The sequence below is a fragment of the Calypte anna genome, chromosome 7 (genome assembly GCF_003957555.1).
Source record: "Calypte anna isolate BGI_N300 chromosome 7, bCalAnn1_v1.p, whole genome shotgun sequence".
Classification (NCBI taxonomy): domain Eukaryota; kingdom Metazoa; phylum Chordata; class Aves; order Apodiformes; family Trochilidae; genus Calypte; species Calypte anna.
This window is the reverse complement of record NC_044253.1, coordinates 12,911,480-12,982,638: the sequence shown is the minus strand read 5'-3', so window position 1 is coordinate 12,982,638 and position 71,159 is coordinate 12,911,480. Positions and strand designations below refer to the sequence as shown.

General features: G+C 44.4%; 1 protein-coding gene across 10 annotated transcripts; it reads left to right on the top strand.

The window, feature by feature from the left end:
• The first annotated feature begins 25,935 nt into the window (after positions 1 to 25,935).
• MRAS (muscle RAS oncogene homolog) lies at positions 25,936 to 66,693 on the top strand. 10 transcript variants are annotated; one of them, XM_030454409.1, is made up of 7 exons: positions 26,200 to 26,277; positions 26,537 to 26,710; positions 46,209 to 46,419; positions 57,600 to 57,753; positions 61,001 to 61,100; positions 62,404 to 62,483; positions 65,514 to 66,693. In XM_030454409.1, exons 3-7 carry the CDS (start codon positions 46,227 to 46,229, stop codon positions 65,611 to 65,613), a joined length of 627 nt encoding a protein of 208 aa, XP_030310269.1. In that variant the 5' UTR covers positions 26,200 to 26,277; positions 26,537 to 26,710; positions 46,209 to 46,226; the 3' UTR covers positions 65,614 to 66,693. The 10 variants fall into 10 exon arrangements, with proteins under 10 accessions (XP_030310278.1, XP_030310276.1, XP_030310269.1 ...); XM_030454412.1 differs by lacking the exon at positions 26,200 to 26,277 and adding an exon at positions 28,620 to 28,692 and having other exon boundaries at positions 26,623 to 26,710; XM_030454410.1 differs by lacking the exon at positions 26,200 to 26,277 and adding an exon at positions 28,620 to 28,692 and having other exon boundaries at positions 26,623 to 26,710; positions 46,206 to 46,419.
• The last annotated feature ends 4,466 nt before the right edge of the window (positions 66,694 to 71,159 follow it).

Sequence of the window (71,159 nt, the reverse complement as noted above, 5' to 3'; positions counted from 1 at the left end):
GAGCACTGAAACAGGCTGCCTGGAGAGGGGGTGGAGTCTCCATCTCTGGAGGTATTCAAAACACACCTGGACACCATCCTGTGCAACCAGCTCTAGGTAAACTTGCTCTGGCAGGGCTGGACAAGATGACCTCCTGAAGTCCCTTCCAACCCCTTACATTCTGTGATTACCACTATAAGGGAGCAGCCTTTGCCTTGTCAGTCAACAGTTTTAAGGCTGTTGGGTAATATTATGCACAGCTGTCTCCTGCACTTGGGCTCCTGTTAAATTCAGGAAAACTTTATCTGGTACTTCTTACTCTGTAAATGATGGTAACATAAGTGAGGTTAAAGCCTATAGGGAATATGTGTCTGATGGCATTCTAACATATTTTCTAAATTGCACTTGTTTTCCAGGAGGCTCCACTAGGGAATAATCTGTCTTATAGACTTGAACCTGCACACTTTATCACAGTCTTCTGCAGAAGCAAAGTTTGCAGTAATGTAAGTATCTCTACTTTTCTTTCCTTATGTCTGAATTTGTTTGATGCAGTAGACATTTCAAACACCTGAAATTCCTATGCATTTTGTAAAAATAAGGAAAGATAAGAGAGAATGTGTTAGTGCTTTTACAAAGAATAGAGTACAGCACAAACCAACCCTTGATTAGACATCAAATTATGTACTTGGGAGGACAACCAGAAAACAGGTCCACAGAATCACCATCTCCTTTTGATGTACTACTTACAAAACTACATGTTATTCTTCCCTATGCACTCAAAGATGAACTAACAGAAAGTGAAAAAAATTGGTGCAGTTTTGGTGCAGTTTCCTAACTTAAGTCATTTTTATAAGGTCATGATAATGCCTTGAAATTGTTAGAATGGCCTCTGGGCTGCCTTTTTGATCTAGAGGATTCTGTTACCATTTCTGTTTTATGGTTTGTTGTAAGAAGAAAGTACAGACCCTGAAAATCTATGTTCCAATACTTATTGCTTTGCAATATTTATATTCTTATAAACATATGAAGAAATAACTCTCACAGAAAATTAATTTGTTCCATAAAATTATTTCATGTAAGGCCAAATAAAGATATCCATGTTTCAAATGAAGAACAATCTTCTGAGCAAGTTGTCACAGTCGAGCCAGCAAAACAATTTTAGAACAAACTTACCTATTGCCCACAGGTAGTAGGGAAATTCTGAAATCAATTCAAAGAAAAAAGTACCCAAATGAAGAGTGTGAACAAAACCACATACCAGAAATAGAGGTGTCACATTACCAGAAGACTGGAAACAGAGCCAACTGTAGAAAATCTTTCTGCATAGCTTTGATTACTCTGTATTAATATTCAAATCTTTTGAACCATAGGTTTGTGAGTCATGATGTAACAAGAATGTGCCCATTCTATATGCAAACCGAAATAAGATAATTCTACATAGCCCTATCCGTTCCTCTTGGTTCATTTATACCTCTTCCTTCCCACACTAATTGTCTTCATGAAGTTTTGCTTTGAGTCTCTGTTCTCTGGTAACTTATTTTTTTCAAGTGCTGTGGGGCTAAGGTTTCCATGCCAATTAGTGATTCAGTCAAATCCATCTTCTTTTCACTTTTGTTTTATTTCATCTTCTCAAATTCATCTGCCTTTGACTCCCTGAAACAATCCAGTTTAGCCTGAAGATTTTTTTCTTATTATTAATGCAATGGCTCATTAGATTAATCTCTGCTTAAAATTCATGTCCTTCTCTCTCACCTCTGAGAGACAACCACTGAAAAACGGCCTCCTTGCTAATGGCTGAAGGTCATTTTGTGAAAAACCCATTTTCTTCCCCAAAAGATTCAGGATGGATGGGATTATCTGGTTCTTCTCATTTATATCTTATTGGTTTACTTTTGAGGAGTTTTTAGAATTTATTTTTCTTTTAATAGGAGATTTAGAAATGCTTGCTGGAGTTCAGTGTTTGTTTTTCAAACTGTGTGTGCCAGTGTGTCTTGACAAAGCAGCTGTGCTCTGACAACGATGGCATTTCTACCCCCTTGGGCTGAAAAAGGAAACTTCTGTCCAGGTTCCAAAGATCTCTCAGGACATTAAAAGAGATTTTCATGAAGTGGAAAGCAAACACCATTAGAAGCTGTAATTTTTATTTTTAAGAAATTATCCATATTTAATGGGATGTCTTTTGACTCGTGCCACCTAGGTAGAACAACAAAGAGCTTTTTTGAGAATTTGAGGTTTATTTTACACGAGAATTTAATTTGTTTAAATGCAAATGAGTATGGATGAGAATTTTTTGAATAGGTTGAATAGGTGCAGTGTGTTCATCAGTCACAATCTCCAAGCAGGGACTAATCTTGGTGATTATTAAGGGTGGTGGTAAAAATATGTTTGTACCCATTACCCCTCCTGAGTGGCATTTTACCGCTCTTGGCAGACCAGATGTCAGAAGCCATATGCTAATATTCAGCACAGAACAATCCTCTGGTTTATGCTGTAAAATGAAGCATCGTCAGCACTGCTAAGCTGTGAGCAAACAACAGTCCTGAAAGAGGAGAGCACTTGCAGGCACAAGGAACATTTGCTGCAGCAGTTGGCAGAGAGGGACCGGAGGGTTCTGGGGCTGCTCCAGGCTCTGCCACTGACTCCTGGCACGTTACAACAATGATCGTGGAAAGGAACATGCAGTTTTTTACCTAAATTGCACTTCATACTTACTTAGATTAGGAATTATTTTCTTTTTACACAGCACCTGGCACACTGTGGTTCTACCTCGTTACTAAATCAGAATTAAAAGGTGTTACATGTGAAGTGCATTAAAACAGAAAAAAAGACCTGCAGGTATTTATGTCTAATGTTTACATAAGATTCTGTGATCTTCCTGAGCTGTGGAAGTTTACATTTTACTGGAATGGTGAGTTTTGAATCCATAATTAACAGTACAAAAGTCTTCCGTATTAACTGGTACCTTCTAAGGTGGTAGTATATGCAAGAAAAAATATATAAAAAGTGGAGACAGATAAATAAACCCTAATACAAATGCAAAGGCAATTTCAGTAAAATCTTCCAGCCCCCAGAACTGAAGTGTCACTAGGTTTGACTAAAGGCAGTGTTAGGGTCACTTTATTCTGGTACCATTGTACAGTATGCACTAATTATAAAAGTGACTGGTAATGTTATCCATAATGTCAAGGAAAGAAGTGCCAAAGGCATCAGCTCTCACATTCCACCTGATCTGACTAAAAGAGGTAGGTTTCTGCCTCTACAAGCCAAGCTGTAGTGATGTGGAAAACTAACAGGATTTCCAGCCTCCAGACACCACCAGCAATAAATAAACCCACCAAGCTGCTAGTAAAGGCACTCGTGTTCTGCAACACATTGCTGAAGTTTCCTTGGGTTATTCTGAAGTTTCAAATCTTTCTGATTTGATAGTTTCAGAGAATAGCTGTGCTAAACTGCATTCACAGTGGCTGTTCTGAAAGGCTGTTATCCTAATTTTACATCCCATTCTGTCATACAGAGACTAAGATGAGCACAATTTTTTGCCTGCATAATTTAATCTCCAACTGCAGCTACAGCCACAGTGGAAATTGTCTCTGATTCATCTCCATTCCAAGCTCTCTTTTGATGCAAGACAAGAATAAAAGCCTTATACAAAAGATCACAGTTCTTTTCTTTAAGGGAGAGTACTTGGGTTTCTCTGTGTTGGAACAAGCTTTAATTTCAAACTTTTGGGAATCTGGTCTGGAGCACATTTAAATTGTAAGAGAAGACAGGCAGCAATAGTCCTGTACAGTGTTGTACATCTGGTGTGAGCTTCCTCTTCACACTAGGGATTCTCAGTACTCTGTTTCATTCTGAAGGTAGAATTGGTAACATGCTCTGGAGGAAGGAGATATTAATCCCATTCTTACACTATCCCCCTCTTTTTTTCTCCAAAGCAGCAACGTAGCAGGGTCATGCTTCTCTGTAATATTCCTCTCATTTGTGCCATTTTATTGAAGTTTCATGAGTTGTGTAATCCCACACTGATTAAGGAGGGCTTCATAGACCATCACACCTCCAATATCTTCACCTTGTGTTCCTCTTAGCAGGTGTGTCACATACAGGGAGGACTTAACAGGAAGGTGCTCGATGGGGGTGAACAAGCTCTAAGAGGCAAATGATCCTGTGCAGCTGGTAGTAGACAGAAGTTTTTGCAGGGTTGGGTGTGTGTTATATGATCACAGTCATTAGTATATGTATTCTGCCTGTCTTACCATTACTGGTTTTCCCTTTTTGAGTTTAGCTTTGTTGGGAGATGTCATTGGCAGCACATGATAGATTGGCCACAAGCTGCAGAGGATTTTGTTGAAACAAGAGGTACTGATCTCTGCAGCAGTACTTTTGGGGTTGTGATGGTTAGTTAAGGCTTGTAATGGGATCTGCAGGGAGCACATAGAGTTCTGCACAAAGATGGGTGCCCCTTTTCATACTAAGATAAAGAAAAGCTGCAAACTACTATTAGGGGACAATGCACAGAGCAACACATGAAGGTATTTTACTGGACTTTGAACAAGGGCTGGTTTGGCTTTTGTTCCAGCTGGGAAATGTCAGCAGCTAGTATGCAAACCTCACACCAGACTATTGATGTGCCCTGTAACACTTTAGCTTTAATGTACCTCTTGAGAGCTTGTTTAATATTTCACTGAAAAGCTTTGATAAGGTGAAACTTCAGTAAGGGTGGAAAGTCTTAGACTGGCAAGCAGAAAGTGCTCTGAGCTGGGCTGCGAATTTGTTAGAACCGGCCTTGTGCTGCTTGCATTTTCCCATTGCTATTCAGGCTGGTAGTTTGATTAACTGCTTTTTCTAACAGTGTATTATAAATCCATTATTGAATTTGTTCAGACTATATTGACTTAGTGAGTGGTGTAACACTTTCCTGCTTTTTAAGATAGCAGGTCAAGAGTTGATTGAAAAGGCTAACAAAATAACAGTGGCTTGTTTATGGACAACCAAACTTTTAAAAAGGATGTAGGCTAAAAAGGATTTTTCATGAAGTAGAACCACTTTGCAGTTTGTTATTTTTTGTGGTTTTTTACAAAGGAGAAAAGGGAAAAAACTCGGCTCAGGTTGAAAATTCATAATGCTTTCTCTGTGGCATAAACAAGAAATTCTGAAGCAGCCTTCTGTATGTTACACCTTATATAACTTCATAAAGCTTAATAAGACTATTTATGGTCAGAACAAGCTCTCTATGGACAAAGAGATCTTTCTTACGTATTTTGGTAAGGTAACCAAAATCAATGACTTTAAAAATCCAGAGCATTCCACCTCGGATGAGCCTGGTCCCTGAAAATGGTTTGTAGTCACTTAAAATCTTGCTGTGAATCATAACTGATTAGCCCCTTTAAACACCAAAATATTTGTAAGACTGTAGCTGAAAATCATGAGCCATTGAGGGACTCCTGAATTACCCTACTGTTAGACTGGATCTTCTTTTTGACAGAGGTAGGAACATAGGGAATCATAACTGCACACAGAGATAACTATCTCTGGAGATCGTAACTATTCCCTGCTAAAATCACTTGACTTTGGACTTCACAAAGATTAAACTTTTATTTGATACAACACCATGAATTCTGCAGCAATAGCACTATTATAACAGACATGGATTTTTGTTTTTCAGCACGTACCCTAGATGGTAATCTACTTTTGAAGTTTCTGATGCCTCCAAATGTAATGACTCTGGAGGGAAAAGTCTCTCAAGCTGGGGTCACTGAATCTTACTAAGTAATCAAGACCTACAAGTCCCAGTCCTGTAAGCCCTTAGTGCTTCAACAGAACTGCAAACTCTTTTCATGGCTGAGTCCCCTTCCCAGCAAGTACACTTGGTCAAGGGAGAACAGTACTCTCATGGGTTTTTTTCAGGGTCTGTTGGTTAAGCTGACTGAGAATGATCCTGGTATGTCTGAGACCTTCTATATTTATTTGAAAAGCCATTCTTTATTCTGGCTGGGCTCCCAGCTAAGCGCAGAGCCTACTTCATGGTCTTAACAAGGCTGACTTATGTCACTTTGGGGAGCACAAAGGAAATTATTTGTTATATGGGAGCTGGGGAATTCCAGCCTCTGGCTTGGACGACATCTCCAGATGCTCCAAAGATGCACTGGGCTATGACAAGCTGCCCAGGCCCCTGACTGCATTAAATGGCAGCAAGTGAAGACACATGGCTCTGGCCAGTGGTATACTGAGCTTTCTGTGCTTTCATAATATGGCTTTTGTGGCTGCAAACAGTGTCCTGGTGTTTTAAGGGATGCTTACCCAGTGTAAAACTAAGAGCATGTCTAGATATTGCTGGGCTTCCCTTCTAAATGGGTTGTTCTGAAAAATCAATGTAGGATGGACAGACATGGTCCCATCTTTTTCCTGACACTGATGTTGGAAGACTTTATTTCCTGATCCCAGCATCACTCCTTGTGGGGTCTTTTGAGAAGCAGCTGTCACCTTGACCTACTTTGTGTCCTCTCCCACTTGCAGAGGAGAAGCAGACGGAAGCTTTGGGCTGCTTTGTTTTTTAGATATAGAATGTGAAGAAAATAATGGTTTCTGTAGTTAAGGATGGCTTCAAGCCATGGCTTCAATGCATGTGTTTGCACCATATGTGACCCAAGTGCTAATCTTTAAGAAACAGCCAACAGGTCAGAGCATGGATACAGAATGAGTTTGTTGTCTGTACTTTGTGAGAAAGGTTGTGGTGAGATGCTCAGCTGCAGGAGGGAATTTTGTGTAAGAGGTGACATTGGAGAGCTGTGGGTATCCCTTAGGTGTTCACCTCTCTCCATGTACTCTATAGGGAGCCTTGGCAAACATGGGAAGCACTTCAATTCCTTTCTTCTTCTATGTATTTAAATCTAAATGTGTCAGAAACACAAATCCTTCCTAAGCTTCTTGTTTTGTTTTGGTGAAGTTATCAGCTATCCTCATAGTCTGTGTGTCCTAATTGTAATAGCAATTTATTTTAAATGGAGGAAGGGGGAGATGATTTACCTATTGGCTTAGTCATTCTGATTTCCCCAGAGTATTACTGGAAGCAAAATTTCCCCAGGCATAGCTCTTTGGAGCTTAAGAGAAGTTAGAAACATAGAAATATCAGTAGAGCTCAACTTGAATTACTTATGCTGAAACATTCCTTTCCTAAGCAGAGTCTGGAAATCAGCCCTGTGCTCCTGCAGGGTGTTGCGAATCATTACGCTTGCAGCTTTAATTTAGAAGTGCAAGTACTTATATCATGCCTCAAACCCTGCAAAGCTGTTTCTAAGGCAGTTCCTGCAGCGATTGGAGAGTCTGAACTGATCCCAGACCCAGAGAGCAGTCATGAAATCATTTCAAGGTCCCTTTGCCAGCTGCTGCTGCTGCAATGGCTGGAGTGGCCATCTGTCATGTTTAAGGCTACAAATGTCAAATATCCAGGGTGAAAATGATCGAGAGGAAGCTGCTAACTCTTCCTAGCTGTATCTGTCAGTTGAATGAAAAATTACTTTTCCCTGCTTGTCTGAACTGTGGATGGCCAACACTGGTGGTGTTGGGCTCCCTGCTTCTCTGGCTCTTGTGTCCCAGCTGTGCTCCCCAGAGCTGCGCGCTCCTCCTTCGAAACGCTTCTCCTTTAGCAAGAGGAGGGCAAGGAGCTCAGCAGACAAGGGATTAAACTTCAATGCTTACCGATGCCACGGGCTTTCTCTAGCTCCAGCTAGGCTGTTTGCATCCTGCCTCCACTGGGAAGCGCTTGAAGTTGAAGCACTTACACAGTAGGTGGTGCCAAACTCTAATAAATGCGGGCAAAGTGATTACTGGAGCCCTCTCCCATCCTCGTTACTGCGTTTGGCAAGGCTCCAGACTCATCTTCGTGCTGTGAATGCTGCCCTGCAGCGTCCGTAGCCAGTTCAGAGGCTTGGCAGTTCACATTTTAATTTTCCATCAAATTACTGCAGATAAAAAGTTTCCTGCCTCCTTATTTTTCTAAAATTACAGCCAATATTACCAAACTTGGGAACCTGAATTTAAGGTTTTGGAACTTTTATACTCCCAGAGCTGCTCCCCGGGCAGAAATAGTTAAACAGGGTAGAGGATGTCATCTCCAACCTGTCAGAGCCTGACAAACAACTGTCCCTACCCTCCCCAGGGAAGCTGGTCCTTTTGGCTGTCTCACTTACTAAACTGTCACCAGTTGCAACTGAATTCACCATGAATTCAAGCCCTGGTGAGACAATGTTTTCCTAACCCAGGTACAAGTTCGAAGGGTTAGTCTTACAACTGTCTCCCATAGTTTCCAAAGGAGTGTGCAATTAGGACTTTTATGTCACTTAGATGGTACAGGATTGAAAATGTAGATTCAGTTTCTGAAAGCTTGGAATGGATGGGGGGAGGGAGGTGAAACCTTATTAATAAATTGGGAATATGAAAATTCTTGAGTTGTCATAGAGGATTCTAGTTAAGCTGCCACTAAATAAACTTCATCCCTGTCATGCACAAAACTACTCTGTATTGATGATTTTAATAAATCTGCTCAGCTAGCAGGGATGATCTAGAGTTCTAGTAGGAACAGGTACTTCTCAGGAATTTTCTTGCAGTTCCAAGTCACTTCTGTACTGCCCACATAAGCATTGACTGGGTTCTGAAGGTAACACTGTCAGGTCCCTTTTTTGGATCAATACCCTGTCTCTTCTTGCTTTAAACTTCTCCCAGACACTTGTTGAATAAATCACCATTCTGTGTGCAAAAGATGTGTAGCAAAATTACCCTTATCCTTGTCTTCCTGCATAAGCAAAGTGGGAATTCCCTTTGGCTCTGAAAGTAGCATGAAAAAAAAAAAATCCACAAATGACATTGGTCTTTTGGGAAAATCATAGAGGAGCTATTCTAATGTCTAGGCCAGATGAGGAAAATACTGGAAGAGGCAGGAGATGCTGTCATGCTTCCCCAGCTAAGGGCTATCTGCTTGAACTCTCCTACCTACATTATCTGTGTTGCATTTGAGAGGCAAGATATCTGTGAACCTACTGTTGGGTACCCAGTAGAGCTGGAGACTTAAGCAGAGCATCAGAAGGGGAAGATGACCATGGTTGTCCCTATGTACTACTGAGCACCTTTTTTTTTCTTTTTGTGCAGCATGAAAAGTAGTGGGATGCAGCGAGGGCTGGCATAGAGTATGCTGTACTTGCAGCCACCCATTGGAGTTTGCTCCTAAAACATTTAAGAATCACAGAAAGGCTCCTTCGAGTTATACTTTATGTGTGAAGCTAAGAGTTAGGAGATCAGGACCTTACAGGGTAGTCATGAACAGCATTAGAAATGAAGGCATATAAAACAGCAGAAGAGATGCTTTGAAACAAGCTGCCAAATAGTGAATAATCACAGTGAATCTAAATGAGACCAAGCTACCTCTCTTCGACTTCTCTTTTCTTTTCTTTTCTTTTTTTTTCCCGCTTTTTTTCTCTGAGAACAAAAAGCAGAATAAATAAGCCAGTCAGTGAGACTACTGGAAATGACTTTGAAGTTGGTGATGAAAGAGAATTTTCCATCCTGTTTGAATTACAGATTCCTTAGCACAAAGCATCGCTGGTTCACTTCCACCTCAGCAAATCCAATTGGGGTGTCTAAGCTCCCACCTCACCCCACCACCTGACCCTCCTGGGTGCCATTCCAGTGGGTGGGTTCAGCCAGCTGTGGTCTGCACTGCAGACATGGCCTTTCACAGTAGGAGCTGAAGCTATTGGTTCACCATCCCAGCTCATGGGAAGTTTGCAGTGACCATTTTAAAGGCTGTATATGTTATCTGGGAGGGAAAAAAGAAATGTCTTTCAAGCAGTCATAAGGTCTTTTGGCCCTTGGTTTTTGCTTTTATTTTGTGTCCAAGGGCCAAGAGAGCTGCAATAGTACGGCAATCTTTAGTGGTAACTTGAGTGTTAGGTTGTGTGTAAATTAACACTTGAACACTTCCAGGGGTGAGACAGCCACAGCATCCCTGGGCAACCTGTTACAGCATCTCACCACCCTCATAGTAAACAATTTCTTCTTAATGTCTAACCTAAATCTCCCCTCTTGTCCTCTTATTACACACTCATTCAAAAAGTCCCACCCCAGCTTTCTTAGTCATCTTCAAGTGGAGAGTGGGAAAGAAAAGGTTAAGCAGCTATCTGCAAAACCATTCCCTTTAACCAGAGGGACAGAAACACGCACAGAACATGTGACACTGATGCAGAGTAAGTATCTCATGAGCTGGCCTCCTAATAGATGTCTCTCCCAAAAGGAAGAAGCTGGGGTGTCAGTGACAGTTTCAGTGCCCACAAGAGTGGATGATGAAGCCTCTGGCAGCTGAGGTATCCTCCTCAGAATCTGGAGATCTTTCTTCTATAGTGTTGTTATGAAATAAAGGTTTGGCCATTTTTCAGCAGAAGGATGCAGTGAATACAGCAGACACTGCACTGACAGAGATTGGAGCTGGGTGGTACTGGTGATGTGGTGGCAGCTCTGAAGGCTGCAAGCCTGCCTGTCCTGTACTTGTAAATGCAGGAATAATTGAATGCTTTGCCAGACCATGCTCTTGTCTTTAGGTATAGTTGCAAATGCACTATGTGCTACAGAGATCTCTCCCTGGAAAAAAAAAATGCCATTTACAACCTATTTTAAAGTGGTTAGCAGAGTTTGCAAACACAATAGCCTTGGAAAAACTGTGTGGTAGAGTTCCATCTGAGACTGTTGTTATTCTGCCTTTTATGCTATCTCATATCTATGGCAGCAGAATAGGTTAGAGTAAAATTATTGTCACAGATTATATTAGAAACAGCCAGTGTGGTAAAGGAACCAAAAAAGAGGGATAAGAAAAGAGATGATAAATACCTCCGTAGAACACTTTAGCCAGGTATTTTTAAAAAAATGTTAGACATTAAGATATTTTTTCAGCCTCCTGGTATGTAATACAGATGCCAGATATTTTTTTTTCAAAGTAAATTATATGCACATTCCTCTAGAAAATAACTATCTGATGCAGTTACCAGTGAACAATAAGGCACCTGTTCCCTGCCAAGTAATGCAGATGCCAAGGTCCTTTCATAGTCCCACCACCAGAAGGTTCTGAAAAGTTTTCCCTGGTAACAGCATAGTGGTCATCACTGCTCAGAAATGAGATGTAAAAGTCAATGCTGTTTCTTACAGTTTCATACTGAATAAACTGAAATATTAATCCAGAGCCCTGAGCCTAGCATGAAGAAACAAGGCTTGGAGCACAGAAGGACGAGAGTTACAGTGCTTACACTTCCTGACAAAGAGGTCAGGTTTTGTCATTTTTTCTCTACAGAACTTGAGCAGGATCTTAGTGTGCTCATACAGAGGTCAGCAGTGAACACTTGTGAGATCGCTTTGGTACCTGGTCTGGCTTCCTGCAGCCCAGGGAATCTGCGTCCCACCCAGGGTCACCTGGAAGTTGCCTCGGGCAGATGGGTGTTATTATAGGACTCTCCACTTAGTGTCCTCGTTTGCTTGCTTTTTGGATCAGCTAAGAAAGGGGAGGACTTTTGTTTCAGGAAGGACTAAAAGGCTAAAGAGCAAGAATACCTGAGAATCCACCTGTTTTACATAAGGGGTCAATGTTCAATATTAAGCCCTCTCCAGGCTTTCGGAACAGACACCTTGGTTTTGGCAGCATCTCCTCTGGTGCTGTTGGGTTTGAATGGCTTCAGGATGCAATCCACTCTTGTAGATAGGGTAATCCACATTCAGGGGCTTGGCTTAACTCCTCTGAAGCCAATGGAGCACAGCAAACTGCTGTGGAAGGGTCTAATACTGAACTGAAAATCCTTCCTGATCCAAAGAGCGTGGCAGTCTATTGTGGATAAGAAAGTGATCACCTCTCATCACGTGCAATTTAATGCCTTGTGGAGCTGCAGAGGAACCTTTTCATATTTCCCCCTTGCCCAGTTCTTCAAAACTGAATTGGGCCTCTTTGAAACAGGAATAACTTTAGTAAATCAACAAATTTATAACTAATTTAATAATATCAGTATGATAGCTATCACTCACCTTGACAAAATTCTTTGTAACATTTATATTATGGGAAATTAAAAAAAAAAATTAAAAAAATTAAAACTAAAATAAAAAGGAGATCCAAAAAGTTTTTACTAGTCTGGATGGAGAAGGGATTGAACCAGAGCTTCATATTGTGGATCAGCCCTGTGCTTTGGTACATGGTACAGTAATTGTTGTGGGGAATCTTTCTTTTCTGTCCTTGAGACTGGGTAGTCCTGAAAGTTTTACTTCTGTAGATGGTGGAAGACAAAGGCTTCATGTTTTCCTTCATGAATGAACAGCATTGCATTTCAGATTGGCCTAATTTTACAAAGTTCCCCTATTATAAGGTCAGAAACTGGGGGGGTTTTTACAGGCCTTGTACAAAGACATCTTGTCTCCATACAATAGCACAAATGAGAGAAAATCCAGCCCTACCACTGAGGATTTGTTCCAATGATAAACACTAACTCTGGTTTAGAATACTTTGCCTTATTTCTTTTGTGAAACTTCTTTTCAGCTTCAGTTTTCAGCAAGTTGTTCAAGAACTGTGATTCCCGGTAAAGTAAACTCTAGAGGGGGAGAGTTTTCTGTTCATGGAGAATATTTGTTCACATCAATTCATGAGCTGGACTTTAACCCAGTAATTCCACTAACAATTTAGTAGTGAAATAAGAGGATTACCTCCTTCAGTTCCCATTTCTCTTCCTCCAACTCAATACTCATCAACCCAGAGTCTTCTAATTATTTTCTAGGGCTTCCAACCTTTGTTCAATTGAGAATTAATTTATACAATTTTATCTGACAGCATTTTAAGTCTATTTAAATCCAGCTTAATTTGATCCTGCTCCTTTGCTGCATAATTCTTTGTTCTATTTCTTTGTCCAGCCAAATCTCAGCACATACCCCTCTAACCCAATCCGGTTTTTGTTATGAATTGTTAGTATCCAGCTTGTGCCTATTGGGAGCCAACTGGCAGAGCTGCTTCTGTGTGCAAGATCAAGACCAGGGCTGAAAAAAACACAAGCATTTCTTTCTCCAGGGTGTAATTTGAGAGCAGCTGGAAGTCGTGGGCAGCCATTAGTGTAAAAGGTGTGAAACACCCACTATCTTTAACTAGGTGCATCTCTGACAGCAGAGACTGTTATTGATGGGACCAGTGATGGGACTGCACCAATGGGCCAATTTTCTGTGTAAATGTAACTCACACTGCATTTCTTCATAGATGGGAAAACCCACTGAGAGAACTGATTCTATTTGGGTGAGTTGCACTGAAAGAATATTGCTATTTTAGAAATAACCATTTTTGGTTTTGATGTGCAATACAATAAAGCACAAGCTGAATTATGCTGGGTTACTATAATTATTTTGAAAGCTCAGCATGGAAAAATTTGTAACAGCTCATGTGCTCACATCAGGGATCATTTCAATTTTACCCTCATGAGCAGTTGTTCATTCATGGCTGATTGCAACAATCTTTTAATCAAGAAAACAGCGTGGATATTTTATTCCAGCTGTTAGCAGGGGTTGTGAGTAATGGTGAGATTAATTTTACAAGATGAATTTGAGAACTGAATCTCTTCAAGTAATACTTCCTAAATAGAAAGAAAAGAAAAGAAAGAAAGAAAAAAAAAAGGTGGCTTTTAAGCTTCTTTAGAAGGAAAGATGGTGTCAAGTTCAGCCTTTCAGCAGCATGTTGCAAATGTGCCCCTATCCTAGAAGCAGCAATGGAAAGATCTGTGTCACAGGCAGCCCCTAGAGGGGCAGCTTTTCCCCACTGTTCTTCATGTGGCAGCACTGGGCAGAAGCTCTGGTTTGATTCACCAGCAACAAATCATAATTCACTATTTGACTGAGCCAGCACACAACAGCACAGCAGGAAGCAAGGATCTCCCTGTTCATTCTCCTCACTGCTCAAATTATCTCATGCTGTGCTTGCTTACTCTTTGGTGTCCAAACCCAGCATCTTACCAAATACCTTAAAGGCTGGTGGTGTAATTTGACAACAAAAAGGTGGGCAGAGGCTGTAGCTGGATTCCTGATTATAGTCAGATGTGTCTTCCACCATAATTTCTAAGTGGAATCCATCCAGGTAGGAATGGCACAAGCAGCAGCACTTGCACTGCAGAGTTGCTTTGAAAAAGGACCCATTTGGGTGTCACCAGTGTCAAGTCAGTGTTAAATCTCAGGATGTTGCATGGCTCAGTTCCCTATTCTTACTGTGATGGCTTGTGCCTTCTCTGACTCTCCTGCAGGCCAGTTTGGATCCATGCTTCCTCATGGGGAAGCTACTCAGAGTAGGATGCTAGTCAGACTTCTACTCAAATGGCCCATCTGAGGAGACAAGAGTTTACCCCACAGACCTCACAACTGGTTTCAGTGACTAAGTTTGGGAGCATGTGAGGGAGACACCCATGCTGTGAGAATCAAGCCTCAATTCAGACTTTAAAATATTCACATATGGAGCAGGACCAAAGCCCTGCCAAGCCAATATCAGGTTTGCAATCAAGAGATATGAATAAGTAGTCTGTAATGAAATGAACACCCTGCTTTTATAAGTGGTCTTGTAATCTAACAAGCAAAGGAAAAAACATACCAAGGACTTATTTTTTTTTTTTATCAGTGAAGGAAAATCATTGCTAAGTTATGTGCAACTCAGGAGCTTTCCCATCAAATACAAAAGCTTATGGCCAAGATGCTTTAGCCTTGCCAGGCACAGGTGAAGCAACTCCAGATATCAAAGGTGCAACTGTGAGAGGCTTCCCTTCTATTTGCCCAAATAAACTCTTGGTGACTTCACTGGGAATCCTGCATAGCTGCAGAATTCAGGCTGGGGGCAGTTATCATTAATACAATAAAAATCAAATGAGAAATCCCTGGTTAGTTATGTAATTGCTACCCATTTTCCCTGCTTGCTCTCCAGACAGATTTGGTTTAGAGAACTGTTTTTTCTGTTGCCTTTTTCTGGAATGCTAATAGGGACTGGGAGACTTGAACCTGTTCAAATTGATCTCTTGATGTTTCTCAATCATTTCTATATTGACATTATTTCACAATGTGAAAATATTTGGGTCTGTTGTACAGAATCAAAAAGCTTTGATGTGCCATACTTCACCCTACCCAATACTTTCAACATGGAGAGAGTATAAATTGACCTCTGTTACTGTCATATATTCCTTATCTGTTTAGTGGCATGAAAACTCCAAGCAAATCTTCTACAGAACCTCCCTGCCCACAAATACTGAAACTTAGCACCTATGTACCATTACACATCATAGCCATGTTCTCTTAGATCTTCCACTCCTGTTAGTGGATCTCTATTTCTAGGCAATGATCAATGCACTCAATAGCTCATGTCATCTTCCAGTGGTGAAAGGAAATTCTCTTATGAACAGCCAGACTGCTTTCTGCCAATTATGGGTGAGCACCTGTGACCCAGAAGTTGTTTTCTTTCTGCAAGTGACTGAATTTTCTTCATACTCTGTTATGATACTTCCTCAAATGTCTCAAGTCATGACACTTGGACTTCCCTTTTCTGTGGCTTCTCTGCTTGAGAAATGCTGCTCAAGCTTCCACATCATGGAACTGCTCGTGATCTTTGCATGGCTGAGGGGGAATGAATAGGTTCCATCTACTAGCCCACTTCAAAGCCTTTTATTTCTGGTCTTGATTTGGATCTTGGCTGGGGTCTGCGTGAAAACTGACATCACTTGACAACTGTTTCTTAAATGAGCCGGCAGTTTCTATTTTCCACAGGGTTATGGCTGGTATGGGATAGTGAAAAATTTGGTGACACGTTCTCAACAGAAAAGAGTCCAGGGATTTAACTAACATGCAATCTGAATTTCTGGAGTGTGTTGAAGCATCTCTCTAGATCCTGTGACACTCAGCTTTGCTTTTTTCAAAGAGGTATTTGTAAAAATGAACAGCCTTCCATGAACACCAACCAGGCCTGCTGAGCAAGGGATGGGAAGAGAAGGCAGAGTCCTTCCTCACTCACGCAACACATCTTTGTTTTACCTCTGAAAATAAATAGTTCACTTTTATTAGAACCTAGCAGCAAGCAGAAGGTATGTGAAGAGGAGCACAATCCAAGCAGCAAGGTACCTGGATGCTGGGTAAGCAGTGACTCTTCAGGCTGAAATCCTTAGGCCTGTCTTTGAAACAATTCCAGATTCAATTCCCTTTATAGGAAGCCCTGAAAAAGAAGTTACCTTGTACCAACCATGATGGCAATTCTAGTGACTTTCCATTCAAGATGGTCCTTTTTTGAGTAAGGAATATAAATACCTGATCTAATGCTTGGCAGATCCACTGAGCTGTGAGTGGGTTTTCTCCTTCTAAAATTTGCTGTGCTTGAAGGTTTCCCATCAACCACTTTTAAACAGTAGGGCAAAAAGCTTCTGTTTTCCTATTTCCCACATGTGAAATGAGGTAACAGTTCCTCTGAGGGTTGATTTACTGATGTTTGTAAAGCTTGTGGTGGTTTCTGCCTGAGGATTTCAAAAGGCTTTCTGTCTAGCGTAAGTACCCTGACTTCAGCAAAGCTATGAACTAGATTAATATCTACATCTTGTGCTAGAAACTCCTAACTAATCTTATTAAGTCCTTTCCAGACCCAGATCAATACCTGAAATGCACTCTGTCCTGTAATTAATCTGATGAGCCATGCTACTCATGTTTATTGATCCCTTCACATTTTTCTTGAGTTTTTTTTCTTTTTAAATTAAACTGGTTTAGCAGAAACAGGGTCATGATCTCTGTTTCTCAGTAGCTTTTTCATGTCTTTATTAAATATCCTGTGCTGAGTGCACTCAGTAATTCAATGATCCTGCCCTGGTGAAGAGAGCTGGATAACAGGGTCTTGAAGAAGCTGCACAGGGGCAAGTCTGGCAGTTTGATGGCTCCTGTGTGAAAGCCATTGGTCAGACCAGCCTGGCAGATGTGTGAATTTGTTCCACAGAGATGTAAATGTGTGATGAAGCATGTGGACCTATATGCGTTAGAGCAGCAGCATGTTAGCCCCTACCTCATCCAGCCAGGTGTCCTCCTCACCTGTGTTTGGTCTGCTTCAAATCATGAGGGTAGGGTCTACCTCTTGATGAGGACAGTCTTCTGACACCTGGCTCTTTTTGGAATGAAGGGCTGTTCAACAACAGCCTCACTGATTGGTGATGGACTATGGCACTACTAATTGGTGAGGGTATGAAAACATTGACCTTTAGATTTATATGACCTCCAGAAAAAACAGTGCCTAACCTTAGTTCATGAAGAATATAGATGACTTCATGAACAGTATAAATAACAGCAAAACTTTGAAGTAAGATGTAAGAGCAGAAAGATTTAATGGAACAGTATTATGACTCAATTTTGTTGCCATTGACCAACAGTCACAAACTTTTTATATGCACAAGAAATCATGAAAGAGATGGAAACAATATAGCAGCATTGCTATCTTTTTCGTCAGTCTTTAGTCTGTTTATTTGAAAGTGGTTCACCTAATCGAAGGCTTCAAGAAGGAGGTGCTGGAGAGGTTTATGGCAACAGAAATGCAAGACTGAGGCAAAACACCGAGATACTGGGTGGAGAGCAAAGCAGTCTGTCTCAACCAGAGAGATTATCTAGTCTCTAGAGTTGCCTATGGAAAGCTGAAGGTTTTCCCATGTAGAGTGGAAATCACAAATACTTTTGGTGTTTGATTTAAGGTTTCTCCATGAGACACAAAGAATATTGCACAGCTGAAAATACAGTACTTGGAATCAGTAAGGAAGTTTTATTCACCTCCCTGCAGGACCTGCTAAAGGTGCCTTTGGGCTCAGCCTGGGCACACATGTGGCCTTCACTGCCAGGGGCACACAAGCACTCCCATTCCTGCAACAAAATTTTAGGAGAAAGCTCTGTATAGTTTGAATATTCCCATGTGGGGTGGGCGAAAGGGAGTAGCTCTGGGTCTCCTCTCCCCCTTCCTCCTCATGGGAATCAAGCATGAGAGCTAAGTGCTTCCTTTTCTGAAGCTATTATTGGCAACCAATGCAAAATGTCCCTTTTTCATGACAAGTAAATGACCTACTAAGTACAGGCTATAAAAATTCAGGTCATGTTTTCTGTTTCATTAATATGCTGCCTGACAAAGCCTTTGCCTGCTGGGGCTCTCTGCTGGGCAATGGGAGTTAGAAAACCCTTAAGGATTTCTCGCTGTCGTTCGGAGATAGAAAGGCAAATAGGCTTCTAAAGGAAGGAAGGAAGGCTCCCAAAAGACAGTCTGCCTTTGTGTCCTGATCTCATGAGCAACCACAGGAGGAGGGAAGTAATGCCATTTACACACATAGTCCCAGTAGTGTGGGGTTTGAATGCTTTCATGTTTCACTAATGGCTGGCTCTTACTGTTCCAGAAGTCATCAGAAAGATTTTCCTTGATTGAAACAGGCAGTGGACCAAAAATGTTATTTGGCCATGAAATTTTTTGCAAAGTTGACAAGTAGGGGAGAAGAAAAATATGAATCAGAAAGATAGTCCAAGGGAGGAGTCCCTTTGAAATGCTTTTCTACAAAAATATTGGCTACCACAGTTTTTGGTCCAGTAGCATCAAGAATTTACTGGAGATAGTTTTTCTTTCCATGTAAAACTATCTTTCAGAAATCAGAGAAATGTCTCCCTGCAGGAAACATCCAACTTGTATTACTTCTAGGAGTAACTGCAGGACTTTCCCATAAAGGAATTAGGGAGGATGGACCTTCATTCACATGCTTGGCTAAGGCAGCACTAACCTAAACCTGGATTCTGCCACCATGTAATTCTGGAAGTTTGGATCCAAGTCCTTTTCCCTGGGTAGGAAGTTTGGGCTTAGAGGAGTATGAAGAGCATTAGCTTGGCAATGTTGAGTAACATGCACCCTGCTTTACTGACTGCATTCTCTGGGCTTGCAGGGTGGTAGCTGATGTGCTGGCAGTGTTGTTGTGCTGTGCTGCCAAGGGCTGAGGATTGCCTTCCCAATTCCAGGTCAGCCCCCATCTCTCTTGCCTGTTTCCTCAGCTATGAGCTGATAAAGCAAGTTTCATGGGGACAGCAGGGAGATCTGATATGTAACCTGACAGATCAGTGCCCATCACAAGGCTATAAATACTTCCTCAAGTCAACGGGTATTTCCAGGTTTGGCATCCAGGTATTCTGTTGAACCATTTCTTGACAGAGTTGGATTTCAGGGACCAGGCTGCTTCATGCCCTCTTCTGTGTTGCTATCACATACCTTATTCTCCACAGTGCTCTTGCCCAGAATGCCAATGTTTTGGACCAGCACCATAAGCCTTACTCCAGGGATACTCAGCCTGCAATGAATGCATTGATTCATAGCTTATTTTTAAAGCCAGAGGGAACTGCTATGCTCATTTGCTCTGACCCCAAGCGTGCAGTAGCCACAGGAGTATTTATAGTTCTGTTTACAGCTTTCTGCTCTCTATATACAAGCCAATAAGGCCAAGTAAGGAGTAGGGTCCCTGGCCCAGTATAGGTTTGACAGCCACTACACTACAAGCTCAACTGCTTTGTTAAGGTATTGCCCCCAGTAAATGTCAGGGCAGCCCAGCCTCTGCTGATGGTGGCAGAGCTGCCATGCACAGGTCTTGCTTCATGTACCTCTGTGGTCTGTTTGCAGCACAAGCAGAAATAAGCTCCAGGTGCAAGAACAGAGATGTAGGAAATCCTGGGTTTTTACTTTAGTTTTTCTTAAGTCTCCATGCTGAGCCTGTCTTTCATCACCTTCTCTTGGGGGATCCTCTCTCCTGTGTTCTAACCATACTGAAGCAGCCCAGAGGATGCGTAAGGTTACTGGATAAGATGGTTGAAAGGAGCCTAGGGAATAACAACTTGTTGGGAGGTGATGGAGAAAGGCAGGACAGAGCCATTAAGATCTGCAGCTGCTACAGCTCTCCCCACATAATATTTCCCAACATGTGTTTCCTGGATTTTGTATTTTGAGTTGTAGTCTAAGACACAGTGTGCTCCAGTGCCATGGTGCTTCATCTCAGACATGGTGCTTGGCCTGACCTGCCCAAAGCTCAAGCAGTCCAAGATAAACTCTGGTATGTGGGGGACTGAGATCATTAAAACTGAAGCAGTACAAATATGCCCCCCCTCCCCATTTGTTGTGTTCTCTCTTCATATCCTACAGCAAGCAGTGGACACTTGTCTTTTGTCTGTGCTTTAGCTCTTGACATGGGGTGACTGTCCAACCAGAAACCTGAGCATTAAGTAGAATGATTAAACAGCTTAGCTAATTTTTCTTCCTGCTGGATGTTAGATTTCTGCAGGTTAGCCCACTGCAACTGCTTTTGAACTGCCAACCTGACATAAGAAGCCCTTGTCATTCTTTTTCAAGTAAACCAGCAATTACAATATTTCTTAGAATAAGATTTTCATAGCTAAATTCTGTTAGTGTTCTGATTGACATGTATCCATTCAGGTTCAAATCCCCCTGAGAGCTTGTCTTTTTCATCAGATTGTATTTGTAAGTGAACATGTAACTGACTTGAACATTGTACTTCCCTCAGATGAAATCCCTAAGAGGGAAAGTAATTACCTTTTTACATGCAGAAATAGTAAAATCAGATGGAACTAATGCTTTACTAGTTAAGAGAATCAGTTATTAATATTTCTGGATGGAGGCAGCACAGTCACCAAGGGCCTTGCAACTGTGAATCTCTCAATCTTGCTCTTGGGCAAAGTATATGCCGTTGTCTCTAATCTGTTCCATCTCTCCTCAAGCAGCTCACCCAGCAGTGTGAACAAATTGCCTGGAAATGTCGTCATCAGGCTTCATCTGGCACTATCTCCCCTTCTGTTTTGGTCATTGATTTCCTCATCTCCTCTGCCTTAAAGCTCACATCATGCATTAATTTGTGGCTCTCCAGCACTGAAGCAGCTGCCCTGAGCTTTCCCTGCTCAACACCAGCAGCTTTCATCCCCTGAAGTGTCCTTTACTGGTGCTCATACCAAGATCTCCTCAATGTGTCTCAAGTGGCCTCCCTGCCTGCTACTTAACAGCATGTGCTCTGCCAGCTTTTATTTCATCACAAGAGAGCTTAGAGTTGTTCTGGTTCTTGAAATTGGGTAAGATTTGGTCTCTTTCCTACAATGACTCAGTGTGCTAGAGAAATTACTCCTGCCTTGCACGAGCAGTGGCCACGGAGCTCTCAGAGCTGTGTCAGCCTCTGCTTGCCACCAGCTCCCCTCTGGAGAGCCCTTTGCCAGCAAGGAGCTGCTCCACACTCTGGTCTTATGATTGTTAAACACAGAGTCCATTGATAAGTAACACAAATGCATGAAGAGCACAAGAACCAGCAGTTGTTGCAGCGTCACCTTAGCTAATACAGACTTTTCTTCTGTTCTTTTGCCCATGTGCCTGTGGCCTTTCAACACCATCCATTGCATTTGGAATAGGTATCTCTGTGTACCAAACTCATACTCCACTCTCATTGCAAAAGTGTCCAGGATCAGGCCTTTAACATGCAAGTCAGCACAGAAAAACTATTCTGTAAGAGAAAAATATTGTCTGGCTGCTCACTGACCACACACTGTATTTTCTCTGAGTTTGATCAGTGCTTCTTACCAGTCCTGATCTGCTGCCGTGGTTTAACAGCCAGGTACCACCCAGATGCTGTATCAGAACTGATTGCTGAACTGCAGCCTGCTTGGGCAGCTTAGCTACAAACTTTTGCCTGTTGTAGGCTTGCACAGCTGTTCCCAAGAATCTAATCTGACCAGCAGAAACTTACTTTCCTTGAATTTTATTAGCAGCAATAAAGTCCCACTTTTCCTCAACATTTGTAAACTGAGTGCATCTGACATGGACGTAAGTGTATGATGGTAAGGCCTCTCACATGAAGCCCTTACTCCTAAATTAATGGTGATTTAATAGGTATAATTCCATACAAAAGAAGTGTCAGATAAAATTAATCTACTTCCTTAGGGAACTGTGCTCTTTTGTAAAGCTCTGCTTATCCTCATCTTTCTAGAAACCAAATTAGCAGTCTCTTTGTTTAACAGATAAATTCCTCATCCCAGGCCTGGAATATGTGTGGAAAAATATTTCCAGAGTCCATTGTTATAATTAAATGGGGAAGGGGGGAAATATTAAATATTCTTTGTATCCTTCCTAGTGGCAAGCAGCAAATGAGTAGGGAGAAGGAGTTGATCTCTTCTAACAATGGAGAAAAAAACAGTCTTAATCTTGAAGCTGATGCTGGCAGCATGTGTTCAGGGCAAGTCACATGAAAGGCAAATTGAGAGAAGAGCAAAGACTCCCAAAAGAAAATTACTGATTTTCATTTCTGTATTCCTGTTTACAGGGCCTTTGCTGTAGAAATAAAAGTGCTGCACTTCCCTGTCATGTCATCTTGGTTAAAAGGTGCAGCAGCACCATCTGCCCTGAGCTTTCTGTCTGTGTCCTCATTGCATGTTTTCTATGTATAAAACTTCCTGGGGACTTCTTCTTTGTGACCCATTAATAGAGAGTACTGCGTGGTGGGTCTGGCCCGGACCTCTTGCAGCTGTTACAGCCACACCATATCCCATCTTTAGCCACCCTGGCTTTTAAGCAGTCACGTGTGAACTTTCATCGGGTTTATGTAGTTGCATGTGAATATCACTAGATGTCCTCTACTCCTAAGTAGCTTTACTGCAGCCCGTGCCAAGCACCATACAGAAATCCAGTGAAATGAATCTCAGCTGTTTAAGATGTCTCTTTTTTATAGCTTCATTGTTTCTAGTCCATAGATGCACAGCAATATTTCTCATCCATAGCCTGAAGGAGTGATTTGCTACATCTGCCGAACTGGACTTACAGTGACAACAAAACTATTGTGTTAGTTTCATGCAAATTTGAATCCAGCTGGCACATCACCAAAGCACCTCAACTTTTTCCTTTGTCTTTCATTTGAGACAGACATTAGGCATGGCACAGGCTTTGGCGTCCTTGTGTTCTTCTTCAAATTCAGCACAAAAGGCCAGGTGCGTGGGTCTCCCCTCTAGCACGATCTGACCCAGTGCAGAATGATGCTTGCATCTCTGTGGGCTGCAGCTGGGCACAGCTCCCTGCTCCAGCACAATGCAGCTGCCCAGAGTGCCAGCAGTGCCTTGTTATCTCATGGGAGGGCCTCCTTGTTCCTCAGATCCCATCTCCACCCTCTGCCTTCACTCCACTGACCTCTTATCCCAGGCTACGTGGCACTGGCAGAAACTTCCACAGGCAAACATCTTACCCATTGTACTGTTCCTGCAGAGTAGATACTGCTTTTTTTGTGTGTGTGTGTGTTTGTAAACAGCTCCTGCCTTGCTGCCGTGTTCTGCAGTTCCCTGTGCTTGCAGCCACCCACTGCAGACCTCTGCTTGCACACAGCATGCCAGAGGCAGGCAAGGGAAGAGTCCCCAGCTGCCAGCAAAACAAGCCTAGAGGCTCATGCTGCATTAACCTGCTCAGCTTTAATATGGGACAATAAACAGTCACATTCATCTTGCTCTGATAGTGAAATATTATGCTATATAAATAAAGTGCCCTCTCATTTAGAGACAGTTTGCCTGAAGTGCAGTTTGACCTGAGCAGTTCAGAGACTGAATGGTCACTTTAATCTATAAAGCGAAGTTGAAAGAGACTGGAAATGTCGTGTGTGTTTAAAAATGTATGGGAGGAATTGTTGGCTGAAATCTTAAGGCAATTTTTTCTTTTAGCTTTGTATTAAGTTCTATGGTTTGAAGCATTGCCCATCCTGTGCACACACACACCCCCAGGGATGGCTGCTGAAGGGGGAGCTCTTCCTACCACTGCCTCTACTGTCAAATTGAACAAGTAGTTTTGTCTGAGGGCTCCTTGGCGTGACTCAGCAGGATACAAAAATGCACTTAAATAGGAGTTGTATTGTGTAAGGACTCAACCACAGCAGCAATTCCTCTTTAGCAATATTGTTAACTAATAAGCACTACAAGAAATTTAATGCTGCTCCAGATACTGGCTGGAATTGAGAAAGAAGTTTTTGGCTTTCTTCCTTACATAATTTTAGTATTCCTTATGGGCAGGAGGGCTACTAAGAACTGAGGAATAGCCCGAAGACCCAGTGTACAGGAGCCAAGCCATGGGCTTTTCCTCTCGGATGTTACTGACTTGGACATGAAATGCATCAGATATTTCCAGGTTTGGGTGTCAAAGTATCAGGCTTTGCTGGAAAATACAGCTATCTCCACAGAAGCAGAAATGTGCCTGCTCTAAAGTACGATCCCTTTAAGATGCCCAGATACAAAGGTAGATGCTTAAATTTGAAGATCTAAACCTGAAACCTTTGGCCTAAGGGTCCCAGGACTGCTGTGTCCCCAGCATTCAGTGACATTTCCACACCTTCCACGGTGTACAAACAACCTGCTGTGTTTTGAGATTTACTAAAGGCTTTTGCTCAGCAGCTTTGCCAGTGCTGCCCTTGCTCATGACAAGATGTGATGATGACAGAAAAAAAAACAGATTCCTGTCCCCAGCCCTCTCTATCAGTGTGCTAAAGAAAGCTGCCAACAGTCTGCCCTCAGGAAAAGGAAAATTTGCAGCCAGCAGAGGAGCTGAGTTTTGCACCAAATTCAGGTGTGAACCTGTGACTCTTGTTTACACACTCTTGTCTTACAAGCCCAAATGTTGATTTATGTGAAAAAAAACACCTCTGTCCCACACTTTGGCCTGCAGGGCTTCTCTCTTATGTGCCTCCTGTTTCTTGATTCTTGGTGAGATAAGTGAAGAATTTGCAGGGTGAGCCGGCACGGGTGCCCGGCTGTGGCCTCTTGCTGTGGGTCTGCTCATGCTTGACCAATGCAGATTTTGAGGCAGACCTGTGTATCTTGTTTGTAAAACAGAAGTGTGCTCCTCTCTGCCTCTCATGTACATGGAAAGACAGCATGGAGGCTCTCTTGTTTTGTGCAGGCCACAGCACAGTGCTGGATTCCCTTGGCTAGACATTTTTAGAGAGCACTGGGGTGTAAGTAATGCTAATTTGGCACAGGAGAGCTGGGGCTGTTCAGTTATAAGAACCAATTAGAGTCTTATGCATCTGCTTTGCAAACCAACACGGTCCTGGGCTGTGACCTAGCAAGGTAACTTAGCCAGAGCCTAAATGCAGCCCCTGGAGATGCTCCGGGCAGTCACATGCCTGAGCAGTCTGCAGGACAGGGCACAGCCAGACGGGTCTGTCCTTACTGACACAGATTATTCCCACGTAGAGACTGCCTGCAGCCTCTGTGAGGGCAGCGTGTGTAAATTAATGAGTGCACACGCAGAAGCAGAACTTTTGCTCCTGCCAGCTGCAAGGAGAAGGTGTAAAGCGGCAGAAGAGTCTGCAGGCGAAATGTGAAGCGCTGCTTCTGTTGTCTCCCAGTGCCACGGGCACAGAGAAATTAGGAAACGTAACCACTGCCCGTGTGCTCCCTGCGAAGTCCCATCCAGGACGAGTCGTGCTGCATTAAACACAAATTCTCTTATTGCTATAAAAACTGGGAAGGCTTCCTCGTATTTAGTATCAGCGTGTATGTCTGTAAGCACATAAAGTAGCTGGCTCTTAATGGGTTAGTGTGTGCCGCCTTCGTGTGCCACGGACTGCGTTCGAAACCTCCTGTGCCCTCCGCTTGCTGCCCCATCCACCGAGCACCGCCGGCACACAAGCGGTTGTTTCCTTCCCTCGCCGTTCTCTGCCGGCTGCACAGACCCCCGCGGCCCGAAGGGAGGGTCGGTCCGATCCCTTTTCAGCCACAACCCGGCGGGGTGCCGAGAGGAGAGAAGCGAGGCACCGGGCGGCTTTAAGGTGCCGCCGCCCGCTCCCGCCGCCGCGGTCCACCTTAACGCGGCGGCGGCGGTTGCGGCGGACGGGCCCATTGCCGCGCCGGGGGTCGGCGGGCCCCGGACCTCCCCCCGGGAGCGGCGCCGCCGCCGCCCCGTGCCCGTCGGGGAGCCACATCGAAAGGCCACAAAAAGTGAGAAATCCGTCGGTGGACCGCAGGTGATGGTGGGGCCCGCCCGCCTCTGTGAAACCCTCGCCGGCGGCACCCGGGCCGTCCCCCGGCGGCGGGGCCGGGCTATTTATAGCAGCCGCCGCGGCGATATAAGGGGTGGCCCAGTGCGGGCTTCCCCGCCGCGGCCGCCGGGGCGGGAAGGGGCGGGCAGGGGGCCGGCGGCACTGCCCGGCCGCGGGCGGCTCTCGGCGGGCATGGGCGGGCACTGAAGGCGCGGCCCTGTCAGTCCGGGTGAGCGGGACTTGGGGGAGAGGGGCTGGGGGTTGGGTGGTGCTTTTAGCGGGGGGGGGGGAAACCCAAACCAATAAATCTCTGTTTGATTCGTTTCTCCCCACCCCCCAGCCAAGCCGAGGGGTTGTGGGGTTGCGGGGTTGCGCTGCGAGGAGTTCACGGGCTCTTCCAGGCATGGGAAGCCCGTGGGAGGGGTGCGATCACTCCGGCACCCGGCGGTAACAGCGGCGGGGCTTTTCCCTCCCTCCTCTTCCCCCAGCGTTGCTGCTGAAATGCGGTGCCCCGCTCTGGCATGAGCTCCCCCCGGCCTGGAGGAGCGATCCCCGGGCACCGGCGCTGTCCCTGGCCGGAGACCGCTGTCGGGAAGAAGGAAGGGGCAATCGCCGACTGTCGTCGCGGAGCCGCCGCTCTCAGCACTGCCGGGCTCGGGACGGTACGGTCGCCTTGTGCCGCGGGTGGGATTTCGATGTCCTGGGGGGGATGGGGAGGGGGTTGTGTTTTCTTCCTTCCTTGCCGGACGCTGGAAAAGTGGCTATGTAAAGCTATGGTCATGTCGTCTTCTGGCTGTGGGTGGGGGGAGAGAGGGGGTCACTCCGAGTTACACTGTGTGATGAAAGGTCTTTCTGAGTTGAAGGTTTGCTGGATTTTTGTTGTGTTCTGGGTCTTTTCCTCCCAGCAGATTTAGACCCACTCTAGTCGTTTTCTGACCTTACATCCTCCGTACTGTGTACTGCTAGATCTCCTGTTTTCCATTGAAACTGCTCTTGGACCACTAAATACTTCGTGAAAGCGTCGAGATTAATGTTTATATGCTAGGCTTTTAGAAGGAAGTTGTATGTGCTACCTTTTAACTACCAAGAAACAAGGAGAGGAGGAGGTACTTTTTTCCTGGTATTACTTTTTCAGATTTAAGAAAAGCTGAAACACAGCTGAAGGACACTGACTTTTCAGCTCTTGTGCTTGGGATTGCTGCGGATTAGAAAAGAAGAAACATTGCAAATTGGGGTTTTTTTGTTTTTTTGTTTTGTTTGTTTGAGTTTTAGTGGCTTAAGAGCTCTAGAAACATTGTTTAGAAAATTGCTTCCCAGAGAAATGAAGATAAAGCAATGCTGGCTGCAAGTGGAGGATCAACTTAAGAGTTAGACTCTGGGTGGACTGGTCTCAGCATCCTGCACTTAGCTGGATGTAGTTGTAGTAATTTTCTTTGTTGTGACAGTCACTTTGTGAAACAAATTGAGACACTATGCCACGGTGGTTCAAGTTAGGGGCGGGGGTTTTGCTACCGTAGCAAAGTGCACAGTGAAGTCCAGACCCTCAACACAGGTAGCTGCAAATCTTCTGCACTCATCAGCTGGCATTTGTCTATATTAGTCACCTAATGTTACAAAAGTCTGAAAATCTAAGACAATTGAGTAAAGTTAAGGTGAGTTAAGATGTTGGTGGCATGCTTAAAGGGATGCTATTGACTGGAACGATTTAATTTATGTCTTATCTGGAAACTGTTGTTCATACAATAGTTGGTACTAAGAACAAGGGCATTCACTTTATAGTCATACCTCAGTATTTCATACCATGGAGTGTGTAGCCCAGATTTCAGAGGGTCAAACACCCCACCAGCATGACTCTCAAACCAGAGCAGCTGCATCAGGGTCAGAGCTGCCCAGCCTCCCTTTTTACAGAAATTAAGTGGAAGTTTCAATTTATTGAAGTTTTTGGTGGTTTTACAAAGCTTTTTTTTTTTTTTTTTTTTTTTTTTCAGAGGAATTAAGACTCACAGAAACAAAGCTTGTTCATGAGGGGAGGTTTTGATATGTGTTGTGTTGAGTGTTTTTTTTTTCTTAAACTGGGGCTGAGGCTAACAAAAGGGAAAAATAGAACTGTATCATCTCATAGTTAGAGAGCATTTCTTTCCTTCTCCCCACACATTGTTTGGCACTTAGGGAGGCTTGGCATTTGGGGGCTTGAAAGGGGGCAGGAGCATGAGTCCTGTACATGAGTTGGTATTGCATTGACAAAGTAGTATGTGAGGGCAACGTAAGGACAAGTGAATATAGAAAAAATGAATAATGAATCACTATCCTTGGCATCGTGCTGTGGCTCCTTAGAACTCTTCTTTAAGTGTGGACAGAAATGGTGTCCTGTACCTTAGACCTGCATGGCCCTTGAGCTCACACCATGTGCTGCCAGTGGTGCTTCGTTACTGAGACCATCAGGGCAGAAACTCCCTTCTGCTCTTAACTCTGGGGGGCACCTTGAGGATAGCTGTTTGGCTGTGTTAATTTCTGTCCCTTCTTTTTTATCTTCCTTCTTTGTGTGTGACATTTTTTGTGGCTGGGTTCAAGCTTCAAGCCAAGTACCTCTGTGCACCTCCAGCAGTTGCCAAGCCAGGCATCCCTGCTGACCATCTCAGTGCAGGTGAGTCAGTTCATCAGTGTGCCTTATGAAAGTTTTAAGGTCCAGTCTTCAACTGGACAAGTCTCAATTTGGTTTTGCCTGGTTTGTTTGCTTTGTACTGCTCCAGCCATTCTGTCATAGCTAGTGGCTTCTCACTCAGCATCACTCAGCCTTCACAGCCTGCATAGGTGCTCTAGGTCTGTGTGGTGCCCCTACATGTGGCAGCTGCCCTCACCTCAGCCTTGTAACTGCTTCATGGCTGTGCATTCCTTTACCTCTCTTACCTGCAGAGGTGGAGGCAGAGGCAGGGGGATTGCACCTTGGGAGTGTGCAGCCCAAGATGTAGAGGAGACTTCAGGCCCTGGAGATGGAGGATATTAACATGAGAGAACATGGAACAAATGTGAGGGAACACGGGAACAAAGAGAGGAGTGTTTTTGCATGGTGGTGGTGTTTGCATAAGCTTTTACGGTTGTAAATAACTATATCAAGGCTAGGGAGGACAGACTCAGTATGGAAAATATGGAATTCATTTTCAGGCTTTCAAGACAGTACTCTAGACAGGGTTGGGGAAGAGAAGCCATGTTAAAAGAAATGGAAACATGCCTTGAAAATGACCTTGCAGAGATCAACAATATTATTTTTAGTGTCTGAGGCACCCATGCTTAATTAAATGTAAAACAGAAGGGGTTGGAAGGATTTGGTCCAAGTGAAAACAGAATGAGCATGGGACTGGCAGATTGGGAGGAACATTAGCCCACTCCTTGGTGGAGTTACTGCTTCTTGTTGCTTACAGAGGGACTTGACAGAAGATCTCAGTGGGGAAGGGAGTACAGCCTTCCTGTTCTACTCGAATGTCACTGGCTGTATTTTTCTCTGTGGGGAAAAGAAGGCCCAGTGGGTCACATCCTGCGTGTTTGCATCCAAAGTAAATCTAGAGCAAGTCCATTGACTTCAATAACATCTGCAAGAAACCATGACTGGCTCTTTCTGAGCAGAGAACAGCTGTAACTTCAGATGCTGAATTTTTTGGCATGCTTATTTTTTTGAGATTTATGACTCTTTTATTTTTCTGTTTGAGAATGTAGCAGGGCAATTGCCAATCCATGCATGCATGTATATATGAGAAAATGTCAGTGGAGGAGTCATATGTATGGAAATCTTGCATAGGGATATGGCAGCCTGGGTACCTGTTCTTAGATGATGAAATGATTATATAAAAACATGTCTGTTGAAATAATGATTGAGGGAAGAGGTTGGGGGAGGTTAATGATATTTTTAAGTGGTTTGCTGTACTTACAGTACTTATGGTACTTAGTACTGACTTTCCTGCTAATTTTACTGCTTCAGACACTAGTTTTTTAGTAGGTTGTGGTTAGTGGTGCACAGACATATAGGTTTAATGAGAGGGAGTAGTCCAATGGCTGGAGCTGGCTAAAGGGGTAGGAAAGCTGCCCCCAGGTACCTTCTCTGTCACAGGCTGCCCAAAGGTGGGTAGGCTGGTAAGGTCAGCAACTCTTAAATATGTCCATTATGGTGAATCTACCTCTACTGTGCCCAATTTTCTTCTTACTAAAATGGGGTAGTAGAAGTTTCTTCTTTGTGGGGTGTGTTGGGAGCATAAATACAGCAAATGCTGAGGTAGTTCAGAAGGCATCTAAGTGTCAGAGGTACTCTGGGATTGGATTCGCTTCCTACTGCTTCTCCTCTAGTCAGAACTGACCAGCAGAATTACTCAGTACTTCTACAACTAAGGGGTTTTGTTAATTTTTGGCTAGATGTTGTTTACCTTGGCATTTTTTTGCCACTGGAGGGCTTGAAACTAAAATTTTGAACTACTTTTTTATACTTTTGCTACTACTATAGAGTGATTTATAAGTGTAGTGACACCCTTTAACCTTCTCCTAGATGACATAACTTCTGCCTTGCCTGCCATGCCTTCTCTTTCCAAAGGTCTTCTTCTGGAAAGAAAGTTGTACCATATATAGCTTTATGCAACGTGGTAAGAATTCTTTCCTTATCCCTCCCAGCCCTCCAAGGTATGAGCCTTCTTTGTCCCTGCAAATTCCACATCATTTCATAGAAAGCCTTTCTTGACTGTACAACTGTTCTCATCCTCATATTAGCTTGCTAAACCTACCTGAAGTGGGTCCTTCCTTTCATGGAGGGGAAAAAACCTGTATTTTCCCAAAGGTAGGGGAAATGCCCTCAATGGTTTGCTGATCTCTTTCCTCCTTGTGTTTGGTTATGGCCGAGTCCTGATTGCATCTGCCTAGCTCTTTGTCAAGAGATGAGTGTCTTCTTGGGACTTCCTGGGGATGGTTCCTCATCTGAATGGTGACTTGTAATGATAAAATATGATGGGTGAGATCATTAGTTTATGTAGTGGCTGGCATTAGACCACTGAAGATCAAAGAGCCATTCCAAGTTTCCATCATCTCCAGTGAAAACCAGTACAACTGCATCAGTTTGCAGCCAATTTACATTAAACCTTCTGCCTGGGCTGTGGTTTAACCTTGCCAAGTGTCTCTTGGGGTCAGGTCTGTTACTCTTGTATGTGAAAATAAGTCTTGGTTTGCTTTCTGATTTACTGGAGTGTAAATAAAGCAAGAAGGTATTTCACTTACAGGATCACTCATGGGCAAATATTAGTAACACTCTTCAGCTTTTGACTAGAACTTTGATGGCATAATTGCTCTAAAAGGGTAATATATTCAGAACTACCTGTTTGACTTTGGGAGTTGGATTCCCAAGAGTCTTAGTTATTATTTTAAACAGGAATCAGCTTTTTAAGCCACACATACTCCTGGAAGTTTTAAGAAAAGGCTTCTGTTACCACATTTATAAAATGACAGCTTCTAGGATGAGTGTGACAGCTCTGCCATTTCACTCATTTCAGATGTTCAATACAGAGGTTGAAGAAAGGATTAGGAAAATACTGTGGAAAACAGATTCTCACAGGTAGTCTTACCAGAGAGGTCGAAGATGTCAGAGTGTCGATTGCTCAGTCACCTGCCAGCAGGGTGGATGTGAGCATGGATTTTCAGCTGTGTCTTTAGGACAGCAGGGAGAATGATGTTTCATCCCTCGTTGTAGGCAGAGCAAAGTCTATTTCTTCAGACACAATTTGGTGCACTGAGTTCAAACAACTTGTGACTGGAACAGTTTGAGTCACCAGGGCAAATGTGGTTATCAGAAGAAACAGATAAACGAAGAAAACAGCCTTGCATGCCCTAGTGTTATGTTTGTGTAGGTAAGATTTTAATTTGCTATCAGTCTTAGGCTTCTTTTTGAGAAGTGATGGATTAGTCTTGGTACTTGTGCAATTCTTAAAGCATTCCTGGAACACTTGCAATGCAATATCTGTTTGTTTTTCAATGGACCTGTGAGATAGGGAATTATTTATTTCACTGCTACAGCTGGGAAACTGGAGTATTCGGTAACACTGGAAACAGCACATGGCCAAGCCTGTGGCAGGACGGGCAGGACGGTGCTGAAACTGGGTCTCAATTCCCACCAAAATTACTCGGCTCTAGTCCGTGCTCTTCCCATCAGGTTCTCCTCAGTTCCTCCTGCCTCCTGAGGCTGCTCAAGGTGTTTCCTTGGCTAGACAGCATTGGGTTTGGCTTTTCCAAGGAGTAGAGCTCAGATCTGGTGATGTAAGGAGGAAGATGATGTACCTTTGAGGGAAGACAGGAAAAGGGGAGCATCCATTCCCCATATAGGGATGCTTCTTCAGTGAGCCTGCCTTCCCTGATGCTGGCACAGGCTGCTTCACAGCTAGTAAAAGCTCTGGGCAAATCCCTGCTTTTCCTGTGCTTAGAGCCAGCTCGGTTTGGGAGAGTTGATGTGAGTGCCTGTGTTGATGATGAAGCCACTGGCTCCATGCCTGCTGCTACCATACTGTATCCCTGGGCCCCCTGATGGAGGGGGAGGCTGTGCTGTCCTTGTGAGGGGCATTGGTGTTTTGATTTTGGGGGGGGGAAGTCATGGCAAAGACAGCAGAAGGAATTTTGTTGTTTTGGTTGCATGGTGAACAGTAACAATATGAGATTTATTTCTCAGAATGCATCCACATTTATAGGGTGCTATATTTAAAAAGGAGGAAAATGAGTCATGGGGAGCTATGCTAATGCCCAGTATTTATGTCTACCTCTTGTGAGGCTGAAGGCAGCAGGAGCTGAGTAACATTCATGTGAAGTGTCTAGAGGATTTACAGATCAAACTAAAGCCAGATGAAATCAAGTGTAAGTCATGCTGTGCCTCGCTCGGGGCCCTCTCATGTACCTTGTCCTGGTTACAGTGAAATATTATTGGGAAAAATCAGGAGCACTCAGTATTGTCAGCTTCCCTGGGCTTGGGCTTTGGTGGCACTTGCTGAGCCCCATAGGGTCTGCAGCAGAGATACGACCTTCCTGGTGGTTACTGCTCCTCTGGAGAGTCACAGCCAGGGCAAGGATGTCACCATGCCTGGAGCACCACAGGAGCAGGTACCCACACCCGGAGTGGAGCAGGCAGAGCCTGGGCACATCTCAGTAGCTGCCAACTCCTCTAGTAGAGCTGTGGGCATGAAGAGAGCTAAGGTTGGGGTCCGTGGGGGTACAAGCTGCTGCAGCTCACCTTTCAGAGCCTCGTAGGGACAGTGGGATGCCAGGGTTCAGCTATTTTTGCTTTGATATGTCTCAGTGCTAATTCATTTGGCTTACACTTAATAATTAAGTGTGAGTGGATTTTGGTTTTCATTTTGTTGGGTTTTTTAAAAAGTTTCTTGATGAAATACTGTTCTATTTGGGAGTGCCAGGAAATCCATCTTTCCCACTGCCTGCTTGCCAGCCTGGCTCAGCTCTGGTCACAGGCAGAGGTAGAACTAGGACTGGGATTTCACTGCAGGGTGGGCCAAGAACAGAGGATGGAGACAGAGTCACTGTTACCAAGCCCAGACAGTGCAGTGTGCCCAGAAAATGTCTAAAAATGTCTAAAATGAGTAGTCTAAAAATGAGCAGAAAATAATTATTAAAGTGAAATATTCAGGTTTACTGGGTGTTCTGTTTTTAAGAATTGGTCATATTGGTATGAAAATGAGCATGTTTAAGTTTCCTTCAGTATATTTTTTGAGGGGTACACTAGAAAACAGAAGAGACTCTAAGAGTATAAAAGCTTGTGGCTTGTGGAAACAAATACTTGCTCATCTTACAAATGTAAGAGGAGCGGAAAAGTTTTTGAATAGGAATCTGGTATTTGCTTTGCTGGAAGCACAAAGCCTAATGATGAGTCTGATATACAATAGCTGGAACAGAGATCCACCCAAACCAAGTTAAAAGGATGTTTATGGACATTGGTGCAGTGGGAATGCCCTCCATTTTTTTCTTGAATTGGCATTTCCCTCTAAAGGGCTACTAAAGCATCTGCTGCAGCTTATCTCCAGGACCCCTCTCACTCCAAAAAAAATTGTCCAGCGGACTTTCTTCTCTAAGTTTGTGAGCCTGTGATACAAGCTCTTTACCAGTTGGTTGTTGTGACACAGAAAGACTCCAGAAAGGTATGAAATGACAAAAAGTAACAAGACTCAGATGGAATTTAATCTTAAGGCCCATCCAGACACTGTTATCGGATCCGTCATCTCTACTTAACATACCCAAATAGTTCTTGAGTGGTCTGCAGAGACAGCTGGCAATTAAGTAGAGACTGTGGTCTACAGAAAATATGCCTGATGTCTTGTGTAAGATTTGGTATGGAAATACCAGTGCCACCAGTGCTCAGTACAAGACTTCCCATGTGGGCAACATCTATCTGTAAAGTAGGACTCTTTGGGAAAAAATTACTCGGTACCCAGCACTCAATCCCAGAAAGTCACAAAGGACATTCACAGAGCCAGTGCTGTGGGGTGGTGAGCAGGGAAGGGGGAGATCACCCAAGCAATCCCTTCTCTTCAGGAGTGCTCACTGCTGAGCTGCAGACTGGAGGTTGGCATTTGGTGGGGACAGGAGTCCCCAGCTAACCTTGGAGGAGGAGGAGACATGCGCTAGGGTCTGGCGAAAACCCAAGCTGTTGTGAGTTGTTTTTGTGAGGCAACAGTGCAAGGTGCAGTATTGCATGATGTACCTGCCTCAACACCAGTCTGCATCTGACAGGGCTGTCCTTGGAGGACACGGCAGCTATCTCTTGAGCCCATCCTCTGAATGCCCTGCTTTGCTTCCACCTGAGGAGACCTTAGAAGTAGGTGGTGAAAGATTCTAACTCTGAAGGTTACAATGAGCTGTAGCAATGAGGTGGACTTGAATGAGTACTTGCAGCTCCTCTCTCAGAAAGCATTTTGTGGCTCAAGGGCAGAGCTGTGGGAGAGAGATTTCTCTGTTTCCTCCACATGCTGTGGATGCTCTTAACTTTAATTTGCAAACAGGCAAAATAGCAAGCATGAGGAGCTGAGCAGACCATTTGCTTTTCTTGAGGTTTGGCTGAGTCTGAAAAGCTCTGCTAAGAGGTTCACTCAGCATTGTTTCCTCTGCTCATTCTGCAAAATGGCTGATAAGATCACCCTTGTCCTGTTAGCTGTGAGCGTTTTGTTACGTGAGAGTTACCTGTGGTGTACTAAATGCATCTTCAGAAGTCTGGCTTGGACTGAATGCCTGCAGAGAGTGAGAAGTCTTTCACATTTATCAGCAAAGTTAGCTTAGGGATATATAATTTCTTATTCTTTTTGCAATGTAGCAAGTCAGTTTAATTAAGCATCTGGGATTTGAATTATTAAATAATGGAAGAGTTTGTCTAGTTTTCTGTTGGTAAAGATCTCCAGCAACCTATTTTAGTCCCTGGATTTTTCAATTCCGAGCTTCAGAAACTCTTTGAACCTCATGGGGATGACTTACTGGATCTAGGAGGGCAGAGAAATACAACTCTTTTTATAAGGTCTCCTGAGCACAGCAAGTCACTCCCTGTTGTTTACATACCACCCTCACAAGACTATATGTTAGGTTGTTGAAGCAAAGCAGAAAAATTGTGTTTTCAGGCATATCCTGTGCTGAAGTATCTGTTTGGTTTTGTGCAGGGTAAGAATTAATCCTTTTGCTTTACAAAACACTGGGAGCAGTTACCTGGTATGGAGGTCAGATTGTCTCTCATCTGTCTGTGGAGAGAAAAGAAAATATATATTAATTGCAGTTTGCATGGGCTTGGGAACTGTCAAAAGTGGTGGATGGGTCTAGCTGGGAGGTAAGAAGGGACAAAGAGGAATTGTGTAAGCCAAAGAGGTGAAGAGTTGCTGGGCTCAGGTGGTGGGCAGAGGTCTGCCCTCTTCAAGGCTATGAGGAAAGCTCTGGTGAAGGTGAGGAAGAGCTTGCATCTGTGTTGGGGGCAAAGGGGCAGGCAGCTGCCTCAGGGTTGTCCTCATGGGCAGAGGCAGGTGAGGGACTTTCTGATGAAGCCACTGGACTGCCAAAATGCCTCCCAGCCTAAGGCTCCAGCTTCCCAAGCCCTCTGACCCCAGGCTAAGGTGCTCTTGTTCCTATTTGAGACGATGCACTTCAAAAGCCTTGTCGAGTGGAGGGGTGGGTGGAGCTGATGACCCAAAATACCATTTCCCCTTCCTAAAGCTGGGCGGATACCAAGCTTGTGTGTCTGTGTGGTAAAAGAATATGAACAAAAAGTGCTGAGGGGTGCAGTGGTTAAATTGAAACATGCTGTGGCAGGATGAAAGTAATCTTGTCCCTTACCAGCCCTTATTGCTTTGGGGCTTTTTTTTTTTTTTTCCCCCAAGTGGTTGCAATCCATGCTCTCTCTATCTGTGCTTTAAATAGATAGATTTTTATGCAAAAAAGCATGTCATGACATCATCAGGGTAAACCATCCCATGTTGTATTATAGCTCATGATAATACATAAGAATATCTACAGTTGTCTTTGAGTTAAAATTTAATTTTGCATTACCCTTGAATGTACCGAAGCATATGAAAAAGACCCATGAGTAGAGTGAATGTCCTTTAGGGAGGACTTAGCAGTTCAAAAAAGGGTCAAATCCAAATTTCTTGCCCTGTTTGTGAGTCTTCTACATAAGATATGATGCAAATGAGAGATTTACCTGAGTTTCCAACAATAAGGCAACTGCTCTTTGGTGTTTAAAAATAATGGCACTATCCAAGCAAATGAATGGCATGAGATCTGCAGTAAGGTCAGGACAACACAATGCTGTATCCCACTATTTCTGAGAAAAGACTTTGATTTTTTAATTTTTTTTTCCTCCATTGTGACATTGCAGCAGAATAGCTATGTGGTGGATGGTAAAAAAAAAAAAAAAAAAAAAGTCTGTAGGGGATTAAAACTCAGGAGAATCTGAGCCAAGGAAACTATTAGCACAGGAGAAGAGAGTGATTGAATCAAAACGTTCCCTGGAAGAGCTGATCAGGGATTCTGCTTTGAAAGTTGATCCTGATTTGACCTCAAGAGTCTGGACTCGGAAACCTTGTCCAGTTACTCTGCTTTGTTCAGTTCATTTGTTATCTTACCTGTGAAATGACCCTTCCCTTTGCCCAGGTAACACAGATGTCCTGTATCTGTGTGGGAGCCAGTGCTCTGTGCCACAGTAGGTCCAACTGCATGGAGTACCACTCATATTTAAGGAAAAGGCAGGGTGTCCAGTCCCAGTACATGAGGAGCCAACGTGGTGATACTAATACATTTAACTAATGTTTTATCCTCATGTCCCATCAAAGTTCCTTATCTGACCTTTTCCCAGTACAGGGTGCTGTGTTTGCTGTCTGTGTTGCTGAAGGGAGAGAGGTCCTCAGTGGGCTCGGTGCAGCCCAGCACATCTCCCCTCTGGGACAGCATCCCCTCAGGGAATCTGACTGCACAGTTCTGGAAATCTGTTAATGGCAGCCTGATGATTAGACAGAAGGCATTATCTTTGGCATGGGGCACTGGGAGGCTGAGTTACCTTCAAGGCTGACTTCTGAAATAGGTGTAACTGTGTGTGGTGTGTTTCTCCTATGTGAATGCTAGAGCTAGTTTGTAGGGCAAAAGCAGATGTTACTGTTTAATGTGTGTGAAAGATGCTTTGTGGCAGTGGCAGCAAAGAGCATACCTCTCCCTTTTCCTTTAACTGGGGAGAGACTCTGCTGTTGCTTTTCTTTTTCCTTTTCTTTTTCTTTTTCTCAAATGGAAATTGATTTTTTTAGGGTTTTATCTTTTCCTGAAGTTGTCAGTGAATTTCTGATGTGATTGCACAGAGGTAGCAGTGGTTGGACCCCCACTGTTTGCCTCCTTCACTGGAGGTGCTTCACAAGAGCACAAAAGGCTTTTGAGGTATGATTTCCCATTGCATACTAATCCAGTGAAGTGCTGTAGACTCACTTGCTGGCACAGTTTAAATCCATAATGCAGCACCACCTGCCAAACCACGGGACATAATGGAAGTGTTAATGAATGTACATATATACCCTCCCACGCTGCAGCAGGCTGAATGACTTAAAAGTTGAGGCGGGAGTTTAGAATGAGCATAGAAGGAACCAGGCTTAGGGTATCCTTATGAAGGTCTGTGCTGAAACTGGAGGGTGATGGATAGCCACAAGGGTCTGAAATTGTGTCAGCTGACCCATAGAGTGCTTTCAGAGTTGTGTTGATTTCAGCTGCTGCTCTCTGATGTATGGAATTATCCTCTTGTGACACTTAAGAAGAAACTTGAGTGTCCAACAGTGAATCACAGGTACCGAGCAGCACCAGCTGGGACCCCTGTACATCTTTTTCAAAGGGGTATCCTCACAGGGGCTTCTCTCTGGTGCTGGCAGGTTGAGTGCCCTCAATAGGAGGGAGGACTTGAGTCATGTGTGGGTAAACTGTTCCTCAAGGGTGGTTTGGCCAGTTGCCCAGAGCATAATGTGTGTATGTGAGTTTGCCACTGGGAGGGCTTGCCCAGGCTGGCAGGGAGCAGGAGGAGGACAGCAGAGAGAGAGCTGGCAGCTGAGAAGGTCGACAAAGAGTGGAGATGAGGTTCTGGGACTGTCCTGGCAGGTGTCTGGGATGCTGATGGAATAAATGCACCCTGTCCTCAGGTGGGTTCATGGCGAGGCTGTGGCTTCGCAGAGCCTTGTGTCACCATATGTAGGGCAGAGAAGGGAGTTTCCCTGCCCCCCTATCCCTCTTCTCGCCCTGGTAATCATCCCTGAGCTCTGCTCATGCTCCTCTTTTGGACAAACGTGTTGGATTTGCCAAGCATGAAGTCGCCTCCCCAGCACATTGTACGTAAATAAGAGGCTCATGCTCTTGGCAGACACTGTAATGAGCCTGGAAAAAATGAGTGTTATGGGTCTTGGGCCAGTGATGAGATCTTGAAGTCTTCTAAGTGACAGAGTAATGACATGGACCTGAGAAATTCCTGGAAAATAGCCTGCCACGTAGTTCTGGGATTAAGAGTCATGAAATTCTACCTAAAAATCTGCCAAGTGCCTATTAGGGTAAATGTGGTAGGTGGTGTGTATATGAACATGGGAGATGGCTCTTCATCTTCTGAAGCCCATGCTTGTGAAGCTTTACTAAAGCTCCCATGTCACTGACAAGCATGCTCTGGGCAGTTCTGGACCTGTAAATGAGTATTAAATGAATTGCAGGAGCCAGGAGGACTGTCCTTGACCCAGGAGCCTGTGCAAATCGAGAGCCCTACAAGCCTGCTCTGTGCCAAGGGGTGTAAAAGCGTTGTAAAAACATCTGTGCTGCCTCAGGTCACAGGGAACACTTCATTGCAGAGAGGGAAATGGGCAGTCTGTCTGCTTTTCCATAGAATATGGGCAGCAATAGTCTTTTTGCCTAAAAAAGGGCATAGCCATGAGTCAAGTTTCGGAGAAGATTTGCAGAAGAGTACAGGTTTTGGCAATAGCCATGCTATTCATGCTTCTCACCTTCACTCATCTGCTCCTAGAGGGGGAGCATCATCCTGGGACTCAGTAGAACTCACCCATCCAGGGACCTTCACAGCCTTCAGCTGTCTGAAGAGATGCAAAGTGCATTTGCCAGGAGGGAGACGGGAGTCTTTAAAAAGCCATTTACATTCTGAAAGACAGCTGGTAGCAACACTGGAGATGTAAAAAGCATTAAATATCAAATTGAGCCTCACTGGAAGACAAGCTTGGAGCCAAATGCAGTGCGATAATTTGCAGGAGGTTGACTGGAATGAGATGGCCTCTGTACCTTTTCTGTCTTCCATGCATCAGTAGGTGCCATGAATCTGTGCACTGGCTCAGCTGTGCCTGCCCTGTGCACAGCATCCTGACTGTAAGACCACAGCACAATGAGCCATCAAGGAGCTCTGTGGAGAGCCTGGTCAGGATTCTGTCAAGCACCCCTTGTTTTGGCAGGGGGCTGTGGAGCTGTGAGGATAGTCTGTGTTGGGCAGGTCTTGTCCCTGCCTGGAATCCCCCCACAGCTCCATGCTGCAATGCACTGATTGTTATTGTGGACCACTTCTGCCTGCCTGAGGTGATGCTGGCCAAGGCAGGGAGGGCTGTGCCACACACATCTGGCTGTGCCACCAGCAGCAGGGCCACCATGCAGGTGGCAGAGTGTCTCACTGCAAACCAAGTGCTACTGCAGCACTGGACTATTGCCCAGGAAAACCTTGTTGACCGGTATGAGAGCAGCAAAACCACCCAGGGCAGTGGATTTGGGGTCTTTTTATTGGTGTGTCAGCAGGCTGGGATATATAGGAGGGAAGCTGCCCATTTCCAGGGATTGTGCGAGCAGGAAGGGCAGTTATTGGAATTCGAAGCTGCTTCCTCCACTGTAAATTTGTTCTTGTTGTGTTATCTCTGGCTGGGCAGGGCAGGAGAACATCTTGGCTATCTTGATTTTTTGGTGCAGTATGTTTAGGTCAGCTTCATCAGTTCCATGATAACATAGGAGAGGCATTCCTGGCCTCACTAGCAAAGAATTTTCTAGAGTAATACAGGAATCTGTCATCCCCTGATGTCTCCCAAGAGCTTTGGAAATAAACGAGTAAGGAAAGGGGTGGTGGATTTAAACACAAGAGAAGTGATGGAAGTAAAAGCAGCTGAGCCATCTGCATCCTCAGGCCCCAGTTAGTGTGCAGGGCTGCTCTCATTCCACAAAGGGCCTGGGTCAGCCTCCAACAGACACCCTGAAATGGCAAACAGTTTTAATCAAGGTCTGGGAGACCCCAGAATGGATCTCATGGAGCTGCTTTCTGGTGGTGTGTCTGGATTCTCCTGCAAAACCCGTAGCAGCAGTGCTGTAGCCCTACAGATGACCCAAATCTAACTTAAGTATTGTTTTTAATTGAAATAATAATAATAATTTGGCTCCTGCACCAGACTGTTGGCTTGTCAGAGTGACAGGAATCTTCTTATGTATTTTGAAAAGGGCATAGCATTGCTGAGGGGAGCAGGCTGAAGATCAATGGAGCTGTGGGAGATGGAGGAGGAGCTGGGGTGGGGAAGTAGAGTTTGCTTGGGGTGACCTGTGTCAGCAGGACTGATGTGTGCTGTGCTGCATTTACAGACACATCAGGACACTGACCAGCATATGCTTCCACGTAAATACGAGTGAGCCCCTGAGCCCAATGTGGCCACAGGAAAGCTGCTGCTCAGTGCCACAGCAAGGGCTCCTTCCTATTGCTTAAGGATTCGCATCGGGGAGAGACAGGGGACCACCTGCTACCTAAGCAATTTCCAGTGACATGGCTTTTTATTATTATTATTTGTTCAGACTATAATTCCATGTTTCCTGAAATAACTACCAAGTACTCATCAGACAGCTTCTGCCTTTAGCTACCTTTTGTCTGAATCTCAAGTGCTTCATTACTCCCCCAGTGTATTTTCTTTCTCTTACAGTAAATCTGAGCAGTGTCTGTGTGGTGGGGGAGGTGATGTGATCTTGAGGGGAAAAGGAGAAAAGGTTTGGCTGGCACAGAAAGCCAGTGAGGAGTTCAGGTATAGCCCTCAGGTACAGCATCGTTTTGCACTGGAGTAGAATTCACAAGGTCGCTTCCAGGATCCACAGCTATGTCCCCCAAATTCAAAACCCAAACAGTTGCAGATGTTTATTGCTGGTTTGAGGATTTTATTTTTAAGCAATGGTTGGTTTATGTTTTTTGTTGGTTTTTTTTCTCCTTGTTAGCAGCAATCTGATGGTGCTTTGATCACTGCTCCAAAAGGAAGTGCCTGTAATTTCCTTTGCAGATTTTGCCAGGTGCTGGGTTCCATCAGATGTCCTGGAAGCTGATGAGAGTTGAGAGTGCTCTCACCTGGCAGGATCCTCCATACTAGAAAACCTCAGAGTTGAAATTTTACTTGGGTTTTGAGCAGCTTAATGCCAGCACTACAAAGGCTGACAGGCTCTGGCTTTCCATGTGACAGATCTCCTCCACACTGACTTCCCACTGAAGACTTGCATGCAGTCCAGCTTTTACATGGTGTGTCCTTTTTGAGGCATTCACCAGGCAGAAAATCTGACAGACTGGAAAAAACCTAGCTAAGAGTTAATCATCTTTATTTAATAATAATTGGTAGTGGTTGTTCTTACACCTACAGGTCCTTTGGCTCTTGAAGGCTTGGGGCACGGTCATGCCTACTTGAGGGAGAAATTCTTGAAGTTCATTGTCCTCATCAGCATGACTCAAGGGAGGCAGCTGCCTCCTGTATTTCAAGGATTCTCTGTAGCTCCCAGTCCAAGGGGTTGCCTGAAACACATAAAGCTGAACTATTTTGGTACCTGGCGAGTGTCTCTGGGTGTGTCACGGTGGTTGTGTGGCTGCAGCCAGCAGTCTGCAATAGGAACAGAGAGGGAAGTGTTCAGATCTTGCAGAGGTTCAGCCCTGGAGGCATTGCAAGGAGTTGCTAATGCTTGCAAAGTGGCCGGGTAAAAGGGCGTAAATGAGTGCGATGTGGGTAGAGGAAGAGTTATTAATTGCAGCTGTAGGAGTAGTTGGCAGCCTCAGCAGCTGTGAGACTTCCTCAGCCTCAGGTGAGGTCGGTGTCTTCAGGTACACAGAGCTCTGGCAGGGCACATCTGAAGAGCTGTCCGTGGACCAAAGCAAGCCAATGACAGAAAAATTCCCTTGGTCTGTGGGCTGATGGAATTTATCAGCACACATACATAAACTTCAGTATATGCTAAATCTCAGCCTGTTGGCCACAGAGTTCCTGAAGGTGTCAGTTTTGGAGAGCTGCAGCAGAGAAGAAGGGAGCTGGTGGTTCCCACAGAGCCTGTGCTACAGCTTTTTCTTGACGTTTATAAGAGAGTTAAGCAATTTGTGTCCCGTGTTGCCATGGAGACTGTAAATCACTGTCACGGAGCTGGTGTCTTTAATGTCACTAACCTCCCCTGCAAATCCAGGGCTTGGTTCTGAGCTCGTTGACCTGCTTTGACATGGGAGCTCTGCTTCCAGGAGACCAGAACTGGAACTAGGGATAGGGGTGCTTGTACATCCAATATCAAATATATGAGGTCGATTTTGTTATTGTTGTATGTGGCCACACCTTTGTTCAGATGAACAGAAATTAAAATTATTTACACAAACTGAGATCTGTCCCACTTGAATCCAAGGCAAGTTTGCAACAAGGGTAGGGGGTAGATACACCGTCTCCATGTGCTGTGGTAACTTGTTGGGGCTTTGTGGTCCAGCTGCACCAACGAAGCTGAATTTCCCTATCTTTAGTGTTTTTTGTAGTGCTTGGCTGCTCCAAGGGAATAGTTCAGCCCTTCTATTCCATCCACATATCCAGACAGGTAAGTGGGGGTTGGTGCAGTTTATTCTACACCCATTAAAAATGCTTCTTGGAGAAGAGGCTCAGTCTCAGTGACACTTTTGGGTCAGCCTTTCTCTTTTTTCCTTACAGTCTATCCCAGAAGTAGCCACATTTTTTACTGTCTCAGCATTACTGGCTCCTGCTGTCAGAACACAGATCTTGTCAGTGTGTACGAAGTCAGTAGTATAAATCAGCCTCCTTCCAGTGACTGAACCAGAGCCCTGACAGCATTCGTCAGCATAGGGTATGGATCCTTGTCTTGGCTCCTTCAAAATAAACAACTATATAAATTGCAAGATGATTATCATCAGAGCTTATTAGCGTATTACCACATGCTGCTTTGTATTCAGACAATAGATAAAAAAGTTTGTGCTTCATTTTTCTCAGTCACATCTACAGCAAACACGCTTATTCTTGCTCCAGTCTGAGGAGGACTGTGTCAGTACTCTTGCCAAAAATACATGAAAATCATCCCGAGTCTTGTGCAATGTAACCAGCCCCTGTGGAAGTTCTGCTTTGGAAGTATTTAAAGTTTTCCAGGAGGTGGTATATGGCTTTTTTAGGGTTTGATTTATTGGTTGTTTTAGATTATAATCATGTCAAGGCATGAGCTGTCTTCTTGCTCTGGTTACCAGGGCAGGTGAAGGTGTAGAGGGACTGAAGTATTTGGCTTTTGGAGGGTTTATGTTCTGTATGTTCACGCTGGGAGCATGGGATCTGCCATCTCAAGAGAAGGAGTGTTTCCATGAGCAATAGAAACATCTCTGCAGAAGCAGATAAACTTTAGGCTCTCAAGGTTTCCTCTGTTCATGCTAGCGTCACCTAAAATACAGGGGGTTGTGCTCAACAAACCAGTCTACAATTCTTGACTTTTTTTAATTATGATTTTTTTTTTCCTGTTCAATTCTTGCTCTTCTCCCCAAGCAACATAATATCTAGTCTGGTAGCTTAGATGTACACTGTGACCAAACTTCTGGAAACAATGGGAAGCAAATGCCCTTATTCAATCCATAAGCATGTTGGGCAGAGTCACAGTTTGTACAATGGGCTAAATATTATCCTAGTACTTTGGGGAGCATTTCATGCAAGACAAGCTCAAGGCTTCTTATGAGTGCATTAAAGGGGCTTTTACAAAATGTCAGTGAGAATGTAATGCTTGTCTGCTGAGCACTAGCTTGTGTGTTTGTGATGAGGTCAAAAATTGTGCACAAATGGGGTATGGTTTTCACATCCATGGCCTATCCCTCACTGTGTCAGTAACAATCAGTCTTTCATACTGCCTGTCAGAGCCACCCTGCCATGAAAAGAAGAACAGGGTGAAATTTTGGTCATCAAATGTGTTTGGGTGGGGGTGGGGGTTAGCTAGGGTCTCTGTCCTAAAGAGCCTGTCAGGATTGTCAGACTTGAGTGGAGCTAGATGGAAGAAAAGTTGGTCTTCCAAGCAAAAATAAGAAATCTAATTGAAATTCATATGTTTCCTGTCCCTATTGGGAAATCCTCCAAAACCTTTATTGGGGTAGTAGGGGTACAAATCAAGATGCCAACAGTGTGTGGAGATTCCCTTTAAATCAGTCCTCATACCACTCAGCACCTACCAGTGCCTGTGCCTGCTGCCCAAAAGGCATGAGCAAAACCAGAATGGATAGGAGCAGGTTCCTGCAGAGGTGTCACCACAGCTGCTCCCCCACTGGGCAGCTGGCATCAAGAAAACCAGTGCCAAGAAAATCCAGTGCCTTCTCTTGAGCTTTATCATTTTTTTTAACTGTCTAAAAACCTTGAAAATACAGTGGTCATTCAAGTCTAGGAGGTAGCCACCCATTTCCCACATGATCTGAGTGAGCATCACTGCTGCCCATGGCCCTGCCCTCCCTGGCATACATACAAAACCTGGCCTGACTGTTGCTTAAATAAACCATCAGTGCTGTTGGGTGTTAAAATGGGCCCTTCATCAGTGCCTGCCTCTTCTCTTTTCAGTGCACAACTGTGCCACTGCCCAGTTGCAGCCAGTGAATCTTTTTTTTCTTTCTTTTAAAAGTCAGTTCCCCTGCGGCTCAGGCGGGCTAAGGGCACTGGTGTGACCACAGTGCAGGGGAAGCTGCTCTCCAGTCTCTCCACACCACAGAAACCTATTTATCTGAGGCTATTTGCATTATTTATTTTTTTTTTATATAAAAAGCAAAACAAAAAAACCACACAACCTACCTGGTGTTCCTGGGGTGTTGCCATTTTGTTTTTATTTCTTAAACTTGGACACGAGGGAGAAGAGAACAGCTAAGTGTGTTTTCAACTGCTGTCAGAGGCAAGGTTGGACCTGTAACCAGTTTCATTCATCACTACTGGTTCTGCCTGCAGATCTGGGCCCAGGATGTAACACACCATTTCATGTTTGGTGTAGCCCTGGGTAAACAGTGGAGAATAGCACAGCTCGGGCTTCTCAGTGTGATTTGATCACTGGCTACTAGAATTTATGTGGAGCTTGACAGCTTCACTGAGCCAGGGTGATTTCTGTTATATCCAACCCCTCTAGGGAAGATACTCGGGTTAAAAAAGTTTTGTCCATGCATTTGGTGTCAATTAATGATCTTTGTAGACAAGGCAGAAGTGAACAAGCTACAGCAGTGGGGTTGTCTGTGCTTCTAAGTGATGGGTCCAAGTTGTGATAGAGGTGTTGGGAAGGGCAGGTGCTGCCTCTTCTCTCCAAAGAGACTTTGCATGTCAGTACTGCCTTCTGCATGTTGCTCTCTTTTCATGCTGTCAAGTGACTGGAGGCAATTTCTTTCTCCAGCAGGTTTAGCACACTGGCAGCATGGCTACAAGTGCTGTTCCCAGCGAAAACCTTCCCACATACAAGCTGGTGGTGGTTGGAGATGGTGGTGTGGGGAAGAGTGCTCTCACCATTCAGTTTTTCCAGAAGATTTTTGTGCCAGACTACGACCCAACTATCGAAGACTCCTACCTGAAGCACACAGAAATAGATGGGCAATGGGCAATTCTTGATGGTAAGCAAGGTATTCTTGTGGTCCTCTTTCCCCTCTAGCTGAGTATACGTGCAAAAAGACCTTGGTACCTCCCACGATGTATTGTGCCCTCGTGTCCCTCCTACTCTACTGTGGGCTGCCAAGAATTTGAGTGCAAACTGTGATCTGTGGTGGTTGGTTTGCTGCTGATCTCCAGCAAAGCATCTGTTTCCAGTTGTGCTGGTTCCAGTTCTTCAGAGAAATGTTTCTTGCAGGAGTGTAAAAACCTGTAGATCATCATAGACACTTTGGGTAGGCTTCTGTGAAGGGTGAACTACAGCACCTGTCCTACAGACTGAGGGAGCTGGGGTTGTTTAGCCTGGAGAAGAGAAACCTCTGAGGAGACCTAATAGTGACCTTCCAGTACTTGAAGGGAGCCTACAGGAAGGCTGGAGAGGAACTGTTTGTGAGGGTCTGTAGTGAAAGAACAAAGGGCAATGGTTTTCAATCAGAGATGAGTAGATTTAGATTGGATGTTAGGAACAAGTTCTTTAACATGAGAGTTGTGGAGCAATGGAACAGGTTGCCCAGGAAAGTAGTTGAGGCCCCTTCTTTGGAGATATTCAAGGTGAGGCACAACAAGGCTCTGAGCAACCTGATGTAGTTGAGGATCTCTCTGCTTACTGCATAGAGGTTAGACTAGGTGACTTCTAGAGATTCCTTCCAACCCAAACCATTCTGTGATTCTATGCAGTGGCTATTGCTAGTGATACTTCATTGCAGTTAGGCTCATCCCCTGTGAAATAACAGAGAGTGGATAACTGAATGAGGATTATAACCAAAAACATCAAAACTGTCATCCACTGACAGTGAGGAATTGTAACACCTCCTAACTCCTATCATTAGCTGTGATGTTTTCATATCTACTTTTCTGTTTCATTTAAATATAGGTAGGATACCAGTCTGGAGAGCTGCTGTAACCAAAATATTTCAGATCTTTGAAAGAAACCCACACTTTTAAAACCAAGCAACAAAAGACAAACAAGCAAACAAACACCAAACCAGCTACCCCACCACAAAACCACAAACAGACAAAAACTCTTGATTCTGCAGGTGAGGAAAAAGCCCTAAATTACCTAAAGCTCCAACTTTGTGCAGCAAGAGATAGACTGACCACAGCCATAGGGGAATCTTGCTGTTAAATGTTAGAAGATTTGTTTGACTGTATACAATTAGTTAATGCATAAAAGCAAGCCTATGTTTTGTGCCAGGTGTTTTTGTATGTGGCCACTAATGCAACTAAAATAGATTTAGCCTCACTTACACTATACCAGGTTGCCCAAAACCCCATCCAGTCTGGCCTTGGACACTTCCAGGGAGGGAACATCCACAACTTCCCTAGGCAAAATTTACAATTTATTGAGTACAAATAGCTCCAGAGGCCCTTAAAGAAGCATTTACTCAGTGTTTTAATAAAAACCCAAATAACTTAATCTTGCCAATTTTTTTTTTTTTAAGTATCTTAGTAGTTGATAGCTGATAGGAGAGAATATTTGTGCAATGGGTACCCAAGTTTATCTCTTGTAGTTGCCTGCATCAGATACCTGCTCTCAATTAACCACTGCCTAATGGATTTGTACACCATATTTTTAAAATTCCAGTGTTGTATAAAAGAAAAATTCAATCCTTTTGTAAACAAAATCCATTTTTATTTTTCAGTTCAGTATTCATCTGTCTAAAATGAGTAACTTTATCTTCATATGCCCCGTGTTCTGATAGAACCATACCAGCTGCTGCACACATTGGTGTTGGCTGAAACAGCATAGTTTTTGTAAATTATTTGAAAGTAAAAGAGGAATCTTCCACTGAATATTTGCAATTGTTGTTTAGTCAAAAAAACCCAAAAAACAAACCCTGACCTGGGGTGGGAATGAGGAAAGAGGTTGTTCTTGAACAAACAGAAACTCAACCCCCTGTTTTTTTTTAATAAAAAGCCCTTTTTTTGCTCAGGTGGAATTTAGTTTAGTGACTGAAATTAATTCAGCTGTGGCCTTGAATGGCATGTTGGGAATCCCTGACTTTCAGAGTTCATGGGCCCACAGATGCTTTGCAGTCCTAGAAGTGAAACTGCAGCTTCTCCTTCTCTCTTTCCTATTGCTTGAGATTTGAACAATAGAAATTTTGGAAGAAAGGCCATGTTCTTGCTTGGAAAAGCTTGTGAGCCTTTACCATCTGCCGCACAGAAACAGGGTGTAAAGACTGACTGTCACACGTGCCTTCTGCCACAGCTTTCTGTCACACATTTTGGATCTAGGCCATTCTCAGAGGTCACCATATACTTGCACAGCTGCTCTTGCTGTGGTTACATGTGGCTGCATGAATCACTTACAGTGTAAAATTAGGGACAAACATGATAGGAAGGATTAAGATGCATCATGATAAATTCTAGACTTTCCAGTTGTCCTTTGTGACCAAATCCTTTACAAGCTGATGTTTCATGCAGTGCTTGGTGGGATGAAGAAGCTGCCAACACCCCAAACAGTTTTAGAAGATGAGACTACAAAGTCTGATACAGTGTGAGGAGCTCCTTAAGTTTGTAAATAAGTTTTCAGAAATTGTGATGTATTTGTTACATCAGCATCCAACAACTTAATAAAAGAAAACAGAGCTCGCCCTCTTTCAGGCTGTTGCTTGAGCAGTTCTGTATGAAGTATTTCTAGCATTTGGTATCTGCACCAGCATTATGTTGTTAAAAAAAAAAAATCCTGTGGTAGCTAGCTTACATGAAGCATTTGGCTTCCCTCCATGAAGACCTCCACCCACGTTTATTCAATAGCTCTAACTGGCAGTGTGGTGAAATGTTTGACTTGTGGGTTTTTTTTCTTGGCTGAAATCTCTCACTGAAAGTAGACATAAATGGAACAGGCCTTTATTTCACATTCTGGACCTTGGAGCCAAACCTACATTCAAACCTTTTGTTTATTTATATTTGCTCTCTGGTTTGGGCATGTCTCTGTGTCTATTCTCTTACCAATGAACAGTCTGTGATAGTTCCCTGCCTTCCAGAAAATTGTGATACCTGTGCTTGGTGTGTTCAGGTCCAACACTACACAAAAATACTTTATTGTTGGCCTTACGCCAGCTTTAAAAGACCATCAGTGCAGTGTTTGGAGGACAAGTGTTGCAGAGTGGAACAGGGCACTTACCCTGAATTAGGGATGCAAAGGCAATTCACAGCTAACTCATTTTTTTCAGTTGCTGGCACCCTAATGAGGCTTTAAAATCAGCCTCCAATTTTTTCTGCATATGCTATCCTCATTTATTCCCTGCTGCTCATACTGAAATCAGCAGGGTGATGTGCTCAGTTAAATGCATTCACACGCAGGTGCCATATAGACACATCAGGTCAGGATTAAGTGGGGGCCAGGGTTAATCTGCTTTGATTAGCTGTTGCTCCAGTTGAGTTGCTATCATTAATTTTGTGCACTTCTTTCTCTGTGCAGGCTAATTTAGCAATTAGTGGAGGATTTCTTTTGGTGGGGCTGCAAAATGCCAGTCGGGAATCATTAATCTGGCCACAAAGCCTAGAGTGGAATACCTTAATACAGCAAAAAATTCCCAGTGGTTCAAAATTCCTTATGTCTCATGAACCATACGTAGATGAAAAGGTTGTGAGGAAGAGAAGAGGAGGAGATGGACACAAGCACATGGCTTGGACATGTTAATGATTGGGCTAAACCCAATAAGATGTCTGTAGGGCTGTACCAGCTGGTACTAGCAAAGCAAACCAAGGAATTGTGTCAGTGTTGGGTAAAAGTAGGCTGTAGTCTCCCTTCTCTTCCCTTTCCTTCCCCTGGAATGGTTTAGATTAAGCTCTCACTGCCTATAAATAGTTTTCCTATTTCCATGTTTCAGTTTTCCTTTTTATTTCTCTTCTTCTCAAGTCCTTCTCTCAGTCCCTGGGTGTTGCGGGAGGAGCCCTTCTTGCTCCTAGGGCTGCTCCTGAGGCCTCGGGGTTTAGCCCATTCCTGGACGATGTCCTAGGGCTGTTCCTGGGGCTCCAGGATCTACCCCTTCTTGCCTGCTCCTGGGGCTCCTCGAGCTGTGGGCTTCTCCATGCTCACTGAAGAGTGAGAGCTGTCTCCGTGGGTGTCAGCTGCTCTCTTATTGGCCCCCTGCTCCTGCACATGCTCAGGAGGGAGGCCAGACACAGGTGAACCCACACCCACTCATCAATAACTCAGGGCACCTGGTCCTGTCTCACTACATTTCCCCCCCTTTTTTTTTTTTTTTTTTTTTTTTTTTACACAGACATTTACATAGTACACAGACATTTACATAGACATTTACATATTTACATAGCACGATTTTTTATACACAAGAATACACTTACAGGATTTTTCTTCGGGCCCCGCAGGACACTCAGCTAAGAGCATCAAGGGGGCGCCGAGGGGCAGTACAAAACACACTTATACAGGATTTAGACATAGACATACAGGATTTTTACAGGATTTTTCTTCGGGCCCCGCGGGACACTCAACTAAGAGCATCGAGGAGGCGCCGAGAGGTTAGAGGATTTTTACACAAAAATATAACTTACAAGATTTAAACATATAACTTACATATAACATATAACTTATTTTACATATATTTTTAGGGAGAATTCTCAACCCTTACACGTATTTTGGGGAGAATTCTCAACCTTCTTTCTTTCAACCTTCTTTAAGGGGAATTAAGCATACCCATATATTCGCTCGATGTCAGCCCCTTTCTGGCAAAGTCTCCGCAAGCTGTCTGAGCACTCTTCACAAAGTCTCTGCAAATTGTCCCAGGCACTTGCCCTCTATTCCAGGGTTTCTTTCCTCATGGGCCTCGGGATTTAACCCTTCCTCATGGGATTTCCCTCTGCTCAAGGGCTTAGCCTAGGCATATTTCACAAAGTCTCTGCAAGTTGCACCAGGCACTTTTCACAGAGTCTCTGCAAGTTGTTCTTCTAGTTATTATTCTCCCTCCTGTATCTGCTCTTCTGGCTTGGTTTCCCTCTGTTCCAGGGTTTCTTTCCTCATGGGCCTCGGGATTTAACCCTTCCTCATGGGATTTTCCCCTCTGCTCTGGGGTTTCCTGTCCAGAGAGCTTGTTGATCATACCTTACAGGGAGAATGTTCTTGCAGTTTCTGTGCCAGCTAGGTTTTCTGCAGGCTGCCCGCATTCTCCACCAGATGAAGGGGGAAGCCCTTCTTGCTCCTAGGGCTGATCCTGAGGCCTCAGGGCTTAGCCCATTCCTGGACGATGTCCTAGGGCTGTTCCTGGGGCTCCGGGATCTACCCCTTCTTGCCTGCTCCTGGGGCTCCTTGAGCTGTGGGCTTCTCAATCCTCACAGACGAGTGAGAGCTCTCTCTGTGGGTGTCAGCTGCTCTCTTATTGGCCCCGTGCTCCTGCACATGCTCAGGAGGGAGGCCAGACACAGGTGAACCCACACCCACTCATCAATAACTCAGGGCACCTGGTCCTGTCTCACTACACTGGGTGCTGGGCTGGACCTGCACCCCCCAGGAGTAACACCAAGGGCTGTCCCTTCCCCCAGCCTCCCTCTGTGCCCTTTCCACCCCAGTCCCCCATGCATCCCTTTTAACTGAGGGTTTTTGCTGCTAGTTGTTCCAGGACAGGCTGTCTGCTTTTCTCCTCAGGAAGCTTGGGAACAATTCAGCCAGGAGGCCAGAAGCAGATCAAAGGTCACTTCAGACTTGCAGGCAGATGGGTTAGTTTGTGGCTTGCTTTTTTTTTCTTTTTTTTTTTTTTTTTTTTTCAAATTAAACTTAGGGTAGCATCATTGAAAGAATTAAAATTCAAATTAAGTTGGTGCTTTCATTCTTTTATTTGTGTGTACAGTATTTTCCTTCTCCTAGTTGCTGGGATTTTGCAACATTGAAAGAGGGTTTTTTTGTCTTGGGTTGTGGGGAGTTTTTTCCTGCCAGGAAAATTTTGATGTTGCAACATGGAAAACACAAGGCTTTGAGTACTTGCCCTTTGTTAAAGAAAGAGCCCCTTTAAGGGCTCACATCGTTATTCTGTTTATTGATGTGGAAGCCTGTCTTCTGAAGGCCCCTTTTTTCCTCTTCCTTAAAGAAAGGGCAAGCATTCAAGTACTCTGGTTTTCCATGTTATAACATCTGTGTATTTAGTTAGGGCACTGAAGAAGGGCTCATAAAAGCTTCAGTGTTTCCCTGTTGCATGTTTTCCCCTGAGGAACTCTGTCATGCTGGAGGCAGTGTGGCTGTGTCTCAGAAGGAGCAGAAGCATCAGAGGGACCAAGTGGAGCATCTGCCTCTCCTTGCTCACAGCATGGGCACTTCATGTTTCTTCAGGGTAACTTGGGGTGTGGGAGTACCAAATATGAGCCATGGCCCCCTCACACCATCTGCTCAGTGCCCAGAATGCTAATTTCTCATCTGAAGCCAATGTCTGCCTGCTTCTGCCTCCCTGCTGAAGGAAGATTTGGTTTTCCTCAGCCTGAGACTCTGGTTTGACTTGTCAGTTCCAGTTAGGCCTTTCCTTCAGCTTGGATGGAGTTTCTCTCTGTCCCCACTTTTTGAAGCAAAGCTGTGGTGCTGAGAGGGAAACAAGGCATGGAGAAAGCAGCACAATGAGAATTCCAGCTCTGTAACCTGTGGTCCCCTGATAGTGCTGTATTCCTCCAGGGACTTTCCATGTCTTGCATATTAAGAAGATGAAGAAGCAGAAAACATCAGAGTCAAGACTCATTTACACTGATGCTGTGAACCCAGGTTCTTATCTGCCTGCTGCTCCTCAAAGGCTTTTGCATGTGCTGCACATACCTAACCAAAGGGATTTCCACTGGAAACTGCTCGAAAAAGTCAAGTCGTACACATTGCTCTCACCTTTCTGAGCATCAGAGTGATGTAGGCACCAAAAACTGTGTCCTGTCCCTGAGATTTGTGATGTTCAACCATTCTTCTGGATGATGCAGAACAAGGCACTCCAAAATCTGTGAGCTGCTTTCAGGACCAACTGCAGCAACATGTAATACCTGGTTGGAACAGGTTGCTGGTGTCTGATTCAGGCAGTGAAACCCAAGGGCTGAAGCATAGAAAATGGGTTTAACCTGCCTGCCTGGTCATCTTTGACCCTATAGATGCCATGGACAGTGGAGTGATTCTCTTGAGTTGATCTGTGCACCTAGCTGCCCAACAATAGAGAAATAAAAGTGTAGGAAGGAATTTTGCCTAGGTATGAAAAGAGAAGAGAAGCACCTGCACAACCAGGTCTGAGCTCCCTGAAGGCTGGGAAGGCTGTGTTTGGATCTGAACTGAATACAGCCTAGGCTCTAGAAAAAGCAATGCCATGACTTAGATTTCATAGTATGTCTCTGTCCTTGGCTTAGGTACACATGCCTGTGTCTGTGGATGAGCACTGTTGGTTACAGAGACATAAAATACCTGGAAGACCAAGTGCTTCTATTTTGGGCCACAAATTTCTGTGTATTCGTGGGCTTCTGTACTAGCTCAGAACTGCTCTTTAAGCAGCCACACTTTCTCCTTAACCCATCAAGATTCATGGGAAAATAGTGTGGAGAGCTGTAAAGGGGCAGGATTCACTTAGCAAGGAGTTCATCACAACAGTTGGGGTCACATCCACTAGAAAGTGGAAGCAGCCATCTCTTCACACAGCATCCTCTTACCTGCAATGTAGGAGACCTTCCTGCTGAGCCTTCACAGACTAATTGCTCTTAGTTTAGTTTCCAGCTGACTGCATTATAGCTCTGTAAAATGGCTTTACCCTCTTTGGATATTTGCTCTGACATCAGAGTCCTCCTTGATCTTTAGCCAGATGCTTTTGTTAACACCCTTCCATGCTGCTTCTTTGGTCAGCTTTGTGGGAACTTCACCAAGTTTGCTGTTGGAAGTCCCTGCCTATGTGCTGTGCAGCCTGTGAATCTGAGTTCAGTTCTTGGAAGAATGAGGTAGGGGAAACCCACTGTGCTTGGGTCCAGCCGTGTTTCCACATTGGATTTTATGCTCTGCCTGTGGGGCAACTGTCAGCAAGAGGTAATTGCTATTTTATAGGGCACCAGGGGGAGAGTGAGCTCACAGTTCTTCTCTATTCATGATTATTTCTGTCTTCTGGCATCCCATCTGCAGAAACAGGAATTTTAAAAGAATGTGAATGCTGGCTGACATCCTCAATCTCCTCACCCCTTTGGGAAGCCAGTCAAATCCCCTTCCCACTTTGACCTTCCCAAGTTTACCCCTTGCTACCTTCCTGTTACTGTAGGTTTTAGTCTTCTTGAAGCTTTTTTGTCACAAGGATACACCACAAGCAAAGCCACTGGCATCTGACCCTATTTCAGTGTTGATTTATCATTCCAGGATGTGGTCCTGTCCTGCCCACAAAGGATCCAGATTGCACTCTTGTCTCTGCCCACAAAGAATCCAGATTGAACTCTTCTCTCCGAGTTTTTTATACAGTTCATGTAGCACATCCTAACACACAGCTGTGTTAGGATAGGGGAGGGCTGTCTTTAAGAAGAGCACAGTTAAAACAAGGACTTTGGCCACCCACGTGATGCTTAACTTTGCATGAATAAACCACCTGAGTTTAACCTTAACCTGGATTGCTGCATGTCTTTTACTTCTATTTCTAAGGTGCCTTTTGAAATGCTGCCTGGACTTGCTCACCTTTCTATAAATGCTGCAAGTGATTCCCTTTAAATAGTGGCTGCTGACACAGCAGCTCAGATTATATTTAGAGTGATGCTGTGGCCAGGATCCAGGCAAGGTAGGAGTAGCAGGACCACATCCCTCTGCTGACCCTTGGGTATCCCTACAGCAATTCGTGGGCTTGTCGTCATCCTGTGGGCAATGGAAAGCTTTGGAGATGTGGCAGCTAGGGATGGGTTGATTGATGCAAGAACAGATCTGGATCCTCCTCAGGTATTTCATATGAGGTTTGCAAATGTGCTTCTGCAAGGGGAATCCCTAGGCAAATTACCACGCAGGGTATGGCACATCCATCTCCACCTTCCTGCCCATGGCTTGTACTTGGATAGCTGCCCTGTCTCATGGGGAGGGGTGGCAGGACAGAACAAGCCCCCTACAAGAAGCTTTCCCCATCCACCACAAGTTGTGTATTTGTGTTGGAGAGGTGAAGGGACTGTGTGTTTGTGTGTGTGTGTGTGTTGGTTGTCAGCTCTCAGCCCTGCCCTGATACCACGGCCAGCTGGTGCTGGAGTCAGCTGAGGGCAGCCCAGCCTCTCCTTACAGGTTGGGTGGGTAGGAAGGATTAATTTCCCCTTCTGTCCTAGCCACACCATCCTGGCTTTTCTCCATGCTAGTTCTGCCCAGGACATAGAAATGCACCAGCACATCCAGTGTCTTTGGGTTGTTTTTCTATTTCCTTTTCACTTTTTTTTTTTTTTTCTTTTTTGTACAGTCTTTAAGAATAGCCTCTGTGCCTTTGAGCTGAGACCCTTGTTTCCTAGATTTAGAGGGGAGAAGCAGGATAAAAGGCTATGAAAAGACACTTACGACTTTCCAGCTACTTGACAAACAAGCCTAAATCTCCGTGTCTCTGCAAGACACTAGAAGATCTTTTCACCTTAAGGGCTCATGGAAGCAGGCATTGAAGACCAGCTAAAGCAGGCAGATGACTGAGGCTGAAGGCTTTAGAGGGCTTGCCATCAACAAGTCCAGTCTCCTGGTCCTCCTCACCTTTTCTCCAGACATAGAGTGAAGGTGTGGGTTTCACTGTGACATGCAGCATGGCCACCTGTGGCCACCTGTGCTTGTTCAGCAAATAACAGCAGCAGCAGAGTGGGCTGTATTCTGTCCCCATCTGGAAACCAGGGCAGCCACAATCCTTACCTTTATAGGCAACATCTTGCTGGGACTGTGGGCCTGCTCAGACTGGAAGAACCCATATCAAGACTTGCTGCTGTCAGCAGGATGCTTCTGCCACAGCCTCCATCCACCAGTGCCCTGGGCTTTCCCCTTCACTCGTGGGCAGCAGATGCTAACACTGTGGCTGTACAGCAGAGGTGGAAACAATTTTCCCACCCAGCCCAGTTGACTGAGGTGTGAAAATGTTCTCAATCATCACAAAGGTCCCACATTTGCCTCTACGATACATTAGGACTATTAATCCTGAGCAGCTCATATGTTTTGAGCTCACACTGTGTTGGTACTAGCACAGCCTAAGCTGATGAGCTCCTCTTGTACCCTCCTGCTGCCAGCCAAAATCCTGGCAAGTGTACAAAGCTGGGCCCAAGAATTGGCATTGATGATGTACAGCACTGTGTGGTCTTTACCCAAAGGGCTGGCTTAGTTTGCTCAGCATGTGGTCCATGATGTAGCTGATAGGACCTCCTGCAAAGCAGAGGGATGGAGAATCAGTGAGTTAGGGTCACATCAGAGAGAAGGTTAATCTAGTGGGCAACAGCATTTGGGTTGCTGCCACAACTGGAGTTCTTTAGGGGATTTGAGCATTGATTCAGGCATTGTCAGTGCACGCAAACATGATCGCCATATGGGATCTCCAACCACAATTGCATATGGGGTATGCAAGTCACTTAAAGCTTTTCTACCTGTTTTAGCTAGCTCCTCAATATCAGCACACCAGTTGGGACTAAATATTCAAGAGGATTTCCTCAAAGCTATGCTGTCTTGCTCTGAAAACTCATAATTGTGTAGAATGAACGTCCAGGTATTGAGAGAAGAAAAGTGCTTGTAGCTGTTACTCTAAGTTGTCTCCCAGGTCTGCTTCACCATGCAGTTTGCAGATCCTCCCTGACATTTAAATTGGTACTTACTTACTCTTCCAGTCTTGGGTTTTTCCATGTGGAGAATGGAGAGAGCTGGGAGAGGGAAAGATGAAGAGCAGTGAAGAAAGTTGAGCTTTGTCTTGCCAGAGGAACAACTTCCCTAGTTCAGTGTCCACTATTTGGTACTGGGAAAGGATATTTAAACCCACAGAGTCATCCTCCCCTCCATCTGCTCCCTGTGTAGGCATATGGTGCTGTGTGGGGTCTGGGAATAGTTTCTGTTGTGTAACAAGTAACTGCTTCATCCATCCAACTTGATTTCATCAGATCTTGCAGCCTTTGAGAGGACCAAGCCCAACAGAAGAAGAAAGGCCTCATAAGACACACAGACGTGACAGCAGCCACGAGTCAGTGTAACCAAAACTCTTCATCTCTTTTGTCTTAGTTCTGGACACTGCAGGCCAAGAGGAGTTCAGTGCAATGCGGGAGCAGTACATGAGGACTGGGGATGGCTTCCTCATAGTCTACTCCGTGACGGACAAGGCCAGCTTTGAGCACGTGGACCGGTTCCACCAGCTGATCCTCAGAGTCAAGGACAGGTGGGTGACATTGAGCCAGGTGCTACCTGACCGTCTCTGGACACCATGCCATGGGGATGGCTGCAAGTCTAAACCTGACTTTCTCCTCCAGTGTGTCCTGTAGCAAATCCTTACATGCTTTGTGTGGCTTGGTAGACCTACGTATCAAAAATAAGAAGTGTTTTACCTTTTCTGATAAGTATCTAGTGCTTTCAATGTGGAAAAGCTCAGTAGTGTTGTGATGGAGTGAAAATGAGTCTGGGAGAAACTCCAGCCAGAAGGGTCTGTCAGAGCAGTGTGAGGAAGGCAGACAGACACCTTTGAAGGTAACCTATTTGGCTCTGAAGAGGGAGGAGGAAGCTCCATGCCCAGTGCAGTCACTTTAGGAATACCAGCAGGTAGTCAGCAAGCATTTGTTCCTAATCCTTTTGTGTGTGCTGGTAGCATCCTCCTTTCCCTTACTTTGTGCCAAACAAACCTTAGAAGATCCTCCATAGTTTGGAGCTGTGAACAGGTGTCTTGAAGGTGAAAACACCTCACTTTGGAAGGAATTACAAGGGGTATAATCCAATTAATGCATCATGCTCTGCAGCAACACTTTTCGATGAACACCTCTGTGTGACTGAGGAGAAAGCAAGAGAGGTTTCCTGCTCCCCTCCATCTGTGTGCAAGGGAGAAGGCAGTGCTGAGAGTTTAATTATTGTAAGCAAATGTGTCCTGACTGAGCAAAGGGAAGCTGCCAGTTTTATCTCCAGGATAACTCCCTCTTCCCATCCCTGATCAAGAGGCGATGAATCCATCCACACTGGGTGGGGTGTGAATTAAGCCCTTATATGCCTGCAGCTCTGAAACACTTAGTTTTTCCATTCATAATGGCTTTTAATTATGGAAGTCATCAAGAAAAGCCACCAGAGGGTTCAGGACTCGTTGCTGGCTTCCTTTCACAGCTCTGAATAACTTCCCCACAGGAAGGGTGGACTCATATCATGTGAGGTTCACAGCTGACAGCTCTTCCAGTAAAGCATCCAAACAGAGGCCACAAGAGTGAAAAGTAAAGGAAAACCCACCCTTTGATTTCATCTAAATGAACAAAAATGTCAGTCACTCAGTCTGTCTCCTCAGTAAGGAGAGGCTTTTCTTCACTGCCAGCTCAGCTTGAGGAAAATTAAATCTGTTTCTGAAAGCTGAAGAGGACAGGACAAAGTCTCCTGTAACATGCCCCAAACCAGTGTCGGTTTGATCTAGTTTAACTGTGTGAAAATACAACGCAGTAGTGATAGTTTTGCTCTGGATTGAAATTTTTACCCTTCCATGTGCTGTGGAAACACCCTGGGCAGCCTGTGAGAAGCAGGAAGTGAAACGGGCTCCTGAGGTTGTTTGTGTTTCCCTGCTCTGCACTGCTGAAGCACAGAGCTCAGGGAGCTTAATGCTTCATCCAAACCCTGAGCTTGCTCAGAAAATCGCAGCAATAGGAGCAGAGTGAGTAAAGAAACCATCCTGCCAGACCCACAGGTAGCATCACCCCAGTTTGCAAACTAGGAGTGAGTTTTGGCAACTTAAAATCCAAAGGACTTGTAGGTTGCTATGTAAGCAGAGCTGTTCAAAGCCTTCCTCTGGTTTCTTTCCATAAACTTCATTACAGTAAAACTTCCAGCTATAGTAGCTTTGTCCAACTAGCAATCCTACAGCTTACAACAGGGAACAAAGTCCCCACAGAATTTTATGCCTGGTATAAACAAGGCAAATGAGATACTGTCCAAATGTAATCCCTTTCTTATCAATGTGCTGCAAGCCAAAAAGGAATTAATACAGACAAGCAAGTGTTTTGCTCCAGAGTGATCCGAGTCAAGATATATCAATGCTCAGGTATTAAAATTAAATCAAAGCCACATTATCAGAATGAATAACTATAAGACTCATTTAAAATGCAGAGCGCAGTACAGTGTTTTTCCAGCCAGAGCAATGGGGCAATGTGCCAGAGGGAAGATGGAGCCCTTATCGTCTCGATGAAAAATGACGCAGAAAGACAGTTTGAAAATCCAGAGTTATTCAGGGAAGTGTTTTATGCAGAAATTAGTATGGCCAGCTGTTCTTACCCCAGTCAAATAGCTTTGTTACAGCAGAGAACACAGGAATCATTTTAGGAGGGTTTAAAGTTAAATACAAGAAAATAATACTGCAATAACTGTCAGTTATCAGAAGTGGTAGTATCCTAGCAGTGGGTAAAGGCCCTGTAGCATTTTACTTTCTGTGTGATGCAAATGGAGGACAGGCTGCTGTATGAGAGGTGGGGTGGGAAGCAGCTGCATTGCCAAGACCTCCAGTGACAAGGGGTGGCTCAGTTTGGTTTAATCACCAGAGCTATGGGGCTTTCTGCCACGGGGAGAGCCTGACCCACACACCTTGTCAGGAGAGCCCTGCACTGGCCTGCTGTGAATAGGTGGGTCTCTTCCCACGGGGTGGCTGAAGACAGTCACATGCCTGGTAAAGTTAAAGAAATAAAATTATTTCAGAGGAAAATGGTTTAGCTACAAAAGGATGGTTGCTCATCAGCTTTTTGATTTTCTGAAGCACAAGATGATAGGTAATAGCATCTGGAAGCTTAGCAAGTATCTTCTGTTCCCTTCAGCCTCCTTCCAGATACCATTGCCAGTCTTTGTGTTTGTCTTGGGATAACAGCTGGTGGGCATCTTTGGTCCCAGCCATTTTCTCACCCATTTGATGCCCCTCTAAGAACCAACTCCCAGAGTTCATCTTTTCTTCCCTCACAGTTGCTCTCAGTGGATGACCAGGATATGAACTGACACCAGTTCCTCTACCATATCTCATTACTTTGCAATGACAAGCAGCTGCCAAGATAGTTACTGAGATGTCCTAACAGTTACAAGAGTCCCAAACTCCTCTTCAAGCTCTGTCTCTATGTCTCAGCTAACTTCCAGTCTAATTCTGTAGTTCTTTCTACACCTAGTTGGATCTTCAGCCTTAGCTATTCTGAGGTATTGCAAGAAAGGTAACACTAAGGCCTGGAAGTGCCTTCAAATAAGAGTGAATGTGTGCATGCATGCAATTTGTCAAGCAAATTTTTCCAGTATGAACATATGTGTAGCATGATCTGGGTCTGATGTATGTTCATTTGGTCTTTATATTTCTTCACACATACGTGGTATCTGAAAATGAGAGATGATGTCATCATCAGAAAGTGAAACTTATGCTCAGCATTGTTATGATAGTCTGCTAATAATTGGGTGATGGCTTTGGTTTCTTCCAGAGAGTCCTTTCCAATGATTTTGGTGGCAAACAAAGTTGATTTAATGCATTTACGGAAAATTACAAGAGAACAGGGAAGAGAAATGGCAACAAAACATAACGTAAGTTTGTGGGATTGTTTAATTGGTTTTTGCAAGTGCCATTACAGGGGTTCAGAATTGAATTTTTTGCTCGTTCGGAACTGATTTAAAGCATTTCTCTTACAGTCAAACATTTGCTATTACATTTTTGACTACTGCAGACTGGTAGCTATGCAGATTTCATACAATAGGGTCAGTTCATCTGTGTAACTAGAACCTCTGCTGTGCACTAGGCTGTAGAAAAGCTGTGGCCATCATGAAGCCACACGAACAAAGCATCTGCAGGTGGTGAGAAACATGAAGTGCTCAAAATGAAGAAAGAAACTGAGAAGGCAGAGTCAGGCGCTAGGAAGTATACACAGGAATCTGTATGAAGTGAGATTGTTAAAGATAATGAAGTTGCAGGGTTGTTAAATCATCTAGGTTGGGCCCACTATCTTCACTCTGCATTATTCATGCTGTAGTTTAGCCCAAGAAATTGTTCTTGGATGGGTGTAGATGACACGATACTCCATCTCTAAATGCCAGCAGCCCTGAATACCCAGGGGGAGCAACAGTTCCTGTAGGAAGAACTGGAAAGGTAAAGGCAAACAAGCCTGAGACCTCTGGGAAGTCTGCTGTGCCTAAGCAGCAAATGTGCAATGTTTTTAAACAAGCCACAATGGGAGTTTGGCAGGGTGTGTTCATTGCCTCCCCAAGGATCTTCCTTTCTGTAGGAGCTAGGACACCTAAACCGCAACACAACATGTTGGACCCATCTGTACGTGCACTCTTTGGAAAAGACCATGTACAAAAACACCTTATCAGAGGCCATTTTATAAATCTGCCAGTGTGCCGGACAAGCACTCTAGGAGGCCCCATCTGGCTGTCAGACTTTGAAGAAGAAGATCATTTTACACTGAAGGGGAATTGTAGTCATGAAATATTCATGCAGTAGTCCTAATAAAATGTGTCAAGCAAGAATTTTTGGCAAGTGCTTGTCTTTCAACAACCTTTGGCTGTTTTTATGTCTGCAAGCACAACTTGTGGGGAGAGACCTTCTGACAACATGAAGTCTGTGATTATTCTTCCCCAAACCTGGAGCTCTCATAGCAGCTGGTTTGTCTGATGCTTATTCCAAACCTTTTGTAGGTGCTTGCTGACCTTGCTTGGGAGTGTGAAGGTGTTGATAGCAGTGTCATGACAACAATTTGTTTACCTGTATTTCCCTGGATTCTTCTTCACCTGCTTTCTCCAGCCTCTAGGGTTTTTAATTTTGAAATGTGTTTGCTACCAACATGTAGGCTGTTACAAGTCTTTTTCATGATACACTTCTCTCCCCCAGATTCCCTATATAGAAACGAGTGCCAAGGACCCACCTCTAAATGTTGACAAGGCCTTCCATGATCTTGTGAGGGTAATCAGGTAAGCTGGAAATTCTTCACTTGCTGACTACCCATGGATGGAACCTGCAGGAGTTCTGGCCTGGAAAGCCAGGAGCCAACTTTTTGGGGAGCAGGGGCCGGGTGGTTTTGTTGGGGTTTATTAAACTTCTGTGTCCTCTGTCTGCATAGGGATGCTACCAGCTCTTAGTTACCCTTCTAGGATCAGGTGGGTTGAGAACTAGCTGTGACTGTGATGAAAATACATGATTCAATGAAGAGAGCAAAGCTTTAAAAAGCTTAAATAGGCCATTTTAAAAGCTTTGGACCAGTAATTTGGATTCTCACAGCTTTGTCTTCTCAGGGTCTCACATTGCCAAAGGCTAAAAAGGACTGGCAAAAAAAAACCTCAACAAAATTCTAATGTTGTAGGTGACTTCTGACTTTTTCAGCTTCCTAAATGGAAAAAAAAAAAAAGCTGCTTTGTGTGAGAAACAGCATGACCTAATGGCTATGCCACAGGTTTCCTCCTCAGACTGCAGAGGTTTGTTCCCAGCTTTGGCACAAGCTGCCTGTGCTCGCCTTGGCAAACGCTGCTCTCGGGGCCAACCCCAGCTCCGCTGCCGGCAGAACCCTGCAGGAAAAGAGCTGCACACACACACACCTCAGAGTCTCAGCAGATAATCTCAAATCTCTCCCAGAAGATTTGTTTTTCTGGCACTGATTGTCTTGCCAGATTTTTCTGGGCCCTCGCTTTTCGTGTTTTGGGAGGGTGCTGGGCTGCAATCGTGCTCCTCCCTGCTGTGCAGGCAAAGTGCCTCACTCGGCAATTAAACCATGAGGCATTTATTCACAGTGTATCTGTACTTGTGAATATCTTAGCACAGCCTCGAGTCAGCCTCCATCAAAAGCAGATGGTACTGCCCACTCTTCCCACATGTCTCAAAAGCAGGGGGCAGAAAGTCTTTGGAGAACTACAGAGCTGAGTTGGAAACATCCCAAGCTATTTCCCAACTGTTCTGTAACTAAGCATGAGCTGGCTAGATATTACTTTTGTATAATAGCGAGCTCCTACCACCAGCTATTCTACTGTGGAAAAGGAAAACCACACACACAGTAAGAATAAGATGGCGAGGCTCTGTTTTTCTACGTAATGTAGAAAATGTTTATTTTGTTATGTTTTTCTACATAATGTGGCTCCTAATAGACATAGCATGGCAAGAGCATTGTAATGACACAAGGCTAAGTTCAAGCCCTGAAAATGCACTCTCTGTAACCTAAAAAATAGATGATGCACCTCAGTTCTTGAAGTAGGCACCATGAAAGTAATTACCAGATGGGTGAAACCCTCCATGGCATCAAGGGCAGCAGAGATGCTCATGAGAGCTGAATTTGGGTAAAGTCAGAGAGCAGGGATCCAGTGGTGATGCTGTGGGATCCAGCTGGTTATTTGCCACAAAGCATCTTTGCTTGGTCTTCAGGCATTGCTAATTGTCCACAGTCATAGGATAGAATCACACACCCATTCTTACTTTTTTTAAGTGAGATTTTCCAAACAAAATGTAAATCTACAGCTCCCTTATAACTGTGTCCTTCCTGGAGTGCTTTGCAATGTTGAGGAGGGTCCTTGGAGCCCATGAGGGTTTGCAGGGTTTTCACTTCTTCAGGGCTGGCACTGTTTATGATTCTTGCACTTGGATGAGATGACTCCCATTTCAATTGTCTTCATGCAAGAAGTTGTTGTCTGAAAGGAATCCAGAGAGGAGTGGGGTGATTGAGTCTGCCCAATAGATCTCTAAATTTCCTGATATCCCTTCTATGCTGCAGCATCTTGTACACAAGGGCTGTCACAGCAGAAGTCTTCAGCAAGCACAGGACATGGTTTTCTGGATCTCTCAAACAGTTCCAGAACACTGTGAACAGCTTGCAGCCGCTTAGTGTTTATCCAAATTAACTTCAAAGTATTTTTTAATTTTAGCTTTCTAGTTTTGAGCTCTAAAGTTTTATGGGTTTCATGCCTCCAGCCTTCATATTCACTAAAAAAGAAGTCTTATTAGTCAAAGCTGAGATATCCAGGTGGCTGCAAGCATTTGGGAGCTGAGGATGGAAGAAAAACATGAAATGAGGTGATTTGTCTCCCAGCTGTGTCTCATCCTGCTCTGGATAACTTGGTCTAAAAACTCAGTTTAGTGCCTGGTGTATTACATAGGAAAGAGGTTGGTTGGTTAGACACTGTTTGAATCTACAGAAATTGCCAGTCTTCATATGGTTTATCTTGCAATAAAATACAAGTTTACAGGGTGCCTGTTGGGTGTTTGAACTATAAAGCTGCCTTCTATTGAACTTGCATCGCTGGGCTGGCTGAGTGGCAAACTGGTGCAGTTGCTAAGAGGCATTTGGGCAATGCCTCATTGTAATGGAAAGGGAAAAACTATCAACATAACATTCTGGAGGTTGTTCACAGCCTACCTGGCTGCCAGGGATTGGGGGGCAAAGCAGGAGGGCTCTGAACAGCATATTTTACAACTGTGACATCAGGCAAGCAGGGCCATCTTTCTGGGGTCAGCTTGCTCTCCACGTTCTGGTGCTCTTCACAGCTCCCAGGGGAGGCCAGAGCTCCATTGGCAGCAGACCCTGTTTTTGAATTGCTATTTTTCATCCCCTTTCCCCAACCCAAGTCCACAGCAAGGGTGATGCTGGCTGAAAGGCAGCTGTTCCAAGAGGGCTTTATTCCTCAGCGCACTCTGTATTTCTTTCACCATCCTCCCTAACAAGCATTAGCAGAAGTGTGATGGATGACTCTGCATTGCTTAGAGCAGCCCTGTTTCACAGAGCAGCCCTGTGACAGGAGAAGAGGAGGCAGCACTTCACCCAGAGCAATGGGAGGCAAAGTGTCCTGGCAGGACATACATCCCTGCTGTTAGCCTGAATGCTTGAAAACCTGCAGCACAGGTGGTTGTCTTGTTATCTGTGTGGCATGAAAACCCATGTGATGATGGAAGGGTTTATGTGGAGAGGGAGATAGATAGGTATATTCAAATACACAAATGTTCCTCTTTGTCTCCCAAAACAGGCAACAGATCCCAGAGAAAAGCCAGAAGAAGAAGAAAAAGACCAAGTGGCGAGGGGACAGAGCCACGGGCTCCCACAAACTCCAGTGTGTGATTTTGTGACGGGACCACCTGAGAGTGCCTCGGATGCCTCCCTCCTCACCCCTTGACCCATCTCCAGCCCAGACAGGGGGCAGCAGCACAATGTCCCTGCCACCCCCTCAAGCTCCCCACAAGCAGCTCAGGCTCAGAGGAGGTGGCTGGAGGGGGTCTGGACAAACGCCCCCCCTCCAGAGGGGTGTTGCACATGGGAGCCAGCATGGGAGCCACACAAATGGGAGGCAGAAGGGATCAGCAGGACCTTGACTCTCGAAAATCCCCAGCACCTTCCAGGGGCCCCCACGATGTTTATTTAAAAAAAAAAAAAGGAGCAAAAGAAGAAAAAAGTCAAGAAAAAAAAAGTGTTGGTTTTATCTGCAAACATTTCTCCTTGTGACCCATTTCTGAACAGCCATGAATAGCTCCCCTGTTTGGTACAATCATCTGTGTATGTGTGGGGGAAGGGAAAGGCCTTTCTTTTTTTTTTTTTTTTTTTTTTTTTTGTCTTCTTCTTCTTTTTCGTTGTTTGCTCAGCGAGTGTTGGGTTGCAAAGAAACACGGCTGGGGTTAGATTTTTTGCACTGAACTCTCTTTTGCGGCAGTGCCAAAACACAACTTCATATGAAAGTGCATAGATTTGGAGGAAGAAAATTAATTCCAGCTGCTCTGGGTGCTCCAGACATTGTGTCAGACTCTGGAGGGCAGCCAGCTCACGGACCATAAACTCCAGCGTAGGAAAGGAGGTTTGGGCTTGGGTGATTTTTTTTTTTCTTACCCTTTGTCGAGAGGTTTTGTTTCTGTTTTGTGATTTGGGGCATGTCAAAATTAAGGTGTTTTGTTAACCTGGAAATATTTAAATTAAAGTAATTTACAATGGAAGGGTATGCCATCTTTAAGGGGCGGGGAGGTAGAGGAAGTAAAACCTGAAATGAATTTGTTATCTTGGTGTTGAATTTCTCCCTCGTATATGTGTGTAAAGTGTTGTGATCTAAATCCCTATTTATTATTCCTTAACCTTTCCCTGCAAAGCGATTCTTGGGTTGATAAATTGTTTTGCTTTTCCCAGGCTCATCTCTCACATGCACAAAAATATCTGTTTATGAGCTCTGGCTCAAGGTTTTGTCATTTCTTCTTCTCCCCCGTTTGCTGAGAGTTGGTGACTTGAAAGGAAGAGGTGTTTTGAAAATGACTGAAGTGGGATGTGTCTCTTTATAAGCTTAGTGTATCTAAAATGTCTCCCTGAAAACATCAGAGACTTAAGTGTCTTCATGCCTTATGAGAAGGCAAAGCAAAAAGCCTGCACCCATTCAAGCCACCATCTGTGGTACCAGAAATGTGGTTGTGCACATCCTGGAGGGGCCACATTTTCTCTCACACCTTTGCTGTCACTAAGAATTGCAGTGGCAATTTTTTGTCTCTAATTTAATAGATTGTCATCTGCTGGACTGAAGCCATCAGCTCCATTCACGGGGTCACCAAACTCCAATGAAAGTAACAACTTGCTTTTCATCAGCTTGAATCCTATTCAGATATGCTTCGTGAGCATGACTTAAAATATTGGCAGCACATGAATGCCTGAGATTTGTGTGTCTGAGGGCAGAAAATCCTGGTATTGAATACTGAAGATCTGAATACTGTTCAAGATGGTGGATCATCACAAACTTGTTTATGTTTGTCTTTGTAATCTATTTGTCACTGGATTCCATTTCTTGACTCCTTGCCAGGCCATGTTGTGAACTGGGAGCTGGCTGATGATTATTTTTCAGGTGAGTGCAGCTGGTGAAAACATTTTCCTAGTCTGACCAGTCTTCAGCACAGCCAGAAGGTGGCAAATGTCAGTGGCTGGCCCAGCAAGCTGCTCACCATAACACTGGCTCCTCTTCTCTGTCCCCTTTCATGTGATGACAGGTGCTGGGGCTGGATTAAGAGGGTGGATATTGGGAAGAAATACTTTCTGTAGACTCCTGAATTGGATGTGGGCCACAGGCTTCAGTAAAGTTGCAACACCCTGTGTCAACTGAGAGCTGGCTCCAGACAATCACGGCATTTCTCCCACTATGTTGTTTCCTTGTTGGCTGAACTGTGGTGACCGAAACCATCCAGGTCAAGTCTTGGCTCTTGGGACTTGCCACTGTGTTCTGGGGGTGAAGAGCTCCCTGTAGGCTCCCTCATTTGTTCTGCCTTGAAAACCTCTTGTAAATCAGAAGCTGTCTGACAGGTGCAACCAACCCCATTTGCTAGAACCTCTGTTACCTCTTTCCTGCCAGAATCCCTGTCTAGCCTGGTTACCAGCTTAATTTGTTTTAATTATACACAACTAATGCTATGGGATCTCCCACACAAGATGATGGCATTTTCAGGGAGCCCTGCTAATATCCCCTAGAGCCCTTCCACTTATAAATAACCTGATATCTGCTGAAACCCTTCATCTTATTTTTATCTAAACCCTTGAGAATACTTGCTTGAAAACAGCATGTGTGTATCTTGAGTCACATCTGATGAGTACTTGGCACTGCATGTGAGAAATTATCTGCTTTTTCTGAACAATCTTAATTGTTTCTTCAGCTTCTTTAGCAACTAGCAGATAGTGCAGAATAATGAGGAGGGGAAAGGAGGAGATGAACAACTGCATGTGGGTAGTGGCAAATAGGAAAAGCATGCCTATTTTCTTCCATGTTCAACAATTTGTTTATAGCAAGGAATGTTTTCCAACAGGGATCGCGTCTCTAATGAGCCTGGGGTGTTTGAAATGATGAAGACATAAAAAGCCTATTGCTATCCAACTCATCTTTTCATATTTGGGCTGTTAGCAAACTAAAAGCACCTTCCCTGCTATATGCAGCACCTAGATACCTAGGCTGAGATGCACTGGCTGGTAATATTTATGCCCCTGAAAGCACTAACCATGCTGGTGTGGGGCTTAGGTGTTTTTCTATGGAGCATCCAAAGGAGAGGACTTTGCTGTTGTCAGAGACAGTCCAATGAAGGATCCTGTAAGGGTGCCCTTGGGGCTCATTTTCCAAAGACCTGAAGGTCCAAGCCACCTAACACCATCTTCAGCCCCCAGGTAAACCTGTATTTGGTTGTCTCACAGCAATCTGGTTCCTCTTCTGGTAATCAGGAATTTAGGAGGTAGAGCTGGCCCTAACCTTGCCCTGATTTCAGTAGACACCTATAAACAAAATGAGAAGAGAGATAAAAATTTGCAGATCTACTTGCATTTGATAACCAAATGGCCTCCTTTTTTCATTTCAGACAGTAAATAATATTTGTGAAACAAAATTCTTAATGCTACATAAATTTTGGCTTTGTAAAAGTGTAATTCACCTCTCCAACCTGGTATCTACCTCAGCTGTACCACTGCCTTCAGGTAAATTGTGTTGCTGTTTCCTCCTTCAGGTCCTTCTGCCTGTAAAGCAGGAATAATGGAACTGGCTTGTATTCTTACCAGCTTTTGAGATGTATGGCATTTACATTTATGACCTGTCTCTCCTTTAAGGCAAAGGAGGTGGGGAGGGTAGGAAGAGAAGGAAAAGTACCTGGCTAAAATAAATACTTCCTCTGACATGAGCAGAGGCTTTTATTGTCCCGCTGTGTCTGCAAGTTCTAAATGGAACAAAAACCTGATGAAAACAAACAAACAAAAAAACCTAAAATCCTCTTGTGTAGCCCTACAGGTTGTGGGTTTCCTACAAACCTGCTTTCTTGGCTTTTTCAGCCAAGGCTGTTGCTGTACCTGGCCAAGCTGCTCAGTGACAGCCTGGGTATCTCTGAGGTAAATCATGTTCAGCTGATGGTGCTCAGCAGGAAAACACTAGAGATGGTGAACAAGACAAGCAGAAGCTTAATGAGGGGCTGAGATTGCTTGGTTTGGATCAGATGTTTCAGTTTAACAAGAGGGCAGTAGGTTGTTATGTTCCTTAATCCATTATAATTAATTTTGGCTGGGTCTTCAAGCCTACAGCTGTACTAGAATTTGTGAACTGGGGTAGGCTGAGGGGCTTAGACATACATAATGTGTCTTGTCTCAAGAGGAAATAAGCATTATTAGGTACAGAGAGGACAGCATTGGAATACTTTCGCTTCTGGAATACAAAGCCCAGACTTTGCCTTTTTTTTCTGCTTGTTACCATCCTCAGGCCAAAACCAACTGCCCAAAGCCTTATTCAGCTCCAGTGATTTCAAGGATGATCATTAAATGCTGCTAAAATGCTTTGGAATGAGATGATCTCCCCAAAACTCTGCTGAGGGTAGCATATAATACAGAATATGAGTGTTAAGAGTCACAACTTGTGGACTCTTCCAGATGTAAGGATTCAGATATGTATTTAATAATGAGAGACCAGGATGGAGTTGAGACAAATCTGACTTCAGAGGAATAGACCATTGCTACATCAGCCTGTGCACCTGGGACTGGACACAAAATCTCTGCCTGGAAATCCAGGTTCTGTGAGTTGGGTTGAATGCCCAATCTATCTGCTGAAGAAAGAAGGAGCTTTAGTGTGCACCTGAAGCACCACATTAAAGCTACACATCCAGCACTACAGTATAAAGGAGATGAAGGATGCTATGGCACAGGGAATGCAGTTCTTGGTCACTGCTCCCTGTGTTGGGAGGTCTGCTGGGGGCAGCAGTCATGTAGGCTCAATTCTGTGCCTTGCATATATATATTTAATGCTGCCAGGTTCCTTGTAGTACCCAGGGCATTTGCCTGGGACTTTCAGGTGGGAGACCTGTGGAAGATCTGTGCCCTTCTGAAGCAACAGCTAGCAGCCAGATAAGATTCACCTTAGCACCTGAAATGTCTCCAAATGCATGTATTCAGGCAATTAGTTTAGTAGCTAGTTGGTTGGACAGTCTTTTCCTATTTCATAGCAGAATTCTGAGAAAAATCTGTGCGTATTTCAAGTGCCTGTGGATATTCTAGCTCACCTCCTGCAAAGTGATCTCGTGTTTTTTAGGGACTCGCCGAAGCATCAAAACAAAGGCTGAAGTAGAAGCCACCAATTTTGCAAAATGTTTTAGCTGCATCTTGCAGTATCAGCAATCTCATGAATATCAGTTGCACAATTAGGCTGTAAATAATTCAATGTTTGGCTATCAGAAATTATTTCAATGTTATGCAGGCTCTTTGCTTCTTCTGCTTGTAAGGGCAATGAATATTTCATAGATGATCTCTCAGGCACAGGTTCTGGGATGAGATGGGACTTGCAGGCAACAGAGCAGAGCTGGGAGAGGACTCTGCATGTGCTGGATCCTGCAGGGAGGAGAGGGAGGGGCAGCATGGATGTAGGCTCTGGTTTTGGGGGTGTTTCTCACCAGTGTGGCAAATCACTGCTGCTTCCCTCCAGCTCCAAGAAGTCACCAGTAAGTGGCCAGCAGGTCAGGCAGGCCAAGGCTTCCCAAAACAGGAGAACTGCATGTCACTGCCATGTGCAGTGCTAAAGGGAGGGGTTGGGGGAGGACATGAGACCCACCAGGTGGGTGAGCATGAGGGTTAGATGTCCAACACTGCTGCATGCAGACTAGAGACTGGCAAAAATCCCTGAATCCTCCTGGCTGTTTTGGGA

Excerpts from the sequence above, each read along its gene's own strand:
- MRAS (XM_030454416.1), top strand. The coding sequence starts at position 46,227 with ATGGCTACAAGTGCTGTTCCCAGCGAAAACCTTCCCACATACAAGCTG. Across the intron at positions 46,420-57,599 it reads GCAATGGGCAATTCTTGATG|TTCTGGACACTGCAGGCCAA; the intron begins GTAAGCAAGGTA and ends CTTTTGTCTTAG. Across the intron at positions 57,754-61,000 it reads ATCCTCAGAGTCAAGGACAG|AGAGTCCTTTCCAATGATTT; the intron begins GTGGGTGACATT and ends GGTTTCTTCCAG.